At 34.2% G+C, this 51921-nt stretch overlaps 4 protein-coding genes across 4 annotated transcripts in view; 1 reads left to right on the top strand and 3 right to left on the bottom strand.

The window, feature by feature from the left end:
- Window positions 1–15487: 15487 nt before the first annotated feature.
- On the bottom strand, window positions 15488–21647 carry LOC133336822 (REST corepressor-like). Its single transcript, XM_061545100.1, has 6 exons — window positions 21608–21647; window positions 18465–18630; window positions 18165–18366; window positions 16249–16413; window positions 15700–16182; window positions 15488–15595 (listed from the first exon to the last, which is right to left on the bottom strand). Exons 1-6 carry the CDS (start codon window positions 21645–21647, stop codon window positions 15488–15490), a joined length of 1164 nt encoding a protein of 387 aa, XP_061401084.1.
- Window positions 21648–22452: 805 nt separating this feature from the next.
- On the bottom strand, window positions 22453–24494 carry LOC133336841 (REST corepressor-like). The gene is made up of 6 exons (XM_061545119.1): window positions 24310–24494; window positions 24190–24237; window positions 23983–24117; window positions 23048–23262; window positions 22789–22959; window positions 22453–22510 (listed from the first exon to the last, which is right to left on the bottom strand). Exons 1-6 carry the CDS (start codon window positions 24464–24466, stop codon window positions 22475–22477), a joined length of 762 nt encoding a protein of 253 aa, XP_061401103.1. The 5' UTR covers window positions 24467–24494; the 3' UTR covers window positions 22453–22474.
- Window positions 24495–29384: 4890 nt separating this feature from the next.
- On the top strand, window positions 29385–35988 carry LOC133336821 (probable inactive serine/threonine-protein kinase bub1). The gene is made up of 6 exons (XM_061545099.1): window positions 29385–29705; window positions 29773–30159; window positions 30246–34873; window positions 35029–35143; window positions 35212–35459; window positions 35544–35988. The coding sequence occupies exons 1-6, from the start codon at window positions 29385–29387 to the stop codon at window positions 35986–35988; spliced, it is 6144 nt and encodes a 2047-aa protein (XP_061401083.1).
- Window positions 35989–44835: 8847 nt separating this feature from the next.
- LOC133336820 (uncharacterized) overlaps window positions 44836–51921 on the bottom strand; it is a 9042-nt gene continuing 1956 nt past the window's right edge. The window contains exons 3-4 of the mRNA XM_061545098.1: window positions 51290–51652; window positions 44836–44885 (exon numbers count right to left, since the gene is read on the bottom strand). Coding sequence (XP_061401082.1) covers window positions 44836–44885; window positions 51290–51652 — 413 coding nt within the window. The remainder of the gene's footprint in view (window positions 44886–51289; window positions 51653–51921) is intronic.

The following is a 51921-nucleotide window of genomic DNA, read 5'->3' as shown; positions in this document are numbered from 1 at the left end:
TGTACTTATTATTATTTTAATTCTTTGTAAATAATTAACTGTTTCTATATATTTAAAAAAATACACATGTAGTAGTAATGTATTGTAAAGTCAATATAAGAAAAAAAAAGTATTACATTTCTGTGGGATCATTGTTATACTTTAAAAGTATTTGACAATCTACTAAACATTTTGAGGATGTCACTAAGCCTGCCGAAATGTGATGCATATAATCGACATTATTGGCGTTCTGTACTAATTTTAAAATTGTAAAATTTATAACAACTTCACTGATTCCCAATACAATAGCCAATAGATATAAATAAATAATATAATTTGTTTAAATTTCCAATAAAGTATATTAAATATATCTAAGAAGAAATTGAATTATTATTTTACTACTGAATTCGGACCAGATAGAATGTATACCAAGGCGTTTAGATTTTAGAAAACCACTCGATCTTAAATGCCCATTCCATAGCGTATACGTCAGATATAATCCACTGGATTTGTGAACATGAAATCGATTGGATTTAGTAGTCTAAACACGCTCTAAAGAAACAAACTTTAATCATGATCAAATGTTATATTTAAACTGCCTTTGCTAGAACACACCTAGTATATAACGAGCTAAATGGCAATCGCGATGCCAACCACAGCGAAAGGAACACTATGTGTTTATTTTATTTGGCAACACTATTCTTCATCGGCACGTTTAGATATACGAAATACACTTTATATCAAATTTCAATTTTCTTCATGTATACCCTATGGAATTGGCCATGATGCAATAATAAGGTGATGTATCAAAACAAAAACATTTGTTTTTGTGTCGATTATCTGTCAATATTTGTCCTTATAATATTTAACATGGTTGGCAACATTGCACATCGAATACAAGTAGAAATTATCCACGTTGACAGTTAATCGAGACACCAGCTGTGCTAAATGGACTACCTATTTATTGTGCCATGGAATTGGCTTTCAAGATCGAGTGAATTTTATAATCTAAATTTTAGGAAATCAATGGTTGTGTAAATGCGCTATTAAACCAATGTGGCATGTTTAAAACCTCTGTTAGAATACGTATAAAACAGCATATACATTAGAACTTTTTACCTTTTTATGAGGATTTATTTGACATATATGTAAAGGAATTGACAATTGAATCCCACTGGGTTAACGAAATCCGGTTAAATGTAAACGTACTATAATGTCAATTCCATGATGAAATAATAAGGTGATGTATCACAACAACCATTGTTTTTGTCTCGACAATGGCACAATGAATAGGTAGTCCATTTAGCGCAGCTGATGTCTCGATTAACTGTCAAAGTGGGTAATTTCTGCTTGGATTCGACGTGCAGTGTTGCCAACCATTTGAAATATTATATGGAAAAAATTTACAGATAATCGAGACAAAAACAAAGGTTTTTGTTTCGATACATCACCTTATTATTGCATCATGGTCTCGACCATCTGTAAAATTTGTCCTTATGATATTTCATATGGTTGGCAACATTGCACATCGAATTCAAATAGAAATTACGCACTGCCTATTTATTGTGTCATGGTCAATTCCGTATCGTTGACATACATGCTATGGAACATTTGAGATCGAGTGGATTTAGTAGTCTAAACGCGCTCTTACTATAAAGTTCCCTTAATATTCATAGCCCGCGTTTTGATTTTGCCTTCTAAATCACTCTATTTATAAATCGAGGTACTAAATCCTAGCTGTTTAGACTAGTATTAAAATGATTAAAAGTTATTAAGCGCCAGAGAGAGAATAAATGTGTAATGTCGGTTGGTAAGTTAATAAAGGGATATGCATTTAGTGGTTTCAAAAGCATGGGACTGGAACTCGTCATCTATCAAACCAAGTGTATCATATAACTATCTCACAACGCATAAAAATTATTAAAACCTACCATAAGAAAATTGTGATTCTGTCACACCCACATATCGTGCTTTAAGATGATTTTTTTTAAACAACATACATCAGTTCCGTTCCAGAACCTAAAAGAATCTACTCATTTTACATGTTTTCCAACTTTTTACTCGAAAACCGTTCCACAACACACAAAACTGATAAAACATTGACTTAAATTTAAGAGACCACAAAACAAAATGGCGTTCTCTTTGTAAACTTTTTACTCGAGAAATTTGGACGAATAAAAATGGTAAACAGGAATGCCTACTTCTGATTGGCTGTTATGTTGTTTTTGAAGTATTGCCATCTAATTTTGGCATATTTAATAGATTTGCGTTCCCGAACTTTTCAAATTATTTTGTACTCTGAGAGCAATTTTGAAATGTTTCCCTTTTAAAGATTTACTATTAAAAAGTACTGGAACAGACCAAGTTTTTTGTCAAATCTTATTTTGAAACCTATACATACATACAAAATTATATTAGACGTCAAAACGAAAATATTAATATTTTGTCAATATTCAATTCAATTTTAATTTAACGTCAAAACGAAAATATTAATATTTTGTCAATATTCAATTTTCATTTATATCGTATTTTTACAGAACATTTGGAGTATTTCAAGAGTGTTAAGAAGATTTTCAAGTAAATTATTCTACAAATTATAGATTGTGTTGTGTTTTGACTGTGTTTTTCATTTAAAGGCGAAACAACTAGTTTTCGCCTCGACAAAAAAAAATTGACGTTAAACTTATGTATTTTCTATGAATTCGCTTACTAGCCGACCTTATATAGGCCTTGGAACAGACCAATCATTGCATTTCTCGAATTTCCCTTTTATGAAGTTAATTGATGTGTACACTGAGCGCCTAAAATTAAGGGAAACCCGAAATACGTATTTGGTGAAATAAACAATACAGAAATTTGACTAAAATCTTATTGTTTTATTTTAAAATTCGTGGTAAGGTTTTTTTTTCTTTTTGTAAACAAGTGTGAGTGTGTTTATATGTAAACAAATACCAGTCATTACTAGTCATTCGAAATTATATCTCTGACCTTAACTTATTTTCAGGAAAAGTTGTAATCTAAATGCCGTTTTGGAGTCCTCAAATAAATGAAGAGATGCCACCATATGCAGAAAAATTCAATTGTTTTGGTAGTCTTTGTTCTGAAAGTATGATTGGTCCTTATTTCTTCGAAAACGATGATGCAACGACTGTAGCCATCACACTATGGTTCAGGAAAAACTTTTTTTTTTACAAAAAGTCCATTTTAGGTAGAGCCGACCTTATATTTATATTTTAAATCTGGATACATTGAGCTTTGCACCAGTAAAATTTTAATCAGTGGCCATAGCTCTACAAAACGTATTCAAAAATAATTATATTATTTAATCTTTAAAAAAAAATTGTCTGCCGTTTTCGGTTCACCCTATTACATTATTACTTTTTTTCTTGCAGAATCATAATCAACGTCCTCGAAACCTTTATATTTCATATTTATTTATCTCATAAACCCACTGCTCTAATATGGATCTCTGACCCATAGTGCGTCACCATAACGCTTTGATTATGGTCGTACGTTTGACTGTAGAATACGACTTGGAAAAAATAGGGTTTTGCAAGAGACATATCCTGGCCGCGTAATTCCTCGTCGTGTCAATATCAAGATCATACGATTTGAAACCATTATACATTTTTATGGGACTTATACAGACAAGCCTTCAACTCAAATTATGGCTGAGATACCGCCCAATATGTGTCAAAAAGTGTTCGAAAATTACCTCAAAATAACCAATGCTTGCAACAGTTCGCACTGAAGTTATTCAAATGATGCACAGCCTTATTCAAAGTGATTTCTTTCGCTTTTCCTTTTAAAGTTATTTTGAACCAGAACTTTGCATTTTCACTTTTCCCTTATTCTGAATCAAGTTCGAAAGCGAAAAAATCCGCTTTGGGGAAAAAGGGAGTGGGAGAATGTGATGACATTTTGTGAGAGCATTTTCGCTAATAAATTTAAAGGAGATGACTACAAAAATATAAGTTTTAAATATTTTTTATGAAAAATAAATATTTCAATGCCGGCAAAATAAAAAATGTTATTTTATTTGTAATATGTTGCAGTTGTTGCACCAAATTTCATCAAAAATGAACAGGTGTTTCACATCCCGATGTATGCTGCCATATTTTCAAACTGTAATTATTATTTTTTTAATTACAAAGCCATTTTCCGCGGATTCTTAATATTTCACATTTATATTGTTATAAAATTTAAATAACAGTAAAAAGTAATAATCTTTTCATGGCATAATTATTGAAGTAGTCTCATTTGCTAAATCGATGATGGCAACCCCAGCAACTCTGTACTTGATTTTGTCCATGGCACAATAAATAGGTAGTCCATTTAGCGCAGCTGATGACTTGATTAACTGTCAAAGTGAATTCGATGTGAAATGTTGACAACCATGTGAAATATTATATGGAAAAATTAGACAAATGGTCGAGACAAAAACAAAGGTTTTTGTTTTCAAACATCACCTTATTATTGCATCATGTGCGTAATTTTTACTTGAATCCGATGTTCAATATTGCCAACCATGTGAAATATTATATAGAAAAAAATTCACAGAGGGTCTAGACAAAAACAAATGTTTTTGTTTTGATACATCACCTTATTATTGCATCATGATTTTGTCATTTTCAAATAAAGTTTATATTTGAAAGCGTAGCCATTTACGTACGACGATACGAAAAATTAAATTATTATATTGTAATTTATTTAAATATTTATATAAAGTCGTATTCTATTATATTAGTTTAGTGTCATCTGTCTACTTTGAAGTCAATAAGTAAATCTCAGTGTAAAACTTATTGTTGTGTAAGGTAAAATTTTAAGTATGAACCCATATCGCTGTCTTAACATGTATTTTTACTTATTGAGCATGCCTGCATCAAAATCTTAATTTCTACAAAAAAAGTTTACTTATTGTCTTTTCACGTTAAACCTGCAATATATGATTCTGGATATATAAATCGTATCATTCCGTTTTTATGTCCTCCATTTATTTAATACTAGCGGGCCCGGCAAACTTTGTCTTAGTTGTCTTAGCAATATTGTTAAGGAATTATTTTCGGTATTTTAGATTTGTTTTTTAATTTCTATTCATATACGGCATTTACATTATAACTTTTTACTGGGTTAACCTACCAAAACACTAATACAAACTTACATTGAGTGAACAATAACATCAACACATATACAGGCGAGGGAGTAACAAAGGAAGAGGAATTAAGCGATCATCAATGATGACGTTTAACAAGAATTGTACGTCAATAACAAAATAGGAAATGAAAGAGAAAATGGAAGGATGTAGAAAAATCTATACAGTAGTTGTTGTTGTGAAGTTATTCGAATAAACTGCGTAGTAGAAATTTACGTTACAATTCAAATTCTTAAATTAACGGAATTCATCTAAATTAACTTAAATCAAAAGTTATATTCGTAACATTACCCCCGGCTTAACCATGTTCGTCCCGAATAGGCACAGTTCCCGTTCCGTAGGGGGCCAGTCGCTCCAAATGTACAACTTTCATCTTCGACCTGGGACTGTCGCTCCTCTGGATGCGATAAACGACGTCATTAATTTTCGTGACAATCTTGTAGGGTCCTTCCCAGTGCGTTTGCAATTTGGGGCATAGTCCTTTTTTTCGTTGTGGATTGAACAATAGCACCAGTTGCCCTTCTTGAAACCCATCGGTATTTGCCGCTCGATCGTACCTTGCCTTCATGCGGTTGCTAACCATTTTTATTCGATGGCGAACTGCATCGTGGACTTTACTAAAAGAGTTTTGACTGTCTTCATCTTGGTTCACATCGTCGTTTGGGGTAGCACCGAATATCAAATCGCCAAGTAGCTTTAATTCATTTCCAAACAGAACTTTGGCTGTGGTCCGGGATGTGGAATCATGAATGGCCGATCTATAAGCCAGTAAAAACTTTGGAATATGCTCATCCCAGTCTCGTTGGCCACTGTCCACCACTTTCCGTAGATGTTCTTCCAGGGTGCGATTGAATCTTTCCACCATGCCGTCTGATTGTGGATGTAGGGGCGTCGTTCTGGTTTTCTTGATTCCGTAGGAGTCACACATTTCCTTGAAGATCGCTGATTCAAAATTCCTACCTTGATCGGAATGAACCTCCGATGGAACACCATAGCGACAAATCCAATTTTTGCTGAACACATCTACAATTGTCCTGGCTTCTTGATTTGGGATAGCATAAACCTCTGGCCATTTGCTGAAGTAATCCATGACCACTAAGACATACCGGTTCCCAGAGTCGCTTGTTGGGAACGGTCCAGCTACATCCATTGCGATTCTTTCAAAGGGGCTCCTGAATTATACTGTTGCATGTAGCCTCGACTCTTCCGTGTTGGACCTTTAGCTCTTATGCACCTTTCACAATTGGCGATCCAGTCGGCAATGGATTTTTGACAGCCGACCCAGAAAGCTTCGCAGCTCATGGAGATTTCGGGGCTGCGGCCAATCTCTGACGGCTTGAATTTTCTCCTTATCCGTCGATATGCCCTCCGGCGTCACGTGGTGCCCCAGGAACTTCACCTCTCGTTGGAAGAGGCTGCACTTATTTGGGTTTAACTTGAGGCCTGAAGACGAAAGCTGCTGTAGAACATCCTTTAAGTTCTTGATGTGTTCGTCGAAGTTGCGTCCCATGACTATGATGTCATCCAGGTATATGAGGCACGACTTCCACTGCAGCCCTTTTAACACACGCTCCATCAGCCTTTCAAATGTAGCCGGGGCGTTGCAGAGTCCGAATGGCATGACATTGAACTGCCAGAGACCCCCATTAACGCCAAACGCTGTTTTCTCTTTATCTTTCTCGGCGATCTCTACTTGCCAGTACCCATTCTGCAGGTCGAGGGTGGAGAACCATGACGTCCCGGCTAATGTGTGCAATGTGTCGTCGATTCTTGGGAGCGTATAGCTGTATTTCTTGGTGACATCATTCAACTTTCGGTAGTCGAGACAAAATCGGGTGCTTCCGTCTTTCTTCTTGACCAATACCACTGGGGAGCACCATGGACTTGACGATGGTTCGATTTAGTTTAACGGTGACTCATTGGTGGACTGTTGAGCCATTCTTCTACCATCTTTCGTTGGAGGTGGTGACGATGACCTTGATCGTTTGCACTTAGCTCTGCATTCGCGCGCAATATGACCTGCTTTATCACAGTTGTAGCATCTAATCCTGGGCTTAGTCATCCCTACAAACTTTGTTTCTTCTATTACCCGCCTCATGGCGTCCTCGATCAAGTTAACGAGAGATTTGGGTTTGCAACATTCGGTCTCCAGTTGGCGAATCTTGTGGGTCTGGGGCTTAACAATTATTCTTGCCGTCTCTTGGGCAAGGGCAAACGACACGGTTTCGGCAAATGACGCTTTTGGTGACGCAAATGTTGCACATTTAATCTCAGGGCCACGTATGCCATTCACAAAGGTTTCGATTTTCATACGGTCCAGCAATGGGTGATTCTCTCCTGGATACGTCATTAGCACCAAACGTTCCACCTCAGCTGCAAAGTCTTGTAACGTCTCGTTTGCCCTCTGTACTCTTCCCCTTAGTTCCATAAGGTAGATGTTTTGTTTATGTTCGCCACCGTACTTACGTTCCAGTGCAGCAATAACATCTTCATAGTTGTTCTTAGAAGCGACAGGAATACTCTGTATAACATCAGCAGCACTGCCCTTCAATGCTAGAAGTAGTGCAACCGCTTTGTCGCTGTCGTTCCACGAATTTCTAGAAGCCACTGTCTCGAACTGTAACTTGAAAACATTGAATGACGTAGAGCCGTCGAATACAGGAGGTTTGATTTTTAGTGTGTTATCAGGAACTCGCACCGGACCACCATTAATTTCCAGTTCCGATATTTTCTTCTCCAGATTCGTAAACCTGTGGTCGTGGACCAGAAATTTCTCATCCACAGACATAATCTTCTCGTCAACCGACTGCACTTTCTTATCCAACTCTTTAATTTGGACCTCCACGGTTTCCACTCTCCTTCCAATAACTTCAGTAATTTTCTCGAGTTTCTCGTTCATTATTCTCGAATTTTCATCTAACTTTCTGGAATTTTCTTCGAACATTCGTCTCATGTTTTCTTCGCTCCTTCTGGAATTTTCCTCAAACATTTTAGCCAGCATTTCTCTGAAATCGTCACCCCTGGCAGCTACTGACGAGACCTCCCCACCGTTGGATTCGCCCATTTCCGATAAATCCACTTCATCCTTACTGTCAAACTCATATGTATCGATGTTCATACCACGGCGCTCGAACTCATCCAACAGACGTTTTTGTAGTTCAGCCTTGTTGCCAGTAGAGGACAATTCCAATTTATTGAGCTCCTTCTTCAAATCTTCCACTCGTAGATCCTTAAACTTCATCGTAGTATTATCGTAATCTCACTTCCGACACCAATTGTTACGTTCTTTGATTTTACTTAATCCCGTGTATACGTTGTTTTATTTTCCAATACAGTTCGTACTAAATAAAACGCGGTTTTTTTCTGATTACGAATATTACAATGATTTTATTGACACAACTTTACTTTACTTGACGGTTTCAATTCGCGATCTGATTCACAACTGACTAACTGCCTTGTCATTTCCCCCATTTATATGAGCCTTGCCTGCCGCTACAGAAGTTTCTAGACGATCTGGTAACACCTAGATTACGAACAATCTACCAATGCAACAAACACATACAAACTTACATTGAGTGAACAATAACAACAACACATATACCGGCGAGGGAGTAACAAAGGAAGAGGAATTAAGCGATCATCAATGATGACGTTTAACAAGAATTGTACGTCAATAACAAAATAGAAAATGAAAGAGGAAATGGAAGGATGTAGAAAAATCTATACAGTAGTTGTTGTTGTGAAGTTATTCGAATAAACTGCGTAGTAGAAATTTACGTTACAATTCAAATTCTTAAATTAACGGAATTCATCTAAATTAACTTAAATCTAAAGTTATATTCGTAACAATACGGCCGTACACAACATATTGCAAAAGTGGGGAAGTTGAATTTTTCTTAGATTTAAGTTAATTTAGATGAATTCCGTTAATTTAAGAATTTGAATTGTAACGTAAATTTCTACTACGCAGTTTATTCGAATAACTTCACAACAACAACTAATGTATAGATTTTTCTACATCCTTCCATTTCCTCTTTCATTTCCTATTTTGTTATTGACGTACAATTCTTGTTAAACGTCATCATTGATGATCGCTTAATTCCTCTTCCTTTGTTACTCCCTCGCCGGTATATGTGTTGTTGTTATTGTTCACTCAATGTAAGTTTGTATGTGTTTGTTGCATTGGTAGATTGTTCGTAATCTAGGTGTTACCAGATCGTCTAGAAACTTCTGTAGCGGCAGGCAAGGCTCATATAAATAGGGGAAATGGCAAGGCAGTTAGTCAGTTGTGAATCAGATCGCGAATTGAAACAGTCAAGTACCGTAAAGCTGTAAAGTAACGTGCAAAGTAAAGTGGTGTCATAAAATCATTGTAATAATCGTAATCAGAAAGAACCCGCGTTTTATTTAGTACGAACTGTACTGGGAAATAAAACAACGTCTACACGGGATTAAGTAAAATCCAAGAACGTAACAATATATAAACTTCAAAATATTAATAAATATGAATGATGTAGCAATTTTTTCCACTGAAAACATGATGTACGTTCATTTCGAAGAAAGGTATTTTAATTTAAATTTTGAAAACAGAATGTTGTCAAAAATTTATGAAAAAATTGGAAACATATGACTGCATGAGACTAGCTTCTTAATCTTGATCACAAATCCAGTGGATTATATTTGACGTATACGCTATGGTCGCAAATCGAGCTCAAATTAAAAGAGAAACTAAACTAAAACTATAATTTTTTTTTAAATCCAAATAGTTTTTGCTATAGTATAAACTGACACTCCCAACTTTCTTCAAAAGATCGCACAGCCAAAAGTCAATAAATGTCTTCAGATAATGTAATCAAATTAACTATTAAATGTTATTTTATTATTTTGAACGTTTTGATTGAGCTTGAGTTCTTTATTGGTTTTTCAATTCTTTATTTCATCCAATATTTCGAAATTCTTTGAATTCCATATTCAGAGAGTATCTATTTTGAGATTAACGAGCGTAATATACATATCTGAAAATGCATACTCCCTGAAGATGGAAATAAAAAATTTAAAACCCAAAAAAGACCTCAGGCTCGAATAACTCTTTTAATTATTTTTTAGTTAATTTAATATATTTTATGTTCAACGAGCGTAATATACATATCTGAAAATGCATACTCCCTGAAGATGGAAATAAAAAATTTAAAACCCAAAAAAGACCTCAGGCTCGAATAACTCTTTTAATTATTTTTTAGTTAATTTAATATATTTTATGTTCAAATTAAAAAATGGACAACTAATTTACCCAAAAAAATAATCTTCATAAATTCAGATTCTTAAAACCAATTTTTAATTGTTTGACATTTATACATGAAATCAACTGTCTATTGTAAACGCTAGGTTACTTGATAGAAAATAGAAACAATTATTTAATTTTAATAAAAAAAATGCAATCTATTAAAATGTATATAATAAAAATACACACCCAATATTTCTTATAAATGCATTTTTTAGGTAAATATTACAATTACAAATTATTGTATAACATAACATATATTAAAATTAAACATAAAAAAATCTTCATAAAAATATGTGTTGTATTATAGGATAACGATTATTATAATAAAATAAAAAAATTAATTAATTTAATTATTAAATGAAACAAAGTATGTTTTTTTTTTTTGTGTTACGAAGACAAAACAATAACCTTAAACGAATGAAAATTCAATTCATCCTCATTCTCCTTTTCAATTCTAAAAGCGAGATAAAGTTCGAATTTTCACATGTTATTAAATATTATATTTTGGGCCTGTTTTCATTTATAGAATTATTTATAATAAAATCTGGTTTTAATTTTTGTAAGCATTCTCCACATGATCTCGGAGAACGTCGACATGCAAAGTTGATTACAACGATCGTTTTGGTATAAAAATGTTAGGAAAAACTGCCAATCTAGCCAGACACATTTACAAATTACAGCCCTATTTCATATTCTCCCCTTATTCTGGATGAAGGTGCATTAAACAATTCGTGCAAGATGATTTTCAAAAATGGTGGTTGAAAAAAGATTCGAGTTGCCATATTGTAATTTAAGTTGTAATGTGTGTTGCCCCATTGTAATTTAATTTTGTAATATTTTTCAATATTTTATTTATTGATTTTATAAGTTGTTACTTTTTATTGCTATTTCAATTGAATAACAATATAAATATGAAATATCAAGAATCCGCTGTAAAACTACTTTGTAATTAAAAAAAATGTTTGAAAATATGGCAACATACGACGGCATGTGAAACAGCTGTTACATGGCACAATGAATAGGTAGTCCCATGGCCTATAAATAAGGTCACCGAGGGAGACCAGCTGATTATCGATACCTCTCAAGTTTGCTGTCAAAATGCATTATTGTGAATTTACGTCCATTATGAAAACGAAATTTTTGACATTAAACTTGAGAAAAAACAGCTGTTTTCCGATTTCGATTGCTATCTTGGTGACCTTATTTATAGGCCATGGGTAGTCCATTTAGCGCAGCTTATGTCTCAATTAACTGTCAAAGTGGGTAATTTTACTTGAATTCAATGAACAGTGTTGCCAACCATTTGAAAACATATAAGGAAAATTTTGACAGACAATCGAGACAAAAACAAATGTTTTTGTTTTGATACATCACCTTATTATTGCATCATGAGCTGTTAATTGTTTTGATGCAACAATTACAACAGAATAAAAGAACATTTTCTTGTAATGGCAAATCCGCATTGAACGATGTCAAAGACACAACGAATAATGGGAAGAAATATGCGATTGAATTATATTAATTCACAGCTTATTATTTCACTACATAATTGTGTGCCTTCTTACTTAATTTCGATATTTTATCTCCTTAAATTCTTAATGTGGCCAATTACACTGTGCACACAAAAAATAATTACCGGGAAATTCCAACAGATTATGAAAGAGGGGCTAAAAAAAGAAGACACGTGTATCGGCGTTTTGAAAGTTTACGTCGGGATGTAACCTAAAAAGGCGGGGCAATATTCTCCCTTTTCAAGAATTTTGATAATTTTCGAATTATGATTTCTTGAAATCCTTGTATTTTAGGTATATAGTGTCTTCGGCAATATTACTGACAAATTATCGAGGAATATTTTGGTATGCAACTTTAACCCTCAACCGACTCATTAAAGGGGTCTTTTCGGTACCTTTTTCCAGGAGTGATTGAAAACTCATTCAAAACAGGGTTATATCTGCTCAGAATATTCTACAAAAATGTTCGCCATAAAGTTTTACTATAAGTCTCAGAATAGACTAAAACTCAAAAATCAGCCTAAACGTCAAAAATCTTAAAAAGCAAAAACTCATTTTAGGGTTAATATTGTACTTATTACTAGTTTTTACCCATTTTTCCCACAAGGTGTCGTTTTAGAAGGATTGTACAAGGGACAAAAATATTCTCCATCAATTTTTAGCATAAGTCACTGAACAAGAGAAATCTGTATATATAATGTATATACCGAATATATAGTCATACATTTTGAACCAAATATTCAAAATGTTTTTCCTTTTTTTGTCAAAGACATTTCCCAATATTTTTTCGACTAAGTGGATTAAAGTAACATGAAACTTGATTTTAGGTATATAATGTCAAAGAATAAAATAATCTACGTGAAAATCCACTTCAAGTCTCAAACAAGCTATATATTTATATTCAATAGTTTTTAAGAAATTTACCTTATAAAATTAACTGAAGTCTGCAAAAAAATTGTTCTTATTATATATAATTTTATAATATAAATTTCTTAAAAACTATTGAATATAAATATATAGCTTGTTCTCAGACTTGAAGTGGATTTTGACCTAGAATATTTTATTCTTTGACATTATATACCTAAAATCAAGTTTCATGTTACTTTAATCCACTTAGTCAAAAAAATACTAGGAAATGTCTTTGACAAAAAAATACAAAAACATTTTGAATATTTGGTTCAAAATGTATGACTATATATTCGGTATATACATTATATATACAGATTTCTCTTGTTCAGTGACTTATGCTAAAAATTGATGGAGAATATTTTTGTCCCTTGTACTATCCTTCTAAAACGACACCTTGTGGAAAAAATGGGTAAAAACTAGTAATAAGTACAATATTAACCCTAAAATGAGTTTTTGCTTTTTAAGATTTTTGACGTTTAGGCTGATTTTTGAGTTTTAGTCTATTCTGAGACTTATAGTAAAACTTTATGGCGAACATTTCTGTAGAATATTCTGAGCAGATATAATCCCGTTTTGAATGAGTTTTAAATCACTCCTGGGAAAAGGGACCGAAAGACCCCTTTAATGAGTCGGTTGAGGGTTAAAGTTGCATACCAAAATATTCCTCGATATCTTGTCAGTAATATTGCCGAAGACACTATATACCTAAAATCATAATTCGAAAATTATCAAAATACTTGAAAAGGGAGAATATTATCCCGCCTTTTTAGGTTACATCCCGACCCTCTTTCATAATCTGTTGGAATTTTCCGGTAATTATCAAAAAATTCAAATTTGTCGCACAGTGTTATTTTATGATTTGTTCTCCTCCTATATTTCGTCCTTCAAATTATGCACACGATAATTTTGAAAAAAAAATTGTAACTTTATTATTGTTTTTCATAATTTTTATTTGAGTTTTTCACTGTTAAGCGGCTCATCAGTCAAATTTGGTTATATGATGTTTCCATAATTTTTTATATTTATTTCTTTAGAGACAGATCCTCACACAAAGTCATTTATTTCACCTCCAAATTGTATCAAACTCGGTTTAATATTCCTTATTCCCTTTATAAATTCCGTAACAATATTTGGTTGAGCAAGCATCGTTATCAATAGGATTCCCAATTTGTTGTTGTTGAGTTAAAAATATGCAGAACCATTCATAAAATTCAAAATCGTCATAGAATGAGTATTGTATAGATATTTTTCATAAAAATATTTAATACTTATATTTTTGTAGTCAGCTCCCTTTAAATTTATTAGGGAAAAATTTCGCACAAACTGTCATCACATTCTCCCATTCCCTGTAATTCAGAATAACTAATTTTCACCAAAGCGGAATTTTTCGCTCTCGAACTTGATCACTTCTCCGAAAAAAAACAAGTCTTACACATCAATGACCGTCAATACATTAAAATTAAAGATAAGCTTCCTAACGACCGGACCTGAAACCCTTCACTATGGAACATTCCGAGGATTGGATTAAGGCCGGTACTACTTAACAGCTGAATTGTACAAAATTGAAGATGATGACTGTAGATTGTTTCAAATTGTTTCAATGAAAAAAATTTAATTAAATATTTGTGAGTCACAATCACGGCTAGAGGGACCGCCAAAAAACATATGGACGATTCATCCCCCTCATTTAAGCCCAGTTCAATTCCAAGAAGTTTGTTGTGTCGCGTTGAGAAAACATCCGATCAATGTTGGTTATGAATATCCCCAGTAGACATGTCGAAATCTGTGAGCACTTTAAAACATAAACCCTGAACAAAATCCAAACAATATTGTTTTTTTGTTTACTTATTGTATGATGTAAATAAGTTTACACCACATTATTTATTTTTATTTATAATAATAATAAACTCAATTCAGATGTATTTTAATGTACAACTTTAGATTTGTTGCTTTATTATTAGAGTTTGGAATTTGAATATTTTACGGTATAGCAAATGTAGTAGCAGCAAATCAAAAGTTGAATTTTGAGAATACAATTATAATCTAGTTTAATTAATAGGTAAATACATATATGTAGTACGAATAATAATTTGTTTTTCTTTTGTTGGCCACGACAACATAATTCTAAATTTTGGACAGCGTTCGGTTTTCGGTTTATATATTCGTACGTTAAGATATTACTTATTATATCTCAATTAAAAATAAAATAAAAGTTTATATAAAAAAAATATGTATTTAAAATAAAATTAATAACTATAACAAAAAAAAGAACACGTAAGAATAAGATTATGTTATTTATTTTTGATAAAATGAATTTTTTACCATTAACGGCCAAAGTTTGTTAAACCATCAATGAAGATCTACTACATTGATATATGTAAATGTTTCAGCGTTTTAAAAGAAATAATTTTATTAAGAGGCGCTTGTCTTTCACCCTTCTCTTGTTTTTAGTTTATATTTACCAAAACATTATTTTTGTTTTCGTTGAAGCCAATTTAGCAGTTTGGGTTTTTTTTTAATTTTTGTTAAAGAACACATTTTCTTGTTTTAATGTTAATGTATATATAGTAGAACGTCGTATATTTTATATCTAACATATTAAATTTTAGTTTGTGGGAAAAAATTAAAAAAAAAATATTATTCAAGATAAAATTATACAGGACTGGATTTGGGAAATTCCTGATTAGAAATACTTAATGCCATCTTTTTGGCTGGTGGTGGCTGTGGCACAACTTCAGGTTGATCGGCATCTAAATCAATCTAAAAATAAGGAAACAAATTGGAATGAGTATTGAAATGTTTACAAGTAAAATAAATAATTTTATTAAATTAGTCAACATAAAATCAAATATTGTAATTCTTACCTCCATAATGACATTATCCTTATTGCCAATACTTAAACTACTCTCACATTTTCGATCATCCGATGTGGTAATTGTGGAAATCGTCGATTTCGATATGGCCGTCTCACTTGAGGTAGTGTTATCCGATTCATCGACAATGCTTTGCGGTACATTTGTTTTCTTTGACGAAATTTGTGTTACTTCGTCTTTTATGGTTGTAGACGACAAAGTATTACTGCTCACAGCAGCATCCAAACCAGCAGCTGTGGCTGTATTGGCATTCGACGATGCTGAAGATGTAGATGTAATGGTGGAACTAGCAGACGATGTTACATTTGGTGGTGTCGTCGAGCTGGAAGTAACACTACCCGCAGCAACAGCATTAGCTTCCTTCTCGGCTTCATGTTTCTTTATCAATTGATCCAAATTGTAACGACGTCGATTATTTATATAAAATGTACGAACATTTGCTTCAGTTTTGGTACCCAAAGTTTCGGCTATGGCCTAGACCGGACAACAAAAATATACATGTTGGAAACGAACGATGAGACAAGTGTGCATTTATCTTACCTGAAAATCTTTACCATATTTACGTACACCATTGACGGCCAATAGAATTTCATCATTTGTCCAACGAGCGTTAACACGATTTGCATTTTCCGTTGGACGTATATCTTCCAAATTGTCGGAATTTTTACGTTTCAACGCTGAGATATTCTGCTTATTCAATTGTACCTAAAAACAATATTTTCATAGTTTTTTGTTGCTATTGTTGTTGTTGCATTATACATTAATTTGTTTAGATAAAGAAATCCCAACTTAAATACGCTTAACATGGAGAAATGAATGAAATTGGATGATGATGATTGGTGGGTTTCAATGAATGATGATGAAATGTGAATGATTTATAATGAAGTTGATTTCGAAGAGAAAGAAGAAGATGTTGGTAAACAAAATAATCATTCGATTCACAAATGTTGAAACGTCTCCCAAATTCAAGAAGTCAAATTGAGTTAATGAAGCAGCAAGATTACGAAAAATATCTAAGGGCACGAAAACATTAAGTAGTGGCCTAACTGCGGTCTTTTCTTGGCTACTCATTTCCAAATCTCACACTGAAGACAATGACTCGTTCATAAAGGGGTCGAATTAGCTATCCACACATTGCCAATAGACCAAAGTCCAATTGACATTTGCATTGAAAACAATGCAAATGTTGCTATTCTATGTCTCCTGGCAATAACGAAATCCTTGTTAAACCATAACGAGACTCTGAGACACAGATGATGTGGCATTTGTAATACCATTTGGATAAATGAAATCAGAATTTGATTTTGAATAATGTTACGCTGATATACAGAGGGAAAGATCTCTTATCTTTTTATACCCTCAGCTCAAAATGTGTCACATCATAAAATATTGGTTTTAGATCACATGTTTCTTTCAGACAAATTTCCGTCTGCCCAAAGTTGGGAAATATCGGCCAACGCTGATACCTTCTGGTACCTTCCCCCGCCAAAAATGGGCAATATTTTGCTACAAAAATAATTGTATAATACATTGTATATATTTTAACCAAGCCTGTATATAGTAATGGAAGATGGGACTTATCGGTCCACTCCTTCTAGTACCTTCCATCCCCACAAAGGGTGATATTTTAAAAACTTTAAATCTTATTTGAAGCGACGGGATTATCCAATTTCATCTAAACCAAGTCGGAAGATGGGCCCACTCCGATTTCGATTTCGTGCAAATTCTGCACATCTTTATCAACTCTAAATTAAATCCGAAAATGGGCCCAATCGGTCCATTCCATTTGGTAACTCCCCCCAAAAAAACACAAATTGTCACAATTATTGAAATATTTATAAAGTTAATAAAAAATTCTCCAAAATAATTCCGTAGACCTCCACTAACACTTTTACTCGTTCTGTAAGGACCAATTAACACTTGTTCTGTAAGGACCGACTGCAAAAGTGCTGTGACATCCAACCTTCTTTAAGATTTGTAAGATAACGTGACACTGAACTTTTGAGGCGAAGATTGTGTTACACTACCGCCGTGTCGTTTCAACGACACATAGATTGGACTTTTGGGTCTTTGTGGAAGGTAGGTATTAATGTCATTTAGACCGGCAATATCAACACACAGCGCTTCTTCTCCCAAGCAAAATGGTCGATGAGTTACAGTTTTTTAGGTACGTCAAATTTTAAGGTACGTTTTAATAACATATTTAAATTTAAATGCTAACCACAGCTTCAAAATTAACATTTTCTATGTCAAAAAAAAAAAAAACTGTCCCCCATTGATGTATTTCGCTGTGTCTATTACATTCCATGTTTACCATTTGAAAAAAAAATGAATGGATATACGACATGATATTGTTAGTATAAATGTATGTGTTAGAGCTTAACATATAGAAAATCAAAACAAAACTAAACAAAAAAAAATACATTGAACAATATTGCAAAATATGAAAATCTTACTTGACTCAAAAGGGATACAATTTCACGATCTATATTTGCCAATAGCTCATCTTGATTATCATTGGCACTGGCCAAGGCCACAATATCATCATGATTTATATACATGCCACGTGGTGGTTTACGTTTGTGACGATCTGCATTACGATCACGAGATCTTTTGCCAAAAAATGGTCCAGATGTGGGACGTTTATTGCCAGTGCGTCTAAAAATTTTGAGTAAATTTATGGTTGAAGAGGGAAGGGAAGGACATACATATTAAATTATCAATTTTGGGTTTTAGGAATGTTTCACTTCTTATACCTCCAGTGATGATGACAACTGAAACACATTTTACCATGTGGTGAATTGTGTAATACATTACAGGCTACACCACAATTTGAACAATAACCACCGCCGCCACTACCACCACCAGCAATGAGACCGCCTGCGCCTGCAGCAGATGATGTGGCATTTGTTGTGGCAGCAGCTATACCATTTGAATAAATTGAATCGGAATTTGAAATTGTTGGTGTATGAGATTGCTGTTTATTATTGTTGTTGCTGCTGCTGCTGTTGTTGTTGTTATTGTTATTGGCAGAATTTGGAAAATGATTTTCTATATCAACACCACCACCATCATGCAATAAACTCGAATCATTTGTTTGATCATATAAAATTCCTGCATGGCTTGACAATGTTTGATCCTAATTCGGGGCGCAAAACCGAGCGAGCGAGAGTGATTGTGACACGCAAAGCGGAAAAGAGACAAGAGAATAAGAAAAAACATAAGATTGTTTTGTGTAAAATCAAAATTTACAAAAAAAATTGTTTTTGTTTCTTTAAAAAAAGTACACTACTACAACAAGGTTTTGAGACAAAATCTTATGAATACAAACATTCATGAAATAGGATTTGAAAGAGAGATAGAAAACAATTTACACAATAATAAATCTATTAAGAGTAGTGGTGTGGTGTTGATCAAACAAAATTTATGTAATTTCTTTCAAAATATTTTTTATGTATTTTTTATTCATTATTACTGCCCTCAACAACACATTGAATTTTGCCGCCAACAACTTGCAACGTTAATAAATAAAATATATATATACAAGAAGAAGTAAGAACACCGATCTTCTGGGGGGTATTTGAAATATGCGGACTGAGGAGAAGGGGAAGTAGAGTCGTCTATATCTGCAAGATTCCTTTCAAGTAAAATTATATTTTGCAATATTAACGAAAATATAAGTAGACATATGAAAAAAAAATGTTAACTAATTCCAAACAAATAAATATATATAAAAGAGGCATGAAAAAAAATGAATGAAAAAATGAGCAAATTTAAAAAGAAGAAGTTAGTAACAAACTGATTGGTTAAAAAGAATTAATTTTGTTGGTGTATATAGGATATGTTAAAAATGCAATGTAGGCATCTCTGTTATATACAATTAATAACTATATTTAATTGTTCATATATTTAATAAATTGTTTTTTCCCTTTTTATATTTATTAGAACCGTACAAACTGATTTTGTTTTACCCTGTGTACCAAGGAAAGGACGTAAATTTTGAAGATGCAAAATTGTATAAAATTTTTTTACTCACAATGAGGAGTAAAAAAATGAGCGATCTAAGGAGAAACAGACCTGGTAGATATCTATGATCTCAAGTTTGGGACTTATTTGGCAAGTACCGGCATGATCGTCAATTTCTCAACTTAAGTATGCATCGACGCAATGGAAATACTATCTATAGGAAATGGATAGCATCAAGCCAGCAATCTCCCATAGGTGGAATTCCTGATGCTGGGAAACATTCTTAATTTGAAAAAATATTTTTTTAAAAATGATAAATACGCGTACTTAAACAAGATTTAAGATTATCAAATTCAGAAACAAAGTTGTTCTAAGTTAATCTTCATTTTCTATTCATGGAGTTTCCTTAAATATGGAATTTGTTCTTTTTTTAAGAGTCTATCTTTTATTTTATTCAACAAAGATCTGTGAGATAAATCAGAGTCCAATGAAAATTGTTTGCTTAAAAAATCATTAAAATATATACACATTGCATTTTATACATATACACACACATACACATTGTTATATAAAATATAAACAAATGCTTATTAATTTTAATTTAGTGAATTGTTTTTTTTTCGACTCCATATTTCATTGTTGATATTATTCACTATTATTGGTTTATTTTTCTTACCCAAAGATTTTGATTTTTATTGCCAATTATTTAGATTTTCAGAATTACTAGTTATCAATATTTTTTATGTATTTATTAATTTTTATTTGTTTTTTTCTTTGGTGATGGAAGAAAAAAAAGGTTGCATTTGAAAAGAAACACATGAATTTTGTTTAATCTTCACGCAGACAAAACATAGATTTTTTCTTCTTTTATTATTTTTTTCTTCTTCTTCTTATGATTTTGGTTGATATGAATTTAAAATATTAGATTATAGTATTCTTTGTATTTTTCCAATTTTTTTTTTTTTTTTTTTTTTTGAGACTTTTTTTTGCTAATTTTGAATAGTTAGTTTAAGAGAAAAAAAAACATTTATATAAACAGTCTTGTACTAAAATCTAGGTTTTTTTAAATTTAATGTAGCTTATAATTAATTTCAAAGTAGCTTATGCTGAGTAAAAAGAAAAATAAAAATGAATTAAAAAACAATAATTAAACTATAAATAATGATGTTTCTGGTTTACTTAAATAAAATAAAGTAAAAAAAAAATAGTAGTACGTCATTGTCACACTATTCACAACACATTGTGATGAATAACGTTTAAATAAAAAAATAGAAAATTAAATATAATATTAGATGATTATAATTAGGAACCATCTGCATCAAAACAAAATTTTTTTTTTAATTTGTTTCAGCCAAATCATCTAATATTGTATTGAATTTTCTCCAATTTATTTGTTTTTGTTTTGTAAGAAAATAGCCAAGTATTTTAAATTTTGAACATACATATAAACAACACACATTTATTTCATGAACTATTACAAAATGTTGTAACACATAAGTGACTATTTAGAAGCAGACTAGACATAAGTAGTGTTGCAAAGTCTCATTCGGCATAAAATCGTTTCTTTAACTATGTTCCCCAAGGCTACACTAACATCCCAGGGGTTATTAGTTGAATTTTGGCAGGAAATTGTTAAATTGCCATTCCAGAGATTAAAATTGTTGAGACATCATTAAGCAAATACTGCGCTAGTATGGACTCAATTGAGGAGAGTTGAAACTTATTTAAAAACTGGAATAACTTTCGAACTTTGTTAATATAAAAATTACATTGAACTCTTAATGTACAAAATAAATGAAATAACTTATCTCTCATTGTCTTCTCCTAAGAGGCAAACTAGACAGGAACCTAACAAAGACAATTTCTTAAGAATAGACATGGAAGTCTCTGCAAAAATCGTTGTAGATTACTGAAGGGATAGTAGTGACAATACCACTATGCCAGAAAAATAGTGTAGTTGTATTCGAAGACATATTTTAAATTTGGATTTAAAAATTTGGATTTTTATGATTTTCTTATTACGCTACACACCTCAAATGGTCTCTCTATATTGTCTAGAAATGTGTCTGTTTATATACAATAAGAATTTTTAATTTAATTAAGAAAATAAATAAATAAAAATTCAAATCAAATTCAAATATGTTAGCTATTTTCTAGAAAACAAAAATTACAATTAATTCTGTAAATAATAAAATAAATAAATTAAAATACACAACAAAGAAATAATATTGTTATTTTCCTTTGTTATGTACACAAAAATAAACTCGAACATTTTTGGACTTATAGATAATTTTATATTTATATATTTTTTACAGGTTCTCTTTTTTTTTGTATGTTAAACATTTTCTTTTCTCTGATTTTTTTAATATATATTTTTTTGTTGTATGCATACATTAAAATGGAACACCGACAGACATTGAATGTATGTATATTTTCTTGACAAAAAAAATACAATTCAATATTATTTACTAATAAAATTAAATGCTTATAAAATTGAATTTGAAATGTTCCATTTTAAAGTATACAAAAAAAAAGAAATATGTTTTAAAGGTTACGTTTTTTTATATGCGATTAGATTTAAATAATTTTTTTTATATTATAATAATAGCCACAAAGTATAATACAAATAAACACATTGTTATATAAAATTTATTATATTCTTATATACTTTTTTATTATAATAATTATTATTATTTTTTTTGTTCCAAAAAAGAAAATATAGAAATTTGTTTGTCTAAATAAAAAGTTAAGAAAAATAAAATGTATGTGAGAAATGTGTGATGTTATCTGTTCATTTGTTTCAAAACACTACACCTAAATTTAAGCCACAACGTAACTATATGTATGTTTTTGTTTTTAAAAGCCAGTAATAGGGGTTGTTTGTATGTTTTGTAAATATAAAAGTAAAGAAATAAAATTATTTAATAACTAAAAATCTGCAATGAAGTGTGTGGTGATAAATCATTAGAAGAAAAAAACAAACAAAAAAGCGCACGTGTGTAAAAAACGATAAAATTGGGTATGAATTTACGTACGTACTATTTTTTATTATTATTAAATACATATATATATACTATATTATAAAATATATACTTAATTCTAACTAATAATTACCTTGTCATCATTGTCGGATTCTTCGTTACTGCCATTATCGCTGCCATTTTCTGAAGAACCCTCTTTGCTAGCTTTTACTTTTTCCTGGCGATCCATGACACTTTGACGATGTCGTGTCTTTTTCCAGGAATAGTAATATTTTACCAGGCTAGCAATTGATTTATCGGGTAACTGGAAAATGGAGAATTGCAAAAATTATATATTTATTTGTGAAAGTAGAGTGATAGAGGACGATGAAGGTGGTGGTGGTGCAGCTTACCATTTGACGTATACGATGAAAACTTTTGCCATGAAATTGAAATGCCTGTTCAAATAACACTTTATCCTCGACTGTCCATTCATCGGGGAATGGTGTGAAATTTGCCAAATCCATAACTGCCCGCTCAAGATCATGTTTATGCCAGAATAGCATACCCAATGCCTGCTCTCCATTGTAACCATATTTTTCTTTGGCAACTGATATATATTCTTCAACTGTAAATAAAAAAACAACATATGATAGAGAAGTTTTTGGATATTCAAAAATATAGAGATAAATTTTTCTAATTATAAAATTGCAATTTTATATTTAAGTGAACGTCAATAATTATCTAAATTTGAAATAATTGTTGTTGAAGAAATCCTACTTTTTTTACAAAATGAGCTAAGGTGGCATTCGTTGGTTGGACTCGTTTGGGTTTGTAGATCCTACTTGTCGTGGGTACATATAAATGTAATTATATATGTAATTTACTCCACTGTGTATCACTGCTATTGCTCCACATCGGACGGCATAATTTAATCACTTCCCCAATGGGTTGGGTTAAGGTTTGATTTCTGTCACTCTTTATCTTGCTATCATACATGCATGTAAATGCCATGTATATAATTGATGACGTATATTGGCAGACATTGAGAAAATCGCAATGGAGATCTAACGGAGTAGTAGTCGAAGTAATAGCTCCTCGATGTGCTTACGCTTCAAGGGCATCAGTCAGGTACACATTAATAATAAAGACCATCCGCGATCGATCACAATGTATAGGCGGAATAAATGATTGGACGTTCGATTTAAAACTAGTTGGTCTCTTCATATCTACGTCTCAAGCATCAAAATTTACTACGTTTGTTTTAATGAACACTACCCCCAATAACATTTTCTCTGCCCAACCTTATATAATAATCTTGAGTGCTATATAAAACGAAGAAACTCACGTTTTGTGTCTGGAATTTCTTTTGTGGGCGACCACACCAGCAAAGCGCGATCATTAAGGCATTCAGGTTTACGCTCTTGTTCAGGTATTAATGGAGGACACACCGCTTGATAATCGCGGCCAACACGGATTTTTTCTGTAAAGTCAAATATACCATTACTTTGATATAAATTGCGAAAAAAAATGATTTTTAATTTTTTTGTATTACCTTCATATTCGCTTTGTTTAGCTTTTGATTTTCCATTACGTTTGATAGCTGAAACAAAATAACAATAAAATGCATATCATATTTTGTTTAAAAAATCATGTTTTTTTCTAATTAACTTACAATTGTCATCGTCTGATGATGTTTCTGGTGTACCAGTACCACCAGGAGCTGCCGTACCACTTGCACTACCCGAACTAGCACCATGTCCATTTGGACTGGGACCACGAGATCTTCTGCCATTGCGTACTAATTCTGAATTTCGTTCGGCCAGTACCATTTTTGTGTTGTTAATTTCTTTGCCACTTTCTCCTCTCTTACGTGGAATTAATGAATCACTATGATGTTCCGCAAAGCGCGAATGATAAAATTACCTTGTTACCAACAACAATAAAATCTCAAACCCAAAGGATGTAATGAGTTTCAACACCACAATACTCACAATACTCCCTTGGATTATTCAACTGAAAATGAAAAAACACACGCAGATTTATTATTTTTAATTCCCAAACTTTTTAAAACATTAAGAATATATAATCTTTTCTATCCCCCAAATAATATAAACAAACTATCCCACCAACAGTTATCGGAGCACAGCGCTACTCAGGCTACTCAGACAGACAACTTGAATGAAAATAAAGAAATTCAGCATTTGAAACGCAGCAAGCCAAAGTCTCTCTGAACACACAGGCACAAAACACTTTTGTGCAAACGACCGTAGTCCGAAAAAAACGTTGCCGTTGGGTCGCCTCTGTCAAATCAAACCGAACCAAACAAAGTTTCGAAGTGAAAAATGAATTCCACCCCTCATCTATTCCAACACACAACAAATAATTTTGGCTTGCCAGCATTTTTCGGGTTTACTTCAAAACAAATATTAAAAAAACTGAAATAACATTCACAACTAAAAATAATTTGTGTTCATTACTATTTTTACTTTGGCCAGCCCACCACCAACATTAAGTAATTTCATTCACTTCAGTTTTTTGCCTTCATTCAAAATAAAATACACCAGTCAATTATCACAATTTGTTTCTAATCACCTAAAATACTTTGAATTATATTCCACAAGTATAAAAAATTAATAAAAAGACTACAGCAATTCCTGAATTTTACACTCAACTGGCATCTAGCCTTTCGAGAGTTTACACTTCAACAGCAGCAGAATGCTGGGTAATGAATGGGCAGGTAACAAAAAAACACACACAATAAATCCCCAGAGTTGATTTCTATTTTCTCTGCTGAATTGCGTATACAGCACACTTTGTGCAAACGACCATACTTTTCTGCAAGACATCTTCGCCCGCCTCCATTGACACAAATAATCAAATGTTAGCACAAATAATTAACTTAATATACCCAATTACTCACCTTATCCAATACTCGTACAGTTTTGTAGTAACTTCAGCGCAAATAACTCAGCAATTTATTAATTTCCCCCCGAAAGCAATTTCAGATTGATTATTCTTTTGCGTTCTATTCACAGTGATTTGTTGACACAATTTCAAACTACGATACATGAATGGAGGCAGCTGTGTTCAATGAACATTCATTTGTCACGTATTCAGCTGTTCACACGGGGATGTGTTCAATAGTACATTTGTTAAGCGAGTAATCGCTTCATAATGGTGGTTACTTAATGAGATCGTTATTTTTTGTTCCTAGATCTATGAAATATAATAAAAAATAGATTTTGAAACTACATAGAATATATAAGAAATACTACAAAGAATGAATTGGGAGATAAAAGGATTTCGGCATGCTTCTATAATAGTACGTTTACATTGTACCGGATTTCGTTAACCTAGTGGGTTTAAATTGCCAATTCCATTGCATACAAATAAATCCCCATAAAATTTCTAATGTAAATATCGTTTCAGTTGGCTTTGAGAAATGTAAATAACTAGTGAGAAAGATGGCAAACCTTCATTGTTCGACCCTTAAAATGCGTTTAATCTAAACGCGCTCTTAATTATGAGCTATTCACTTATAGTACGTTTACATTTAACCGGATTTCGTTAACCTCAATTGTCATTTCCCTTGCATATATGTCAAATAAATCCTCATAAAGTAGGTTAACCCGGAAAAAAGTTCTAATGTACATGGAGTTTCAATCGAAAATACAACAAACACAAGGAAACGATAACACTAACGCTTGAAGTTGCTTGAACGCTCAACGCGACCATTCTGCTTAAGGGCTAAGTAGAATGCTCGCGTTGAGCCATCCGTCGCGTTATATGTTATCGAATATACAACAACCACAAGCAAACGATAACATAAACACATATCGTTTCCCTTCACTCTGAAGTGCATTGCACCTCATCATCACGCGTTGGTGTTGCCTGATGAATGACAAACATCAGAGGCCACACTATCAAACAAGCAAATTTTGGGCAAGAGTGTCATCAAACAAGCATTTTTGGGCAAGAGTGTCATTCAAAAGTGCTAGTGTGTATCATGGCCTATAAATAAGGTCACCTAAGGAGACCAGCTGGAAATCGATACCTCTCAAGTTTGCTGCCAAAATCCATTATCGTGTATTGACTTCCATTATGAAAACGTAAACTGTGTCGAAAATGTTGACATTAGACTTAAGAAAAAACAGCTGTTTTCCGATTTCGATTGCTACCTTGGTGACCTTATTAATAGATCTTAGTGTGTACCCTGCTTTAGACTTTTGAACAAAAAAAGTCGATTAACAGAAAAGTCGGTTTCCGTTTATGTCATGTACAGACGAGCGTCGTTCGCTCTCTCATTCGTTGTTCGACCCCTAATTATGAAGTAATTACTTAGTTCCCCATACAAAATTTTCAGATCGAACACCGACTTTTGTACGTTGTTCAATTCGAATCATTCTCTGAATGACAAAGAATTTTGTCCCTTCCCTAACAATTGAGAGTATTTATCGAAAATAAATTAATTTGAAAGTTTGAAAATATTTATGGAATTTTCACACTTTTTCAGTAAAATTGAAAATGATGAATGAAAAGTAAAAAATTGTATAGTTTATATATATGCAGCAGGAAGTAAATTTTGTTTTCTACATAATGTAATATGCATTTCTTTCCCCTTTGTTCTAATTAGCGTACAAAACGAGAAACACATGTGGGGAAACCCAAACAAAATTTCTCTAATTATTTTATATGTGACATTTGAATTGAGAAAATATTAAAATTTATTTATAGCAACAATATTTTCACAAAAAATTGAAAACATGAATTAAAAGTAAATAGATATAGGTTCATACCACAGTCGGGAGAAAGAGAATTATTTTTTCTATTTAGATCCATATGTGATTCAAGCAAAGAAAATATGTTACAATTTTGGTGTAAAACAAGAAACAAAAAGTTTGAAATAAAAAAACTCTAATGATATGAATTAAGAATAGTGTTGTATGAACAGGTTAATTCATGTACGTAATTCTGAGTGCGAACTACGTTGTTCAAACAAAAATTCTCCAATTTTTTATTTACATATACATATGTGAAAAAAATTGACAATTTTGTGGAAATTCGTTTTGTGTATTTCGTATTTGTTGACATTTTATATTTATTTAAACGTGAAAAAACTATTGACATCAAATGAAAAAAGAAATATTTTCGAAAACCTTGTATAGACAATATATTATTTATTGCCGCAAGTAAACTCGCCTAATATAAATCAGAACTAAACTTTCGGTTATACCATTTTGAATTAATCTTTATCGGCCGTTTTGTCTTCTCCTCCCATTCGTTAGTAGGTGGAACGTTTTTCAATTTTTCTTCAGTTTTTGAATTTACTTTTTGCATTGTTTGTTTTCATTGTTGTGTATGATTTTCATTTTATACTTTCTTTACTTTTCATTCATCATTTTCAACTTTACTAAAAAATTTGAAAATTTTATAAATATTTTCAAGCTGTCAAAATTAATTTATTTTCGATAAATGCTCTCAATTGTTAGGGATGGGACAAAATTCTTGGTGATTTAGAGAGTGATTCGAATTGAACGACGTACAAAAGTCGGTGTTCGCTCAGACAATTTTGTATTTTGTATGGGGAACTAAAGCGGTGTACACACTATCATTTTTGACTGTCAACTTTTTTATCGATTACTGACTATCCAACAACCATAAATATTTTTGTGGTTGCCTGATGAATGACAAACATGTGAGGCCACACTATCAAACAAGCAAAATTTGGGCAAGAGTGCCATTCAAAAATGCTAGTGTGTACACCGCATAAGTAATTACTTCATATTTAAGGGTCGAACAACGAATGAGAGAGCGAACAACGCTCGTCTGTACATGGCATTAGACTTTTCAAAAAAAAAAAAGTCGATTAGTCGGTATCCATTTAGTCTCCATCCCACCTCATTCGTAAACTTTCGGTTATACCATTTTGAATTAATCTTTATCGGCCGTTTTGTCTTCTCCTCCCATTCGTTAGCAGGTGGAACGTTTTTCAATTTTTCTTCAGTCGCTGTCATAATTTGAATTTAGCCGCCGCATTTTTGCATTGTTTTCATTGTTGTGTATGATTTTCATTTTATTTATTATCAATAAGGTAAATTGCTAATATGAGCATTATATAGTTCAGAGAAAGCAAATATTCAAAAAATTGGATGTAGTGTTTCCATTTGTATGGGAAAGGGAAAATTAAGTTTTGAGAGTAAAGTGAAATATATAAAATATATATACTTGAACACCATACGATTGGCTGGCTAATTATTGGTCTGTCCCTGTACTGCAAGAATCTACTACTTTTTACTACGATAACGAATTTTCCTTTATGATATCGAAGAAAATAGTAAAATATTGTAGATTCTTGCGGTACGGAAACAGACCATATATTGTTACTGCCTGTGGATCGCCATCATTTGTGTCTTCCTAAAGAGAGTGGCGACTCCATTTACTTTCTTATTTATATAAAGATTCAAGAAATATATATTTGTGAATTTAATTGCTGAAATCAAATCTGTGAAGATTCCAACACAGTCATTGACCGCCGTATACATTTTCAATAACGCAATAAAACTTGACGCTTTATTTGTATTTTGTATTTCTTTTAGATACAAAACACTTTTGGAATTTAATTTAACATTTGCAACTCAACAAGGGAAGAAATTATTAAATTTCCATACCCTTAGGTTGTTCCAATTTTTGGATTGTTAACACAGTAATTTACTTTGAATCATACAATAAGCAACAAAGGAAAGAATCATGGATTTCGATGAGGCTAAGGAAAATATACAACCCTTGGCACAAGGCCGAAATGCAAGTATATTGCAGGCATCCCTTAAAGTGGAATCTGCCCAGGAGTTAATGGCCCAAAGAAAAGAACTAGAAAGGGAGATACATAATTACACGGGTGAAGATCCGCTCAGTGTGTGGTTCAACTACATAGAATGGATTGAACAAAGTTTTCCATCGGGTGGCAAAGAATCCGGATTGCAAGAGGTATTAGCCAAATGTCTATCTCGGTTTGAAAGTGAAGAAAAATATTATCAAGATCGTCGTATGATTAAATTGTACATTAAATATGTAAGTACCTATATATATGTCTTTGTGTATTGTTTTCCATTCAATTCCATTTAATTGCCACTTGCAGATTGATAGCCACAAGGACCCAGCTGAGTGCTATCAACAATTATTTAATGCCGGCATTGGTACAATGGTTTCGGATTTCTACATAGCTTGGGCATACTGTTATGATTTAGTTAATAATACACGAAAAGCGGATGAAATTTTTCGTCGTGGAATTGCTTGTCGTGCCCAGCCATTAGAGGAGCTACAAGAAGCACATCAGCATTTTGGATTTACTGTCGCCCAGCGTCTGATGTACAAGGATGATGATAATGTTCAGGAGGAAACGAATCGTCAGATACAAGAACGTCGTCAAGCCTTGTCATCATTGAGAGGACATCGTCGTAGACAAATGGTTGGGAGTATACGAACTGGAGCTGCAGTTAAAAGTAATGCACCGGGAACAATTAGGGTAGGTGAAGGTCTATAATAAGAGAGAATTATAAAACATATACATAAATTTTTTAAACATATTGCCCTTTCAAATTGTATTTTTAGACTGATGGGACAACGTCTCAAGATCGTGTCAATGTTCGTGTGCAAGTCTTCAAGGACGAAAACACAACACCTAACTTAGTAGTCACAGAGCAATCCAACGAAAAAGCTGGTAATACCACAACGAAAGATGATGGCAAATCTGTTATACGATCTATTATTGATGCCCAACGGGAGCAGGAAAATCTCAAAGAACCTGGTCCCTGGAATAAACCACACGCCAAGGGTAAATTGTTTTCCAAAAAAGTCACCACAAATGAACTGGGCTTTGAAATACACGAAGATGATGGAACAAACAAAGATGAAGACACTCAATTGTTGCCCATAAAAATTTCACACGAAGACTCCAAATATGATAAACCAATGAAACTGCCACATAACTTTTCGGCCCGAAGTAGACCTAATCCAGATTGGATTGTTCCAGTGACAACGGAAGAACGTCCCGACAAGAATGTTCTACCAGTGTATAATAAATGCAAATTATATCCTCGTCCCAATGTTGAATTTCAACCAGAAGAATTGAGAGCGTATAACTTCTTCAAGAAACGCGAAATTGAAAATAACTTTGTGACCAAACGAGAAAAGTACTGGGGCAACGGGGCTCTCTATAACATACGGCATTTCCCTCATTTTGCAAAACAATCTAAACCTCAAGAACCCACTGTTTTAGATGAGTTTTTTGCACCGCCTCAACCCGCTGGAATGGTAGTGCTGTACAAGGAAATCTACAATGTCGAAGAAAAGGTCGAACGTTCATTCGAGGAAATTCTAGCTCAAAGACTTAAACCTAATGAGACTATTATACAAACAGCAGATATGGAAGAAACCATTTGTGCTACCAGTGAAAAAATACAAAGACGTAAAAGTTTTTTCCCTATGCGAAAATCAATTGCCCCGTGTGCTAATAGGGGCGGAGTTGGAGGAAGAAAATATTCTATAATGCCAAGTACGGTAACCGAAGAAGATGAAGACGATGCAAATAATCAGAGTACCTCAAAATGTAAGCCAATTTTCGAAAATCGTGGAGAGATTCAATTTCCTAAAATCCTCTCTAAGGTACCAAATAAAAACCAAGAACCTCCAGCCAACGAATTGGTTTCAAAACCTGAATTACCTAAGATTTTCTCCAAAATTCAGGGTCACCAAGAACCTTCAAAAGAATTGCCGGTGGAACCAGAATTACTCAAATTTGTCCAAGGGGTTGCAAATGAACCGAAATCTTCTAAAGATACTGCTCAAAAACCCTCTATACCAACCATATGTGTATTGGATGATTCAGTTAAACGACCTGAGTCTCCTAAGTTGTCCTTCAACGTAGCTGATGGCAACTCAGTGGCAAAGACAGAAGCAGTTGCCACAAAACCTAAGGAGCGCTTTGAAATTTATCAGGAAGAATCAAGTTTTATTAGTTCAGCACCTAAATCTTTGGCATTGGAAGCAGAAGCATCAGATGGCTTTCAGTTTAAAGCGCCGTTACCACCCACGACAGCCACAGCAGCTCCTCCATCAATTCAAACCAAATCAAATAAATTACCATTTGAAATTTTCGAAGACAATTCTGCAGCAACTGCACGTAAATCGCCAGAAATGGGTTGTGGCACAGGGGGATTCTTTGATGCCGATGAAACTTGTTCCACACAAACATTCAATATATTTCTTAAAGCTCAAAGTGTAAGCACTCCTAAGATGAAACCAGAACCTCAGAGAATTTTTGGTAATGTTCTAAAACAGTCGGCAGCGCCCTCAACCACGGTCGTTGTTCCTCCGCCGATCCCCAATGAAGAAGATCAAAAACATATCAATGCGGATGTAATAAATGATGAAAACTCACCAGCCCCTGCTGCACTTTTCTCCCCACAACGCAAACAATTGTCCACGATTTTGGAAACATCAGAACATGGCACAACACAAAGTACCCACACCACAGGAGCTACCACAAAATCAACTATTAGTTCACCGGAATTGGATCAGGAATCAAATGCACAAGCAATGATGGCCAATACCCAACATCAGCCAACACTCGATACTGTCAAAGAAAGAACCATAGAGGATTCGATTACACCCACTCCTCCTCAAGAACCGAGCTCTTCTGATTCCACGAACAAACCTGAAAGTCAGCAACCAAAACGTGGTCGTGCAATGGAATTTTCCATTTTTGAAGATTCTGCCACTGATAAAAATTCGGAAGAAAAGAGGCCGGTCAGTCACGAAAAAACACAGCCGACAACATTACCAGCACCCGGAATTGCAAGACATGAACCTACAGCCAAAATTGGACGTGGAATGGGTCCGTTGAACTTTTCCATATTTGAGGATAGCATGGCCGGCAATAGTAAGAAACAAAATGTGGGAGATTTTTCTCGTCTGGACGAACGAGAAGATACCGAGGCCGGTTATGCTGTAAAACCGATTCGTTTTCAGGAAGACAAAACTGAAACTATATCTAAAATGTTATTAGCCCCAACACAACCTGTGAAATTTCAAGAAGATAAAACTGAAACTATTTCAAAAATGTTATTCGCCCCACCGCAACCTATAAAATTCCAAGAAGACAAAACCGAAACTATATCGAAGATGTTAATGGCTCCTCCTCCCCCGGTTAGATTTGAAGAAGATAAAACTGAAACCATAACCAAATTTATGTTGGCTCCACCACCGCCCACCAAATTGGCTGAAGAAGAACTGTTGCCAAAATTATCAATGAAAGACAACAGTATGGCTGCATCCAAAAGCCAAGATAATTTCTTTGAGTTCTTCACCCAATCACCCCCCAAAGCATCCAAAGGGGGTCCGCTGGCCAAAAAAGTCGAAAAGCCTGTGGGGGCGCAGTTACGCATGGCAGCCGAAAGCATGACCCCAGTAGCACAGAATCCAAAACGTGTTTGTGATGTTGATACTCCGGATCTAAAAACATCAAAGTCCAAACCCACGGGTCTATTTAAAGAGTCGAAACCAAGCAAAAGTGTTTTACGAGATTCATTTATACCCGACTTCAGTATGGCTGACGAGTCCTCACAGCCAGCAAAGCCGCCAGCGAAAGCTGTTAAACCCAAATCAGTGCTAAGAGATACATTCATTCCAGACTTTTCACTCATTGAAGATAGTCAGCCACCACCAAAGGCCCCGCAAATACCCAGCAATAAACAAAAAGTATCAAATGATTCATTTCTTCCTGATTTTTCACATATCCCTGAAACACAACAACAAGGACATGATTCTATAATTCCAGATTCTCAGCCTATGCAAACTTCGACTTCAAGCAGTCGATTAAAACAAAAGTCAGCAATGCAATCGTTCTTGCCTAATTTTGCCGATGAGTCTATGGTACCCGATTCACAACCCAGTGAAAATGCTTCCCTCCGAAAGAAACAACAAAATTCCATGAAATCGTCATATGTGTCTGGTTATAACATGGCAAGCGGCGAGCCACAGCTTTTAACAAATTCTGGAGAAGGTCAACCGGCATCCATGCGAAATATTCTAACCGATACATTTATGAAAGATTTCTCTGAAATCAAAGAACCACCACCCATACCAATGGACGTAAAAGAAATGACCCTCATACAGCCCAGTAAAAATAATTCGACCTTGAAACTATTGGAAGAGACAATAAGTCATAAGACCACAAATGAAACCATGAATCGGTCATCGAAACCACTGGCACAGTCTACTTCGACTGGCAAATTAAGCTTCTTGGGCTCAAACCCCAGTAAAACATCTTCAATGGAAAATAAGAAATCTACGGGAAATGATAAATTTTTCGAATTGAATGCTGAGACCGAAATGTTCGGCACCAACATTAGTATGATTAAAAATTCAACAATGCTGCCCAATCATGGTCTAATGGCATGCAAGAATTTGTCACAAATTCAAGAAAATTCCATACACATAAAGGCCGAGGAGTTATCACCACCATCATCATCATCATCGGATACATTGTCCAAATCAAATGCACGAACATTAGTAATGGATATTTCTAAGGGCAAGATGACACAGATAGAAATGCCACCTCCGTCTGCCAAACAATCGAGCATGATGGACTTGCCTAAACCGAAATTAAGTTTCTTAGATAACACCGGCAAAAATGCGATGGGATCGGCTGTGGGAACATCGCGTTTTAGTATCGATATCAGTCAGTCAGAATGGGATGCCATACAAGCACAAAAACAAAAGCAACAAAAACAGCAGTATTCAAATTTAACTGCCTCCCGAAAACTAGACGAAGAGCCGAATGAAAACGACGAAGATGATTATGGTGAAATGAGTATTTACTATAAGCATACACCGAAAACGCCCAAAGCTCAAGTCCATCTTTGGGAAGTGCCCGAAGAAGATGATGCCTTTAAAACACCCACCAATAATCGTTATATGCACGCCGAAGTCGATTTAAATCAAACACAACAAATCATCAAAAATATATGCATAGACCCGAATGTTAATCCATTTAAAGTGGACTTAATCAATGCATTTCTGGAGCAGATACACTTCTCGACCTATATACAAGAATTGACGCATTGTATGATGGTGCGTAGTATACATCGTTTGAAGCCTTCGTCGAAAATCAAGATCAACAGTGTTGAATTTGAAGTTGTCAAATTGATAGGTGAAGGTGCATATGGAGCGGTATTTTGGTAAGTAAATAAATGATGTCAACGGCCACCAAAATTATTCTATAGCAAAATTGTTTAATCCTTGTCGTTTTATAAGTTGAACTTGTGATTAAATGTTGTAAGAACCTTAAAAATCCATATATTAAAATATACTTTTTTATTTTCATTTTCTTTAGTGGCAAAGAAACAATCGGTGGTAGACGTGTTGCAATGAAACAGGAAAATCCAGCTAATTTATGGGAATTTTATATATGCCTAGAAATACATGATCGTATATTGGTCGATGAAATGGTAAAATATCCAACTGTTCAAAATATTCATTTAAGAATTACACTATATATTTTTAATTTTCACAACAGCTACCAGCTTATATGAACATAGACTATGCATTAATTGGTAATAACTCCAGTATACTTATATCACAATTCTCACCGTATGGATCGTTGATAACGGTTTGCAATAAAATCAAGAAACACACCATGAAAAACGTTGATGAATATGTGGTAATGTTGATGGCCAATGAACTGTTGGAAATCATTGATCATTTACATGCCGTGAATATTATACATGCTGACATCAAAGCAGATAATTTTCTGCTAATGAACAAGTAATATATATATATATATACATAGATTGATTGAAATAAGCTAATTAATTTCTATTTATGGGCAAATTTCTCTCTATCTTTCAGATTACAATACCCGTCCAAACAACGCTGTATACAATTAATAGATTTCGGTGTATCAATCGATATGAAACGTTTTGAAAAAGGTCAAACATTTTCGTTTATACACAACGATAATAGTTTCAAGTGTATTGAAATGCGTGAAAATCGTCCATGGACCTATCAATTGGATTTGTATGGATTGGCCGGCGTTATACATGTTTTACTATTCGGCAAATATATGGAGGTTGAGAAAAAGCCGAATGGAATTTGGATGCATAAGACCCATGTACCGCGTTATTTCAATAGAAATTTGTGGGATGACATTTTTAAAACTTTACTTAACATACGTGATTGTAATTCAATGCCGAATTTACAAAATCTACGAGCATCGTTGAAGGAGGAAATTGTCGAAAAGGAAAAATATGTTATAAAAATGGTGAATGATTTTAATCGAGCACTAGATCAGTAGGCAGATCATTCTAAATGGAGAGCATTTAAAATTAATTAACACAATTGTATCTCATCATTAAAAATTAAAATGATCATTATCTGTTTCTTAATGAATTCGTTATACGGTTTTTTTCTTAGTTTTTATGTTATTTTATAGAGTGCAACATGCGACATTTTAATACATAACTATTTATAATAAATTATATTTTAAAATAAACTTGTATAATCTACACATATATGGGTTAAAGCACTGGTGGGAGTTTTAAGGATTGTCGATACTTGCGATACTTGTTTTTATACGCAATGGACTCTACTCACTGTTTCTAAACTTACTCTAGATGCAGCCAGTATAAGCTGTAGCCTTTCAGAGCTTAGTATTTGCAAGTAAGTAAGCACAATTAAAGGTTTAATTTATATCTAAATTGTTAATTATTTCAGGGAAAAGCCAAAAAAGTTCAGCAATGCCAGTTCCAAACTTAAGTAGATTTTATGGTGCAACACGGCTATTTGGCGAAGTTCAAATGCGAAACAACGCGCCAACAATTTGTGGACAAAACTGGCTGATTATCTCAATTCAAATGGACCCCCTGTAAGAGATGTCGCAGGTTGGAAAAAAGTATGTACGTATTATATTTTTTATATAAAATTTGAAACTAACTATGTGTGCATATTTACAGGTTTGGTCTTTATTTATATATAAATTTGATCGATCTCTTAAAATTCTTTTTTTTTAATTCGTTCCCATATCGCCATCCATAATTATTGAAAAAACTCGTACCGCATAATAACATGTTTTTTTTTTCTTTAAATTTTTTGATGTTTCCTTTTTTTCTAGTTATACAGAATACCAAACTGCATTCTTAACGCATTTAGCTTTCGCTTCGCACTTGATTTCGCAACGCAATACAGAGTAACACCCTAGATTAGATCAATAAATTTCCTTTGTTGGAATACGAAACTATGAGTACAAAACAAATATCCTCAGTAAAGCTGTTTGTGTTCTACAATTTATTTCAGGAAGACACACAATTTGGCATATACTTTATTTGCGAAAGATTTTTCTCGGTCATTCACGCGACATTTTTGATTTTGCTGTTTTTTTTTCGTCAGTGTCTGGATTTATAGTCATTAAATTAGTATTTATGCTAAGAACAAGAAGAAAAAATGACAAATGTGGCCTTTCTTTGTATTTTTGCCTTTACGTATTTAAGCCAGCGTTCGAAAATAAACATTATGGTACCGATCCATAGTTTTGTGTACTGTACCAAGGTGGGTAGGTACACTAAAATAATACAAACACAAAAATTATTTTTAGCGTTTACACTACGATTTTTAGTGCTCCGACTGCGGTACACTACGAATTTCGTTGTGCTCCGGAGCAGTACATCATGCCGTACAGCATTCATCATAGTAAGGTAATTTTTTGAATGTTTATTTATGTATGTGTGACACACAAAATGAAACCCTTTCAATCTGGTGAATTGTATTAATTTTTAAAGTTGTCAATAAATAATTTTGAGTATACAAATAATAAAATTGTGACGAAATAGAACAAAACTGAATTTACGATTTAAAATTTGATTTTTTAGACAAAAATAATTTTTTTTGGAAGAATGATTGAAGAGTTTGCCACACACTAGTCAATCACACACATATACAAAGGGGTTCATCGGCATGACGGCATGATATATAGTGTGTGGGGCCCTTAAAATATTTTTTAATGTTTGTGTTCCGGAACACTAACGCTACCGTTTTTTTGCGAACACTGATTTAAGCACAATTTTTTTTTATTTTTTTTATTTTTATTTATTTTATTGCCACGAAAAAGCCATCTGGCCAATAAATATCGCAACATGCCAAAACTACTAAAGTGTACTTCACATTATAGCTATACAGTATATATCTTAATATAAATTATGAATTCTAAGTAACAAACTTTAAAGCTGTAACAGGAATCGGCGAGAGTTTATTATGGCTATGTGTCATACTCAGCTGTTGTTGGTATGCCATTAATTGTGTTTATTTTTACTTCGGCTTAGCTCATCGTCCTCACCAGACCATGCACAATAGTATATCAAAAAAAAATATCATTAAGAAGTCACGAAAACGATACAGATGCTTGATGTTGTTGTTGTGGGTACCCCAGATGGTGGATGGGTACCTTGAGCCCTCCCACGGATTTCTTCAAAATCCCCTGCGGGTTTCTTATTTTACCGGAAACCCCCTAAAAACATTTTTATTTGGCTGAACCTACCTTATTTCACCTTTTGAATAAATCACTAATACATGACTATTTCACTTCATCATTACAGAAATTCATTATTCCCTTTTATTTGCATTGGGATTTTTATAAACATTACATAGGAATATAAATATATATCTATTAATATATATACTTATATATAGGAACAAAATATTTATGAGGCTTTATGTTTATCCCCATATAAATTCAACAAAAAGAAATATGTAAGAAAATAAGAATTTGTAAAATAAATCTCGACCCTATTGAGCTCAAGAGGTAAGATATTCGGTCACCTTCTAGACCGGGTATGACTGGAAAGCTATTGGTATTTAATAGGGATCAACATTTACATACGATTATAATGAGACTCCAGAAAATATAATATTAAGAAATATGAATGGCAATTAGGTTAATGTAATTAATTATTAATTATTAGATAATTGAAATATCAAATAAATTTAAATTTAAATAATTATTTTAATGATAAATTACAATTCAAATAATTAATGTATTAGTCTTCAAAGAATTTCACTCGTCCAGCGAGTTTAAAATAATTAATTATATAAATGATTTGATTTTGAAATTATTATTATTTAATAAATTTAATTTAACCAGATTTAATAAATAATATAAAAAGTTAAAACTATCTAATAAATTTCAATCATCAACTCACTTAGACAACTATCGTTGCTTATAGCTGTACTGTACTGTACTCGAATTTTAGAAACAACAAAAAAAAAAATGAAACGAAGACACATGTGATTTTAAAGTAACGGTCCTATGCCGTTATATTTGTACTATATATATACATATGTACTTATGTACAATATATGTTTTTCACATCGGCTGTCCGTCGATGGATATGTTAGAAATAATAGTATTCGTATTTTCCTGCCTGTGGCAGAAAAATGCGAATAACTAATTATGATACAATTTTGTTCACCAAATGCTTACTGTGGTGATGGGGGAAGCGCACCCAGGCCTTACAAAAAAAAGGAAATCAGCAACTGGAAGCTGGAGTTTGTTGGAAGGGTGTCTATGGTTGATGCTGGTTAATGGTGATGTCCACTGTTAATGGTTTTTCGGTGGTGATAATTTTCAGTGGGTTGTGGTCAATATCAATGGGTTATGGTGGTGGTAAATTTCAGTGGGCTGTGGTGGTGGTCACTTGCAATGAGTTGGAGTGGTGGTCACGTTAAATTGATTTGGAGTGGTGGTGACTTTAAATTGATTTGGAGTGGTGGTGCCGGGGAACAAAATTGATATTGGCAATGGTAGCGTTGGGCAATAGGAGCTGGTTTAGGTCGAAGCCTACGTGCCCAGTGAAATACTTTTAAAAGAAAATCCCGGACGCCGTTACCAATGGTGATTGTTGTTGGAGCACACACTTTTATTTTAGAAATTTATAATTTGCACAATTCACTTTTTATTATTTGTTCCTTGCTCAATTGCCGCCTCGATGAATTTCAAACAAAAGACAGAATGCAAATGGCGTTCTTTTTCATTCCCTTTTGCAAATGATTAGGCTATTCGCAATCGAAAATGTCACCTTGCAGAAAAAAGGGGTAATCGATAACCGGTAGCCGTCAGGCTATCAATGCATCGACCACAATGCGGGCGATGTTTACGCTGCGCATTGCGTTAACCGGCTGACATAACAAACCCGAACATGTTGACGCAGGCCAGCCGAAGTCTAACTGATTCGGGAAGTCAACCGTGATGTGTAAAAAAGAAAAAAAAATGGGGGAGAACTGCGACCCTGAGATTAAGAATTCTACCGACTGAAATAGCCCTGCGACTACTTGTTTGGTACCATATGCTGCAGGTCTTTCGAATGATAGACCCCTATCGTCCTACCGTTCAAATCCTCAATTTCGTAAAGTGAGTTCCCTACTTTCCGAACAACTCTGCATTTGACAAATTTTCGACATAGTTTTGAATTAAGATGGCGGGAAGCGTCACTCAAAACAAAGTTCCTCCTCAGTATTTCCTGTCCCGGTTTGTAATTAACTTCGCGAGATCGAGTGTTGTAACGTGCTGCCGATTTTTCGAACGAATCGTGCAATTTACTTTTGATCGTATCTCGGACTAAGTGCAAAATATCGTGTTTCGGAACAATATCTACCGTGCCGTCCTCTAGAATCCCAAGTTTGTGTGCCAAATCGTATTCACTCGCATGTGTGATCATGTGTGTGCCAAAAAGTGAAAAATATGGTGTGAAGCCGGTCGAAGTGTGAAGCGTGGATCTTAATGAACATTCGATTGAGGATAAATATCTATCCCAATCCTTTTGATCCTCCGAAACGTAAGATCGAATCGCTGCGATAATGGTCCGATTGACCCTCTCGGATGCATTCGCTTGTGGAGAGTACACCGCGTTACGAATCTGCTTACAACCATACTTTTGTAAAAATGAAGTGAATTCAGTCGAGATAAATTGTTTTCCATTGTCCGAATGGACTAATTGTGGTACACCAAACTTGTGAAATACTTCGGATTCTAGAAATTTAATAACATTTTTCGAATTTGCCTTAGCTAGTGGTTTCAAAAGAACAAACTTCGTCAAGTGATCTAAAACGATAAGTATAAATGCGTTACCTAACCTCGATCTCGGAAACGGTCCAATAAAGTCTATAAAAATCTTTTGCCATGGTCTATGTGTGACGGTTTCATTTCCCATCTTGGCTCTTAAAATTTTATTTGTAGCTTTTGTCTCCTTGCAGACGATACAACCATTGATAAAGTCCCGAACTTGCTTTGCCATTTTAGGCCAATAAAAATACTGTCGAAGTGCCGCGATCGTTCGACCTATACCACAGTGACTAGAAGATTTGTGTGTGTTCTCAATAAGTGATTCGGTTAAGCTACTTGGAACCCAGAGTTTCCAAATGAAATTTTCGTGGACTGAAGTGCCATCAGACGGAAGTGTCTTTTTATAAACAAACGAATCGCAAACTTTAAAATCGGGTAAACTATCTTGATTCTCGAGCACCATGCTAACTATCTGTGAATATTCATCACTTTTAAATTCGGGAGATTCCAAATCAATTAAAGGTTTTTCATCGATAAACATGTTGATTTCGTCCATGTGCAAACGGGATAATGTGTCCGCGACTACATTTTGTGATCCTTTGCGGTGCTGGATATCAAAATTAAAAGCTTGGAGCTTTAGACTCCATCTTGCCAATCGACCGCTGAGATCCTTCTGTCCCATCAACCATTTCAAAGCGCTGTGATCGGTAATTACAGTGAAAGGCATAAGTTCAATAAAAGGACGGAACTTCTTGATAGCACTGATGACAGCTAAGCACTCGCGCTCTGTTACACTGTAATTCCGTTCTGCCTTGGACAACTGAGCGGAATGAAATGCGATGGGACGTTCCAGACCTTCAGCGTCCAGTTGAAACAAGACTGCACCAAGACCCAAATTAGAGGCGTCACATTGGACATAAAATCTTTTATCAAAAACAGGATGGTTCAGTACAGGACTTGTAGTCAAAGCTACTTTCAACTTGTTAAAAGCATCGATGGCCTGATCATGAAAACAAAAAGATTTACCTTTCTTCAACGTGCTTGTGAGAGGAGCTGTAATTTCGGCATAGTTTCGAATGAAACGCCTGAACCAAGAGGCCATTCCTAAAAATCTGCGAACATCGCGTGTGTTCTTAGGAATCGGAATGTCTGTAATGCTGTTTATTTTTGAAGGATCTGGCTTGAGTTTCCCCTCACCGACAATGTATCCTAGATACCGCAACTCTCGACGACAAAATTTCGATTTCTTCAAATTGATGGTCAGGTTTGCTCTGGACAACATCTCTCCTACCTTGCGCAACAGATCGACATGAGTCTCAAAATCTGGCGAAACCACTAAAAGATCGTCAAGGTATACGAAAACCTTGTTCCGCAGTTCCGGTGAGATCACTTTATCCATCAACCGACATAACCGCTGAGCTGCATTACACAACCCGAACGGCATGACAGTGAATTGATAATGTGGTCTCCCCGGTACTGTGAACGCAGTCTTCGGACGGCTGTCAGCTGCCAGAGGTACCTGCCAGAAGGCATCTTTCAAATCTATGCTTGAAATGAAATATGTGTCTTGCAAACGACCTAGCAATGCATCAACAAAAGGTAATGGATATGCATCCTTGATGGTGACCTCATTCAACTTGCGTGCATCCAGACATAACCTATTCTTCTCCCCACGACGCACAAGAGTAACTGGTGAATTCCATGGTGAATTACTCGGCTCGATAACTCCCAAACTAAGCATGCGATCAAGTTCCTGATAAATTAACGATTCCACTGCTGGAGAAACGGGATAGTGACGTTGTTTAACTGGAACGGCATCACCAGTATCGATGACGTGTTCCTCTAAATGAGTTTTCCCCAAACCATATTTGTCAAAATCACGAAAACTTTCTTTACTCTTCTCGAGCAGAGCTATCTGATCATCATTAAGAACATGTAAATCGGAATCATCAACTTTTGGACTGATCTCTAAACTGCTTATAAGCTTCGGAGCAATATTAAATGCTTTCCAGAAATCGACACCGCAATACATAGAGTTTTCGAGACCCGGGATAACATACACTTCCATGGCCTTCGTCATATCATCGAAGGTGAGGTCTACCCTAACTTTTCCGACACAAGTAACACGCTGTCCATTAGCAGTACCTACACTACACTTGAAAACAGGAATAATCTTAAGATTCAATTTTTCAATTAAAGAAATACAATTTTTGCCTAAGCAGGTCACTGTTGCTCCACTATCAAATAATGCCAAAACAGGCTCTCCATTAACTAGAACTTCTCGAAATGGACGAGGATCGTTAAATCCCGATTCAGAAAATTTTGCCGATGAAATAGAAATTCGTTTTAAACGACGGATACGATACCGCTCTCGAGCTTTCAAAATACGTTTGGAAATAAAAATGGGTTTTACGGAAACTTCGGAGTTGAAAATACGCTCACGAACTTTCAAATAGTTTGCCATTCGAATATGAAAAGGCTGAGTTATGTCAGGTTTTGTTTTTGCAGAGTGTTCAGATGGCTTGGTTATAACAAAATTCGGGTCAACAACAAAAGGATCAGTATAAGTAGACTTATCATTTACAGATAGTCAATCTACTGTTTGAGTAGAAACAGACTCAGATTTGGATTCAATTTTCGAACGACTGCCTTGCTTGCATTGACTACACTGAGGAGCAGTAACACCAGGTGCACCACAGCGAAAACAAAATAATGAACGTTGAGAACTGGTGCATTGCTTGAACCCGTGACCGTTTTTACCACAGTTCCAACAATGTCCAGTATCGTTCTTTGAAACACCAATTGGCTTATGTCGCAACCTCAATTCGTCAACTTCTTCAACCAAATCATCTACTTCGGAATCAAAAAGTTCGTTTACTACTCGAGGAGAAAAGTTGCTTCTAGATCGCTGAAAAGATTCCCTATCCAGAAATTCTTCGGCTTTCCTGCACTCGCTACGTAATCCCTCAACTGAATAAGCACCTGCACTAAAGATTAAATGAGCTAATCTGGGTTTCAGACCAGCTTTAATAATATCAATGACCTCGTAATCTTTCAACGGATTGCTCAACTGAGACCTCAAACTAGTTATGGCATCAATATATTGGCTTGCAGATTCCTCCCGACCTTGCTTACGATCCATGATCTGCCTCAACACGTCTAAATTGGACTGATATTTCTGAAATTCACGTATAATAGAAAGTTTTAAATTCGCCAGGTTCATATTCGGATGCAATCTGATTTGTGCCCAGTACCACTGATTTGCACGTCCTTCCAACAAATGATGAAAACCATCTAAAAGATCTTGATCCGAACAACCATAACTTCTCTGGAGTTTCTCCACTCTAAAAATAAAATCCTCCACTTGCGGAGTTTTAGACGTGGCATCAAAACGGATTCCCCATTTACTAATGTACGGATACTTGGGTTTACTGAAATAATCTCGATTCTCATATGATGGCATATAATTGTGGTTAAATCTACCTTGATCATCTTCTCGGCGATTCTGATTGGAATTCCTGTTGAAAGTTGGAAATTCGTGTGGCCAATCTATGTTTCTAGAAGGAGAATTCGACTTTTCCTGAGATAAAAATGTCTGAGATAACGCTGTCTTAACCGCCTGTGCAACTGCCTGCTGCATTTCGCTGCGCATAACCTCAATCATCGACTCCCTGGTCGCACCTAAAGCTGACTCAACTACCTCAACTATTCCTGGACTACTTAATCGACCTTGCGGTTCATTCACACTATTGCCGCGGATTGTCAATGGACTATAGGAAGGCTGACTGATAGAATTTTCGTCTCCCGTGACAGGGGTTGACTGTATCACAGTTTCCTCACCATCTACATCAGGCTGAGTAACTGGAAGTATGCCTGCGGCATGACTGGTAGATGACTCCGTATTTAATTCCATCTCTCCGGTTGCCCTACTGTTGGACCTAGTTGTCCTGCCTTGCGTTTTAGGTGGAAGTGGCATAATCAATAAAATTCAAAAACAAAATTGCAATACCAGAAATACCATTAAAAAAAAAACCAGAAAAATAAATCAATATAAAAAAAAACATGAAAATCAAGCTGAATGCCAAATATAATTTATAATGTAAATGTAGAATAATTGTCTTTGCCGTAATCTAAATTAGAATCTGTAAAATTTAGAAATCTGTTAACCATCAACAATAATTAACATAAAATACCATACAAAAAATATCCAAAAACAAAACGATATGAACCAGATATAAAATCTTCCAAAATGTTCACTGAAATTCCGCAAAAAGAAATCATAAAAATATTGTTCAAAAAAAAGTATAATATATATGTAATGATAAGGTGAAATATGAATATAGGTTAGGTTTCAGCCAAATAAAAGAAACAACAACTTTGTAACCATCAAACATCTGTAAAGATCATCTTAAAAATTTTACCAATAAAATTCTGTTTGTATCAATATACCAAATAAACATATCTAATACCGCAAATTAGTAGCTTGACATAAAAATCTGCAACTAATGACTATGTACTAGCATTGCTTAAAAATATAAAAACAAGAAACTTGACTATATTTTGTCGCAAGATTGAACCTTGTTATATACACAACTGTTCAAGACGAACAAAATAGTTTATAAGAAGATGGAGATCTTATAACAATTGCATGCATGGATTTGTTTCTGAAGCAACTGAGCATTATAATTTAATAATACCTCAGGACTCAAAAATCAAACCGATGACACTAAAAATCAAAATTTGCTTCTACGTTGGGCGCCATTTTGTAACAGGAATCGGCGAGAGTTTATTATGGCTATGTGTCATACTCAGCTGTTGTTGGTATGCCATTAATTGTGTTTATTTTTACTTCGGCTTAGCTCATCGTCCTCACCAGACCATGCACAATAGTATATCAAAAAAAAATATCATTAAGAAGTCACGAAAACGATACAGATGCTTGATGTTGTTGTTGTGGGTACCCCAGATGGTGGATGGGTACCTTGAGCCCTCCCACGGATTTCTTCAAAATCCCCTGCGGGTTTCTTATTTTACCGGAAACCCCCTAAAAACATTTTTATTTGGCTGAACCTACCTTATTTCACCTTTTGAATAAATCACTAATACATGACTATTTCACTTCATCATTACAGAAATTCATTATTCCCTTTTATTTGCATTGGGATTTTTATAAACATTACATAGGAATATAAATATATATCTATTAATATATATACTTATATATAGGAACAAAATATTTATGAGGCTTTATGTTTATCCCCATATAAATTCAACAAAAAGAAATATGTAAGAAAATAAGAATTTGTAAAATAAATCTCGACCCTATTGAGCTCAAGAGGTAAGATATTCGGTCACCTTCTAGACCGGGTATGACTGGAAAGCTATTGGTATTTAATAGGGATCAACATTTACATACGATTATAATGAGACTCCAGAAAATATAATATTAAGAAATATGAATGGCAATTAGGTTAATGTAATTAATTATTAATTATTAGATAATTGAAATATCAAATAAATTTAAATTTAAATAATTATTTTAATGATAAATTACAATTCAAATAATTAATGTATTAGTCTTCAAAGAATTTCACTCGTCCAGCGAGTTTAAAATAATTAATTATATAAATGATTTGATTTTGAAATTATTATTATTTAATAAATTTAATTTAACCAGATTTAATAAATAATATAAAAAGTTAAAACTATCTAATAAATTTCAATCATCAACTCACTTAGACAACTATCGTTGCTTATAGCTGTACTGTACTGTACTCGAATTTTAGAAACAACAAAAAAAAAATGAAACGAAGACACATGTGATTTTAAAGTAACGGTCCTATGCCGTTATATTTGTACTATATATATACATATGTACTTATGTACAATATATGTTTTTCACATCGGCTGTCCGTCGATGGATATGTTAGAAATAATAGTATTCGTATTTTCCTGCCTGTGGCAGAAAAATGCGAATAACTAATTATGATACAATTTTGTTCACCAAATGCTTACTGTGGTGATGGGGGAAGCGCACCCAGGCCTTACAAAAAAAAGGAAATCAGCAACTGGAAGCTGGAGTTTGTTGGAAGGGTGTCTATGGTTGATGCTGGTTAATGGTGATGTCCACTGTTAATGGTTTTTCGGTGGTGATAATTTTCAGTGGGTTGTGGTCAATATCAATGGGTTATGGTGGTGGTAAATTTCAGTGGGCTGTGGTGGTGGTCACTTGCAATGAGTTGGAGTGGTGGTCACGTTAAATTGATTTGGAGTGGTGGTGACTTTAAATTGATTTGGAGTGGTGGTGCCGGGGAACAAAATTGATATTGGCAATGGTAGCGTTGGGCAATAGGAGCTGGTTTAGGTCGAAGCCTACGTGCCCAGTGAAATACTTTTAAAAGAAAATCCCGGACGCCGTTACCAATGGTGATTGTTGTTGGAGCACACACTTTTATTTTAGAAATTTATAATTTGCACAATTCACTTTTTATTATTTGTTCCTTGCTCAATTGCCGCCTCGATGAATTTCAAACAAAAGACAGAATGCAAATGGCGTTCTTTTTCATTCCCTTTTGCAAATGATTAGGCTATTCGCAATCGAAAATGTCACCTTGCAGAAAAAAGGGGTAATCGATAACCGGTAGCCGTCAGGCTATCAATGCATCGACCACAATGCGGGCGATGTTTACGCTGCGCATTGCGTTAACCGGCTGACATAACAAAGCATATTTAAATTCATTTTAAAACTAAACAGTTCATATACTAACATAATATATGGATTTTAATTAACAAACTACAAAGCAGAAAAGGCTCCCCAGCCATGTAAAAATAAAGCAGTAAAGACTATTGTTGGTAATATCTAAGCAAAAGAACTGAATAAAGTCGCATCTACCATTAAAAATTAAAAAAAAATTAAAAAATACATTAGTCCAGCATGTAATTAACAGCAAAATCTTCAAACTTGCGTTGAAATACACTGCGCGAAAAAGAAAAATGTCGTAGTTCAACAGGAAGTTGATTCCACAAACGTGACGAACGAATAATAAAAGATCTTTCATATAAACAAGTGGAATAGCGCGGGAAAATTAACTGAGTGTTCCTGGTAGATCTAGAGAAAACAAGTCGATCACGCAGGACACCGGGAAGATCTAAAGTGACAGATTTATATAGAAATGAAATAACTCTTTTCTTTACGAAAACAGAAAACGGTACTCCTAGAAATTCAGCCGCATAAGCTGAAACATGATCTGATCGACGTAAATTATAAACGTACCTTACAACCATATTGAACAATTTTTCCTATTTTGTTAAAATGCTCATGTGTGGTGCCAGATACAACTTCTATACCATAAGAAATAAGCGATATTAACAGAGAATTAGCAAGATTTCTCTTTACAAATCGTGGCAAATAGAATTCAGTTGAGTATAATTTTCGAAGAATATTCATTACTCTAGGGTGTAGAGCATCAATATGAGCAGAAAAATCAAGTTTGCTATCAACAATAACTCCTAAGCACTTTATGCGATCAACGAACTCAATAATTAATACATTAACACGTATATCTATACTATTGAGGCGACATAAAGGACCATATCCCATTGCTTTTGTCTTTGTAACATTTATTACTAGGTTATTATTACATAACCAACGCGATACTGCGGACAAGGTATTGTTAATGTTAAACTTCAATAGGGAACTAGATTTGCCATTAAAAAATAAGTGAATATCATCGGCATATAAAAACGGTCGACATCCGCTATTATGTAAACAGTTACCAATGTCATTCACGTATAAAACAAAAAGAAGGGGACCTAAAATTGAACCTTGAGGTACACCACTGTATATATTAAGTTTATTAGAAGTCTTGCCATTTAATGAAACATACTGGGAACGCCCAGACAAATAGGAGAGAACTAAATTACAAGCTGTATAATCAAAAGCATAATTAGATCGTAGTTTTTGAATTAGTCTCGAATAATCTACACAATCAAATGCCTTGGATAAGTCCAAGGCCACGAGAACACCACTTTCACCTCCATCAATTGTCTCTCTGATAAGATCAGTTAAGTCTACTAAGAGAGATGTAGTACTGAGCCCACGCCTGAAACCATATTGGTATTCATTTATATATTTCCGCTCATCAATAAATTCTTGAATTTGCTCCAATATGAGGTGCTCGGCAACTTTTGAAAGTGCGGGTAAAATGCTTATTGGTCTCATATTTTCTATAGTCGGTGTTTCTTTAACTTTGGGAATGGGGACTACTCTAGCAACTTTCCACGCTTGCGGAAAGACCGATGTAGTAAACATAGTGTTAAAAAAGTGGGTCAAATGCCTAGATATGTATGGGTAAATCAGTTTTAAAAATTTAATAGGTATACCATCTATACCCACAGATTGGGACTTAACCCGCTGAAAAGCTTTAAAAACATCAATTTCAAAAACACAATTAAATGATAAAGTATATTCTTGTCTATCAATATCGGGTAAATCTACATACGCATTGCTAATACTGTTGTTCTCAGTAAAATATGAATTTAAAACATCAACATCTAAATCAGTTGTAAAGTTAGTGTCACTACCAACGATACCGCCGGAACGAAGCTGTCTCCAAATCTGTGTCGCGTTTAACCCATTAAAATATTTGACGTAATATTTCTTACGTTCATTTCTAAGAACACTCTTAGCTTTGTTCCTAAGAGTGCGATACACAGCCTTATTCTGCTGCGTAGGATATTTTAAATAGTTCCTGTAGGCAATATCTCGCAATGAACTTGAAAGTATTATAGGTCTACTGTTTAACCATGGTTCCATGCAAGACACTATACGTTTTTTAACAATAGGGACGAAAGAAAATAGATTCGCAATAAGGAAATCAAGAAATGAAAGCTGTGTATCAACATCAGATGTTCTATAAATAGTACCAAAATCAACTTCAACTATATAATTATGTAAACTGTCCCAATCAATATTTTTGTAGTCACGGTGCTCAAAAAAGTGTTGTGTGGAAGTAATATTAACATCGATGGCACCGAAGATTAAGGAATGATGTGAAATAGAAGGAACTTGTACTTGATCGTTGAAAACGAAAGAGCATGATTGGCTATGAGCAAAATAGTCAATTAAGGAAACAGAGTCCGTAGCGATATTCAAATGCGAAGGCAACGAGTTATGACCAATAGAAAGACCTAGACGGAGGCAAATACTCCTCATTTCAGACGATTTGGAAATGTCGAATAGGTTGCAATTAAAGTCGCCGGCAATAACAATATACTCGTATTGAGATAAAATCTGTTGGTGTGTCTCCTCAAAGCTAGATATGTTGCCGTGTGGCAAATACACCACACCAAATAGAATCTAAAATAATTTCGATAAAAATAGACTCGCAAACACCAGGATTATCAGATCGAAAAACTATCTTGTGCTTAAAACCATTTATAACGTAAATACCCACCCCTCCTCCTCTAACACTTGGACGGTCATTGCGGACGAAAGAGTAACCGGGTATAGAAACAGCTTTCGACGATATATAGGGTTTCAACCAAGTTTCAGAAACAGCAAAGAAAGTCAGACCACTGTTACACAAAAGTCTTTTAAGTTCGCCTAAGGTGGTGCTGTAATTAGACGGACGAAGGCTCTGGCAATTTAGATGGCCGAAAGACATATAGTTTTTATATGGACTCAATCTGTTCTTAAGATAAGACGAATTACCAACAATAGGACCAAGATCACTATTTGATAACATTGAAATATGACAAAAATGTAATGGTGGGGAACCAAATTGCTAGTAAAACTGAGATCATGATGAAATTTTATTAAAGCAACAATAAAAAATGGAAAAAAATAGTTCAAAACAAGAATGAAGAAAAAAAAATTAATTATTCAAAAATATTCATCCCAGGAAAAACTATAAAAACTACTCGAAAATCGCCAAGTATAACTAAATATGCAAAAAAAAAACAGTAGCAGTAAACGGTGGGGGGGGGGGGAGTTATAATAATGAAGAGAAAGCATCTTGTTACAAAAGACTCTCACAATCACCGATTCTCAGAACTCGTTCATTTCCGTCAGGAAACACAGCATTCACTGCAGGTTCATCACCATTAATCAGTACGAACTTTTTTAGTTTGCCTTGATTTCTAAGCTTCCTACAAACATACATTAACCTAGCAGAAGCAGGTGTGAGGTGGTCGTCTAAATAGACGTTAGTTTGAAGATTGCCGCCGATAACAGCATTCAACTTTATTGGAGGCCCCCGACGATAGTTAGCCATAATAGTGTCCCTTAAGAACACAGAATTAAATTTTACTAAAACGGACGTACCACCAGCGAAATAACAGCAATGTTGCATATCTATTGGATTAAGGTAAACATTGCATATAGATGCAATTCTAGTGACAACGTCACTAATATTACGAAGTCCATTAGGCAATCCATTAATTACGACATTCGACCGATTTAGACGACGTTGAAGAATACCGTTCTCTATCTCCATATTCTCAATTCTTCTCTGAAGAGCATTTATAGTGGAAATGGTGGATCTACATATTGCCATTTCTCCTTTAATGTCATCTAGCGACGTAGATATGGAGCCAATCTTGTCCTCACACTTCTTAACATCGTCAGTAACTTTGCGCAAACCATCCAAAAATTCCTGACGGAAAGAAGCAACAACACCATCCACAACGCTTTGAAAATCGACGACGTATGCTTGCATTTGCTGTTCAATTTTAGATTTCAACGCTGTAGCCATATCATTAACTACTTCAGTTACATGGCTTATAACATCGTTATCACCGGTCGAAACAGCATCACTACACGAAGGTGTATCCTTTTTAGAGCAGGCATTACACTTGTACACCAACCCTTTCTTAGATTTGACTTCGCTGTCACTCATACCAATACATACTGGATGGAAGTAATTTGGACAATCTGAGCATCCCACACTGTAAACTTTTCCTATCGTTTTACGACGGATAGGACAAGTATATATTTTTGGTTTCATTGCCGGCGCCATCGTTACGTCAAATCAAAATGTAAACAAATGTCGTATCAAAACAAACAGCAAACTTCTTCTTCTTCTGTTATGTGGCGCAGCCGTGCAGCCGTTGTTTGTTTTTTTTAACAAAACAGCGAAAATATGTTCTAATCAGCAAAACTTCAATTGACAGCAGTGC

The sequence above is a fragment of the Musca vetustissima genome, unplaced genomic scaffold (genome assembly GCF_032173495.1).
Source record: "Musca vetustissima isolate MV318-11 ecotype Yass unplaced genomic scaffold, APGP_CSIRO_Mvet_v1 utg6369, whole genome shotgun sequence".
Classification (NCBI taxonomy): domain Eukaryota; kingdom Metazoa; phylum Arthropoda; class Insecta; order Diptera; family Muscidae; genus Musca; species Musca vetustissima.
This window is presented reverse-complemented; position numbering and strand designations above follow the sequence as displayed.

What these genes read in the sequence shown, in the direction of transcription:
- LOC133336822 (XM_061545100.1), bottom strand. Translation starts at nt 21,647, where the DNA reads ATGTCTTCGAATACAACTACACTATTTTTCTGGCATAGTG. An exon ending in ACTATTTTTCTGGCATAGTG is followed by an intron (nt 18,631 to 21,607) that starts GTATTGTCACTA and finishes CAAATGGTATAG; the next exon opens with CTGCTGCCACAACAAATGCC. An exon ending in AGGATAATGTCATTATGGAG is followed by an intron (nt 15,596 to 15,699) that starts GTAAGAATTACA and finishes CCTTATTTTTAG; the next exon opens with ATTGATTTAGATGCCGATCA.
- LOC133336841 (XM_061545119.1), bottom strand. Translation starts at nt 24,466, where the DNA reads ATGGTACTGGCCGAACGAAATTCAGAATTAGTACGCAATGGCAGAAGA. An exon ending in ATCATCAGACGATGACAATT is followed by an intron (nt 24,238 to 24,309) that starts GTAAGTTAATTA and finishes ATTTTGTTTCAG; the next exon opens with CTATCAAACGTAATGGAAAA. An exon ending in TAAACAAAGCGAATATGAAG is followed by an intron (nt 24,118 to 24,189) that starts GTAATACAAAAA and finishes TTGACTTTACAG; the next exon opens with AAAAAATCCGTGTTGGCCGC.
- LOC133336821 (XM_061545099.1), top strand. Translation starts at nt 29,385, where the DNA reads ATGGATTTCGATGAGGCTAAGGAAAATATACAACCCTTGGCACAAGGC. An exon ending in TTAAATTGTACATTAAATAT is followed by an intron (nt 29,706 to 29,772) that starts GTAAGTACCTAT and finishes TGCCACTTGCAG; the next exon opens with ATTGATAGCCACAAGGACCC. An exon ending in GCATATGGAGCGGTATTTTG is followed by an intron (nt 34,874 to 35,028) that starts GTAAGTAAATAA and finishes CATTTTCTTTAG; the next exon opens with TGGCAAAGAAACAATCGGTG.